Consider the following 72,089-nt stretch of genomic DNA (forward strand, 5'->3'; position numbering starts at 1 on the left):
CTCCAGGGGTTCTTCCTGACACAGGTGTCGAACCTGCGTCTCTTATGTCTCCTGCATTGGCAGATGGGTTCTTTACCACTGGCACCACCTGGGAAGCGCCAACATATATCTATTCTGAAATATAATTCTATATATCAGAAATTACAATCCTTAATTACTTTTTAAAAATAACAACAATTAAGTAACACTGTTTTTTATTTCAGAGATTTTTGTGCTTTTTTCTCAGTTTGGAAAATCCCATTATTTTATTTTTTTCTCTGGCATTTCTAAAAATTGAAGTATAGTTGATCTAGAATTTTGTGTTAATTTCAGTTTACAGTATACTACAATCATTCAGTATATAATTGTTGTTGTTCTTCAGTTGCCCATTCATGTCCAACTTTTTACGACCCTGTGGACTACAGCACACTAGGCCTCCCTGTCCTCACAATCTCCCAATGTTTGCCCAAGTTCTTGTCCATTGGATTGGTGGTACCATACAGCCATTTCATCCTCTGATGCCCTCTTCTCCTTCTGCCCTCAATCTTTCCCAGCATTAGGGAAAGTACATAATATATTCCCATCTATTGATATGTATGTATCCTTTTTCAGATTTTTTTCCTTATCAGTTCAATCACCCAGTAGTGTCTGACTCTTTGCAACCCCATAGACTGCAGCACGCCAGACTTCCCTGTCCATCACCAATTCTCGAACCTTACTTAAACTCATGTCCATCGAGTCAGTGATGCCATCCAACCATCTCGTTCTCTGTCATCCCCTTCTCCTCCTGCTTCAATCTTTCCCAGAATCAGGGTCTTTTCCAGTGAGTCAGTTCTTCGTATCAGGTGGCCAAAGTATTGGAGCTTCAGCATCAGTCCTTCTAGTGAGTATTCCAGGTTGATTTCCTTTAGGCTTGACTGGTTTGATCTCCTTGCCGTCCAAGGGACTCTCAAGAGTCTTCTCCAGCGCCACAGTTCAAAAGAAGTGTAGTTCCCTGTGCTGTACAGTAAGTCCTTGTTGGTTGTCTATTTTATGTATGGTGGTGTGTATCTGTTAATCACAGACTCCTAATTTGTTTCTTTCCCCTCTCCCTTTTGGTAACTATGTTTGCTTTTTATGTCTGTGAGTCCATTTCTGTTTTATAAATAAGTTCACTTGTATCTTTTCTTTTTTTTTTTTGGTTCCACATAAAGTGAACTGTGGTGTTGGAGAAGACTCTTGAGAGTCCCTTGGACTGCAAGGAGATCCAACCAGTCCATTCTAAAGGAGATCAGTCCTGGGTGTTCATTGGAAGGACTGATGCTAAAACTGAAACTCCAATACTTTGGCCACCTCATGTGACAAGTTGACTCACTGGAAAAGAGTCTGATGCTGGGAGGGATTGGGGATGGGAGGAGACGGGGACGACAGAGAATGAGATGGCTGGATGGCATCACCGACTCGATGGACATGAGTTTGAGTGAACTCGGGGAGTTGGTGATGGACAGGGAGACCTGGCGTGCTGTGATTCATGGGGTCGCAAAGAGTCGGACACGACTGAGTGACTGAACTGAACTGAACTGAACTGAAAGTAGTGTTACATGATGTTTATCTTTGTCTGGCTCCCTTCACAATGGAATATTACTCAGCCATAAAGAATAAAATAATGCCACTTGTAGCAACATAGATGGATCTAGAGATTATCATATTAAGTGAAATAAGTCAGACAGAGGTTTTTGTGTCTTAATAACCACATGGTGATCTCTCATCGAATCACTGGAAGTAGGAGCTGCTGAGCAAGGGTGAACTGTGGCAGCCCCTTCCAGCCACACCACTCTCTTCCACTGTCACCCTTGCCCGATTATGTCAGCTCTACACTCCACTGCTTCTTCATCTTTAAAATGAGAATTCTGTCACACTTACTTTTCCGGTGCTGCTGTGTGGGCCAGATTTGAAGAGACATACAATTAAAACATTGCTCAGCTGAATGTCCAGTGATACACTAATGATCTCTACTCAAAATATGCTGTTTTTTACTAATATAGTCATTATACACTCCATGTAGACTTTTATGAAATTGTAATTCTTCTGAGGAGAGGAATACATGTTATCTGAATGTTTCGGTAAGGGAATTCCCTGGCAGTCCAATAGTTAGGACTTGGTGCTTTCGTTCCTAGGGTAAAGGTTTGATCCCTGGTTGGGGAACTAAGATCCTGTAAATCTTGCAGCCTCCCCACCAAAAATTAATGATACGGTTTATTTTGCTTTAAATAGAGTTAAGCCCAGGTGTTGGTAATTATTAGCAAGGGAGCGAAAAAGGAAGCAGCTTGGGTGGCAGACCAATGGTAGCCATATGGAAAAGACAGATTTAGTGAAGATAAATAAAGCCAGGCTCAAGCTAAGCCCTCTAATTAAACCCTTTCATCTACTCTAGGAATGCAGCTGATGCAAAATATTCACACGTGTTCCTCACATCAAAAAAGAATGTATTAATATATGTGTCATAACTGATCCTGTCTATATTTAAGCATTTGTTGACTCCACGTCACTCCAGATCCATTAAAATATTTCCGAAGTTGTCTTGGAAGTTATCATTTAGTCTGCATAAATGGCTGAAGAACTTCTTGCCAGTCTTACTGGTTCATCTTCTTACGTAATTGCAACTTTGTCCTCATCTTTACTCTGGGGAGTTTAATGATCATGAAGCTGCCATGCTTTTAAGTTTTTAGGGTGATATCGTTTGACCAGCCTTTATAGAATGCTACTGAGATAACCTGGCTTTAGGGAATTTTCATAGTCTTTTCATTATTAACTCTCAGGCAACTGGTCACTATTTCTCAGGGGATATTTTTGTTTGTTTGTTAATAAGTAATCTTTTAGAGCACTTTCAGATTTATAGCAAAATTGAACAGGAAGTACAGAGTCCCCATATATGCCCTTCTTCCTCCTAACACAGTTTCTGCAGCTTTTAGCAACTTACATTATTGTGTTGTTTAATATCTGTTGCAATTCATGAACCAATATCAGTACATTTTTATTAACTAAAGTCTATAGTTTACATCAAGAGGCTTTTTAGTTCCTCTTCACTTTCTGCCATAAGGGCTAGAGTGAAAAAGCTGTCTTAAAGCTCAACATTCAGAAAACTAAGATCATGGCATCTGGTCCCACCACTTCATGGCAAAGAGATGGGTAAACAGTGGAAACAGTGTCAGACTTTATTTTGGGGGGCTCCAAAATCACTGCAGATGCTGATTGCAGCCATGAAATTAAAAGACGCTTACTCCTTGAAAGGAAAGTTATGCCCAACCTAGATAGCATATTAAAAAGCAGAGACATTACTTTGCCAACAAAGGTCCGTCTAGTCAAGGCTATGGTTTTTCCCGTGGTCATGTATGGATGTGAGAGTTGGACTGTGAAGAAAGCTGATTGCTGAAGAATTGATGCTTTTGAACTGTGGTGCTGGAGAAGACTCTTGAGAGTCCCTTGGACTGAAAGGAGATCCAGCCAGTCCATTCTAAAGGAGATCAATCCTGGGTGTTCATTGGAAAGACTGATGCTAAAGCTGAAACTCCAATGCTTTGGCCACCTCATGCGACGAGTTGACTCACTGGAAAAGACTCTGGTTCTGGGAGGGATTGGGTGCAGGAGGAGATGGGGACGACAGAGAATGAGATGGCTGGATGGCATCACCGACTTGATGGACATGAGTTTGAGTGAACTCTGGGAGTTGGTGATGGACAGGGAGGCCTGGCGTGCTGTGATTCATGGGGTCGCAAAGAGTCAGACACAACCGAGCGACTGAACTGAACTGAACTGAACTAGGAAGATGTTGATATCTCATTGTTTTTTAATTTGAAATTCACCAACAGTTGTATCCAACTCTTTGCAACCCTCTGGACTGTAGCCTGCCAGGCTCGTCTGTCCATAGTGTTTTTAGGCAAGAATACTGGAGTGGGTTGCCATTTTCTCCTCCAGAGGATCTTCCCAACGCAGGGATCGAACCTGTGTTTCCTGTGTCTCCCACATCGCAGGCAGATTTTTTTACCCACTGAGCCATCAGGGAAGTCCTTAATAGTACACATTGTTGAGCATATTTTCATATGCATAGTTATCTTTTGTGTATCTTCTTTGGTGAGATACTCAGATATTTTGCCTACTGTTAAACTGGATTGTTTATTTTATTATTATTATTAAAGATGCTGCATTTTGGTGTATTTCCTTGGTTCTGGAACCATACCACAAACCTTGAAACTAGTACTCAATACAATGTACCTGAGTTATTTGTTTGGAAAGACACAGAAAGGGGTAAAAGACATAGAATTAAGAAATCACTTACGATAATTCTCATTGATTTTTGTCAGTTAATCAGTCCTTTGCTAGCTTTTGTGCATAGAAGGAAAATGAGCATCCCTGCCCCTCCTCCTGTTGTGCCCTAGGAGCTAAAACAGTCAGCTGGCATCAGCAAGCCCGCATCAGGGGACACCCCAGGAATGCTAGAGCAAGGGTGTAAACAGAACATTCAGGGCTGTAGTTTGAAGGCTCTGTGTGCATGCTCCCAGCATCATGGGCTTCCTCTCATTAAGGCTAATCTCCTACCAAGGCCCCGAAAGCCCAAACTGCCTGCAATAGAGGCCAACACTGAGCCTTCACTTGACACTGTTTATTGGAGAGAATACCATCTCTTGGGGGAAAGTTGACCATACTGGACTCCTTCCGCCCTGGGAAAGGCAGAGCTTGGTCTTGACAGAGAAGAAGCATGTTTTGGATGTTGGTTTGCCTTTCCTGACACGGAAGGCCTCATTTACTGAAACGGTCCAAGTGCTCGGGTCCTCCATCACACGGAGTCAGCCTGAGGAATCCACTTCACAGGAAAGAAGGTGTTTCTGTGGGCGCAGAAAGCTGCCCTACCAGCCTTGTCACCTCCTGTGCCACTTGTGGGCAGCCAGCTCACAGGTAGCACGGCTGGGGGTCACAGGTCAGAGGTGACATCCTGAGAGGACAGGGTCTCATCCTTGGAGTTGCAGGATATATTCTAAATGAGCAATGGGGCTGTGTCCCTGATGGTTAAACTACTTAGGTCAAGGAATCAGTGGTAAAGGTATAGGTATGAATCCGCGAGTGTTACTCCCGGTGACTTGTATTTGTTCTCCCTGCCTCTCCTGCACTGGACTCTGCAGATGCTCTTGTTCCTATGAAGAACCAGGAAGCATAGGACTTCAAGCGGTTATGCTGCTCAGGCTCGTTGGATCTTACCCCAAGAGGCTGGCAGGTGACAAGTGGAGTCGCCTTCCTGGGAGGGATAGTGGTCCCTGATGATTGAGGCGAGATGGGGGTGCTTTCATAATATGGGATAATGGAGAAATATGTCTTCCTTCCTTCATGAAAGGCAATTTATTCCATCACCTCTGCATTCTCCCTGCCTAATTTTGAGACTAACTGGACAGACTTGGCCTGAGAGGAGCATAGTTACTGGGGGTTAGACGTGTCTCATGAATGAAGGTCTCGGACAAAGCACAATTTGAGTCACCTGGACCACTGTAGATGAGGGCTGAGTGCACGGGGAGCTGGGAATGACGCCAGGAGGGCCTGAGACCATCTCAAGGGACTGGAGCTGCCGCTCCTTCCACAGCTGTCCCTCTGGTGTCGAAGGACACTGGTTCCAGGACCCCTGAGACACCAATGTCCTTGGGTGTACTGAATGGCCTGGGGCTGTCTGCATTGGCTATCTGAGGATGCGTAATGCCAAGAGCTGGTTATACTACCTCCCCCTTCAGATGTACCCTTGGGAAGAGAGGCACCACCAAATCTTAGTGCTGTTTGCAGAGATCATAAGACAATTGGGTCTGAGTGGCTTGAGGGGTGGATGATAGCTGGCACCATAACTCAGATCCAGATCCCACTTTGGGAATTAAAGACATTCACTGAGCGGTAGAGAATCCTGCCAGCTGACAGTCCGGGTATCAGCTCAACCTGTGGATTGCTCTCCTCTGAGTTAAAGAGACTGGCATTGCCCGAGGTCACGCTTCTTTCCACGGGGCAGCCTGTATCCACCTACTGGTCCGTGCAGGAGCACCAAGGCTCTCGCTTCTCAGCTGATGTCAAGACAGCATTAACGGGCCGCCTCATCCCGAGTTCCGCGTGTCCTACTCACTTGGTGTCTCTGACGGTGACAGCAGCGCCCACGCGCCCGGTCCCCATTCCTGCGTCATCTCTCTCCACTGGTGGAGGGCACATGATCCTAACCGTCCTGAGGGCTACCGGGTCTGAATCTGCCTCCGGGGATCCCCACCAGCAAGGGTCATATTTTATGTATCCATTTGGGGGATGCTTTAGTTATTTATTTAAAAAAATTGTTTGAACGGTACTTGATTTACAATGTTGTATTAGTTTCAAGTGCACAGCGAAGTGATTCACTTATGTGTGTGTGTGTACATATATATGTCTGTGTATGTATATATAGTTGTTGCTGTCATTCAGTCACTCAGGCGTGTCAAACTCTTTGTGACTCCAGGGACTGCAGCACGCCAGGCTTTCTGGTCCTCCACCATCTCCTGGAGCTTGCTCAAACTCATGTCCATTGAGGTGGTGATGCCATCGAACCGTCTCATCCTTTGTGGTCACCTCCTCCTGTCTTCAATTTTACCACAAAGAGTTGGACACAACTGAGCGACTAAGCTCAGCACATGGCATACATACAAATATATATATATATTCTTTTCAGCTTCTTTCCCATTACATGTCATAATCAGATACTGAGTATAGTTGCCTGGGGTATGCAATAGGTCTTTTATAGAGAGTAGTCTGTATATGTTAACCCCAAGCTCCTGATTTATCCCTCCCCCTACCCCACGTTTCTCCTTTGGTAACCATAAGTTTGTTTTTGAAATCTGTGATTCTTTTTCTGTTTGTAAGTTTATTTATGGTAGTGGTGGTTTAGTCGCTAAGTGTTGCTAAGAAGTGTCTCTTCTGTAATTCCATGAACTGTAGCCTGCCAGAATCCTCTGTCCATGGGATTTCTCAGGCAAGAATACTGGAGTGGGGTTGCCATTTCCTTCTCCAGGGGATCTTCCTAACCCAGGGATGGAACCCGTGTGTCCTGCATTGGCAGACGAATTTTTTTTTTTTAACCACTGAGCCACCAGGGAAGACCAGGTTCATTTATATAACTTTTTAAAAATAGATTCCACATATGGATGATATCATATGGTATTTGTTTTCCTCCATCTGACTTACTTCACTTAGTGTGATCATCTCTTGGTCTTTTAGAAGTTATTTCAGGAGTGACATCATTGACATGGCAGAGTAGGCACTGCCAAGACCTCACCCCCTAGAGAAATACTGACAATATGGAAAGACAAACCGAAACTGTCAGGATCAGATTTGTCAGAACGCCAGAAAACACACGAAAGTTTAGAGTAGACCCATGAGCGCTGGGTTGGGGAAAAGGCAACTTGAAAATGATGGGAAATCTTTGTGATGTTTTCACTTGCTCTTACCCCAGGGCAATGACTAATTCTGTAATATCAAAATCACCTGGAGAAGAGAGCTTCGGGCACACAAATAGAGGCAAAAAGCCAGCAGAGTGTGGTCATTGTAGTTGCCGTGTCCTCAGTTCAGTTCAGTCGCTCAGTCGTGTCCGACTCTTTGTGACCCCATGAATCACAGCACGCCAGTTCTCCCTGTCTATCACCAACTCCCGGAGTTCACCCAAACTCATGTCCATCGAGTCAGTGATGCCATCCAGCCATCTCATTCTCTGTCATCCCCGTCTCCTCTGACCCCCAATTCTTCCTAGCATCAGAGTCTTTTCCAGTGAGTCAACTCTCTCATGAGGTGGCCCAAGTATTGGAGTTTCAGCTTTAGCATCAGTCTTTCCAATGGACACCCAGGACTGATCTACTTTAGAATGGACTGGTTAGATCTCCGTGCAGTCCAAGGGACTCTCAAGAGTCTTCTCCAGCACCACAGTTCAAAAGCATCAATTCTTCAGCTATCAGCTTTCTTCACAGTCCAACTCTCACATCCATACATGACCACTGGAAAAACCATAGGCTTGACTAGACGGACCTTGGTTGGCAAAGTAATGTCTTTGCTTTTTAATATGCTATCTAGGTTGGTCATAACTTTCCTTCCAAGGAGTAAGCGTCTTTTAATTTCCTGGCTGCAATCAGCATCAGAGGGGTCTAAATGCAGCTGAGATCCAGAAATGTGTGTTTGCCCCCTTTCTACCAAACAGGAAATGTGCTTCCAGCTGAAAATGAAACAATCAAGAGAAAAGTATTGCTGAGTGATCATCTGTTAACAATAATGTTTTCCCCCTAAATTGTGTATCACAATCTGTATGTCATTAATTATGCTTTAAAAATATGATTTCTAATTGTAATAATGTATCTTGTCACCTGGATGTACATTATCTTATACAGCTGTGAGGCTGATATTGATCATTCATATCCTTCTGTCTTTTTTCTGTTGTCAATACTATGAGGGCTACCCTTTTGTCTGGGGGGCGGTGTTGTATTCATTTCACTACTCATATGTTCAACAAATACAGACACACTTATTCCTAGAGATTGTAAATTTTTCCATTGTGCTTATACTCAGGAAGCATTCATTGTGCCTCAAGAAAAGTTCAATATTCTGTTATGTTTATAGAAATAATTATTGATTCAAAATATTAAGAATCTCTCATTTATAGTACATTGATAGCTGTATTAAGGATTCACTCTTATTCATTAAAATATTATATCTCAGTAAAATCTTGAATTTTTCCACATGTATAGTTTAATTATTTTTTCTTAATGTTTTTATATTTTTCTCTGCTATAATACACAAGAATAGAAAAGTAGATATCAGTGAAAATAAATTATCATGGATATATAATTAAATTTTTTATTTTGAATATTTATTCTTTTATTGGATCATGTTGTTAAAATATTTTATGTAATTTTTAGACAATTCCCTTGTGTTTTCTAAGTCAATAAATATCACTTATAAATTTATGATAAATTTAGCTCTTTTAAATTTTTTTCTATTTCTAACTTACTCCTAAATTAGAAAGTTAAAACAGTTTAAACTATAGTGATAATAGTCATAGTTATTTAATTATTTACCTTAATGAGAATTGTTTAATTTACATTGAATTTAGCTTTAAAATTGATAGAATTACTTCAGTTATACAAGTATATATATTTCTAATATATAATATTTTCAAAATTAGAAATTGTCAAAAGTTGTAGAATGGCTTTATAAAAACTTTGGAGGCATTTCTTTTCTTATTTAGAATGTTTTTGAGATTCATTATAAAAGTGTTTTCTAATGAGAAATGATTCTGGAAATCATCTGCCTGTTGGAATGAATATGAGTTTTGGACTTACAAACATAAATTCAAATTAAAATAATAGGTTAGTATTCAATCTAAACATTTTCTTGGTTGTTAGGCAACATTTCCTATTTTTTTTATATGATAATATACATATTTCAATGCCATTCTCCCAAATCATCCCACCCTTGCCCTCTCCCACAAAGTCCAAAAGACTGTTCTGTTCATCTGTCTCTTGTGCTGTCTTGTATACAGGGTTATCATTACCATCTTTCTGAATTCCATATATATGCATTAATATCCTGTATTGGTGTTTTTCTTTCTGGCTTACTTCACTCTGTATAATTGGCTCCAGTTTCATCTACCTCATTAGAACTGATTCAAATGTATTCTTTTTAATTGCTGAGTAATACTCCATTGTGTATATGTACCAAAGCTTTCTTATCCATTCGTCTGCTGATGGACATCTAGGTTGCTTCCATGTCCTGGCTATTATAAACAGTGCTGCAATGAACATTGGAGTACATGTGTCTCTTTCAATTCTGGTTTCCTCGGTGTGTATGTCCAGGAGTGGGATTGCTGGGTCGTATGGCAATTCTATTTCCAGTTTTTTAAGGAATCTCCACACTGTTATCCACAGTGGCTGTACTAGTTTGCATTCCCACCAACAGTGTAAGAGGGTTCCCTTTTCTCCACACCCTCTCCAGCATTTATTGCTTGTAGACATTTGGATAGTAGCCATTCTGACTGGTGTGATATGGTACCTCATTGTGGTTTTGGTTTGCATTTCTCTGATTATGAGTGATGTTGAGCATCTTTTCATGTGTTTGTTAGCCATCTGTATGTCTTCTTTGGAGAAATGTCTTTTTAGTTCTTTGGCCCTTTTTTTTGTTTTGTTTTGTTGTTAATTTTTATTGGAGACTAATTATTTTACAATATTATATTGGTTGGTTTTGCCATACATTGACATGAATCTGCCCTGGGTGAACATGAGTTCCCCCTCCCGAACCCCCCTCCCACCTCCGTCCTCCTTGAGCTGCAGGAGTTGCTTGTATATTTTTGAGATTAATTCTTTGTCAGTTGCTTCGTTTGCTATCATTTTCTCCCATTCTGAAGGCTGTCTTTTCACCTTGCTTATAGTTTCCTTTGCTGTTTGGTATTATGATTTCATGTTTTACTACAATTAGTTACCTTTCATTTTTCCCTCTCTTGTAGCAAATTATAATAATATATTTGCTGTTCATTTAATATGCAAAAGTAGTCTGTAAAATTACGTGAATGTCAATGAGAAGGCTTTGGGAGAAAATTTAAAGTGGAAAGAGGAGAAGATGGAATTTCTAACATTTAATGTTTGGTGGGGGAGATTAAATCTACAGACAGGAAATCAGTCATTAAATAAAAAGAAATATAAGTGTCCTTGGCTATCAGAATAAAGGGATGCCTTTTTCTGAGCAATGGCCACTAGTTCTGAGTGCTGCTCAGTTCTGAAATACAATTAGATTTAAGCATAGTCCAAAAATTTAAAAAGTGACCCAAGGATGTGATTATTAACTGCAATAACGTTCTATATAGCACTGTTTCTAACAGCAAAATCTGTGGTATGTTTTCAGAGGTATAGGGTGATTATGAAAGTGGTGTTATTCCTTCACTACAATGATATTAAAACGATGTTACAAGAACATATTTAGTAATGGGAAAGGAAGTTCACACTGAAATTTTAGGTAAACAAGAGGAAATTACATAGCAGGGTGTATTCAGGATTGTGAAGGAGTGTTTGCAATTTTGTTTGTCTATTGTAAAGATACTACAACGACCATGTTTTACTTATATAATAGGAAAATGCACTGAATGTTTTCATCATGATGAAGTGACCCGTGGGTCTAGCTGCACAGAGGTCTTGGGTGGGTCTACTGACTGCTATCTGCTGGAATGGAGGCGCCCACAGGGGAGCGGCAGCCAGCCAGGGAAGGCAGGTGGCTGCGAAATACAGACACTAAGTACTCACTTCTGTTCTGGAATTCTGCCTTTGAAAGAAAGATTGACCAATGACCAGAGGAGCTTTCCAACTTGAGCAGGATTTGATTCTTTAAATGAGTGTCTTCAGTGGTGGGGAGTACAATGGAAACTTTCCAGATGATAGACAAAGACTGAATATCCAATGAAAAGGGGTTGTTGTTGTGTTGTTGTTGTTCAGTCACTCAGTCGTGTCTGACTCTTTGCGACCCCATGGACTGCAGCGTGCCAGGCTTCCCTGTCCTTCACTGTCTCCCTGAGCTTACTCAAACTCATGTCCATTGAGTTGGTGACACCATCAAACCACATCATCCTCTGCTGTCCCCTTCTCCCCCTGCCTTCAATCTTTCCCAGTGTCACGGTCTTTTCAAATGAGTCAGCTCTTCCCATCAGGTGGCCAAAGTATTGGAGCTTTAGTCCTTCCAATGAATATTCAGGACTGATCTCCTTTAGGATGGACTGGTTTGATTTCCTTGAAGTTCAAGGTACTCTGAAGAGTCTTCTCTAACACCACAGTTCAAAAGCATCAATTCTTTGATGCTCAGCTTTCTTTATGTTCCAACGCTCACATCCATACATGACTACTGGAAAAACCATAGCTTTGACCTAACGGACCTTTGTCAGCAAAGTGATGTCTCTGCTTTTTAATACACTGTCTAGGTTTGTCATAGCTTTTCTTTCAAGGAGAAAGTGTCTTTTAATTTTATGGCTTCAGTCACCATCTGCAGTGATTTTGGAGCCCAAGAAAATAAAGTATGTAACTGTTTCCATTGTTGCCCCATCTATTTGCCATGAAGTGATGGAACAAATGCCATGATCTTCATATTTTGAAAGTTGAGTTTTAAGCCAACTTTTTCACTCTCCCCTTTCACCTTCAACAAGAGGCTCTTTAGTTCCTCTTTGTTTTCTGCCATAAGGGTGGTGTCATCCACATATCTGAGGGATTGATATTTCTCCTAGCAATCTTGATTCCAGCTTCATCCAGCCCATGCTTCATCTCGTTTCTCATGATGTACTCTGCATATAAGTTAAATAAGCAGGGTGACAATATACAGCCTTTCCCAATTTTGAACCAGTCCATTGTTCAATGTCTGGTTCTGTCACTTCTTGACCTGCATACAGGTTTCTTAGGAGACGTAACGTGGTCTGGTATTATTTCTGATAAGAAGAGTTAGACTCCAAAGTTTGGCTGGAAAAATGAGTCATGGTGGATGAATTAGCCCTGCTCTTGCAGTAAGAGAGGAGGTGGAAGCAGGAACTACATTGACTATTAGGAAGATTAGGTTGTTTTTTCTGGTGCATGCTCTTCTACAAGAGAGAGGCTGGGGTCATCTTCTGAGAATGAGTGGAGACCAGGTGGCCAGGTGACAGGAGAGGAAGACCGTTTGGAATAGGACTTGGGAAGAGCAGGAGAGCGAGGCGACCTGAGGAGCATAGTGGGATCACGCCATCCCAGTGCTGAGGGTACTGTGGCTGATGATGAAGAGTTTGTGATGGCAGCAGTCTCTAAGTGTGTTTTGTCTTCTGTGACAGTGATGTGCTGCTGGGACCCAGGCGGCAGGCTATCAGAAAGGGGCATTGTTATGTTTCAAAATACCTCCCAGGGCTGCTTTGAAAATTAAATGTGCCAATTAAAATAAAATAAAATTAAAAATTAAAAAAAAGAAAATTAAATGTGGTAATGCTTACTGAATATTTATGGCCCCTCAACAGTACATGAGTTTATAGTTCAACAGTGGAAACAGTGTCAGACTTTATATTTTTGGGCTCCAAAATCACTGCGGATGCTGATTGCGGCCATTAAATTAAAAGACACTTACTCCTTGGAAGGAAAGTTATGACCAACCTAGATAGCATATTAAAAAGCAGAGACATTACTTTGCCAACCAATGTCCGTCTAGTCAAGGATATGGTTTTTCCAGTGGTCATGTATAGATGTGAGAGTTGGACTGTGAAGAAAGCTGATGGCCGAAGAATTGATGCTGTGTTGTTGGAGAAGACTCTTGAGAGTCCCTTGGACTGCAAGGAGATCCAACCAGTTCATCCTAAAGGAGATCAGTCCTGGGTGTTCATTGGAAGGACTGATGCTAAAGCTGAAGCTCCAATACTTTGGCCACCTCATGCGAAGAGTTGACTCACTGGAAAAGACTGATGCTGGGAGGAATTGGGGGCAGGAGGAGAAGGGGACGACAGAGAATGAGATGGCTGGATGGCATCACCGACTCGATAGACGTGAGTTTGAGTGAACGTCGGGAGTTGGTGATGGGCAGGGAGGCTTGGTGTGCTGTGATTCATGGGGTCACAAAGAGTCGGACATGACTGAGTGACTGAACTGAACTGAATGATTTTTCTTCCTGAGTCAGTGTTCACTTGTACACACACACACCCCTAAAATAAATATTTATGTATAGATAAAATGGGTATACTTATATGCATCTATTTTCAGAAGTACCAATTTTAGTGATATTTCAAGCAGCTTCTGATTATTTCTATAATATTGTTTCAAATTCCTATTTCACTCATAAAATATTTTATTTTGTGTATTTTCATCTTACCCACCTTTTCTTAGTTTCATTTCTAGAATTTTGTATCAAATATTTAGTTGTTTCACATGATAGTAATTGTTCATCAATTCAAGTGAAGTTTTCTCTCTTTTTCTAATTTGTGTGTTTGTATTTTGATCTTGTTTTCCTCAAGCATTCTGTTTTGCTTCTGCTTAGTTTTAACTTAAGCTCTTATAATGAATCCTTATGAATGAGCCTATATTTATTGATCATTTTCTTCACTGAATGATTGAAATGATTTGTTTAAGAGAGTGTCTCTGAGTCCTTGTTTGATACTATCCCCTAAGTCTAGATACCAAGTTTTAATAAAGGGTTTTATTCTTAATTGCCCTAATACTCATTTATGGGAGTATTATTTTAAAATGAAATAGACATCTGTGTTCTGATTAGATGCCTATTATAGTGCATGCAGACAAGCACAAATGAGAACAATGTGGCCCGCAAGACCTCTCCCAGAGATAATTCCTACTAATATTTTGGGATGTCTTTGGGGGACCTCGTGCCTTGATAGAACCAGAAGCCAGATGTCAGGCAGTTGCCAAATGAGTTTAGAGCTTTATTTACATTTTTATGGCTTTTGTGTCTAAAAATCGACATTTTAATGGAAATTTTGTAGTGCATATCTGGAAAGCCTACACTAAATTAATGCTCTACAAGTTTGTAATATGTTTCATTTAAACCTTAAATCAAACATTTATTCAACATTATTTTTTTCCACCATGTTCCTATAGGTGGGTACTTCTATGTTCTAGCTATAAACTGAGGTTTACTTAAAACTCATTCAGACTTGTTGGTTGAAGTGGGCCTCCTCCTCTCTCTGACTGCTTCAATAATTTTGTGATCAAGCAATGTTTGTTCTCTCTTATTACCTTAATTTGACACATGACGAAACTTCGAATGAGAGGAAATCAATTAGCATCAGAGAACAAGATTTCCTTTGTAATTTTTTTCTGAGTAATTGCTTTCACAGGCTGCACCTACAAATGTTGGTTGCCTCTGCAGCATCTACATCAAATGTTAAACTATAATATGATTTTACAGCCCACTTTTTTATTAACAGATTTCAGTACTACCTTCCAACACTTTTTCTTTGTTTCTTTCCAGTCTGCTCTCTATTAGAATTGCAGGCAGGGGGCCTGTGTGGTGAGAACTTTAGTCTTTCTGTGTAGCATCCATTTGTGGGTACGTTAGAGACATGTGGGCAGTTTGAGTTGGAAAGAGAACGATTTCCCTTTTTAAAGTTTAAAACCCGTTGACTAGTATTGAAACAACATGTCAGAATATCTTCCAAAAATATACTGATTATTCTTTTACAATTTTACTCTGTAAGGGGAGGAAAAATAATTTTCCTTCTAAACTTCTGATTTCTTAGCTGAGACCTCTTTTAATAAAAGACGGATTAATAAGAAGAAAACAGGTAGATATTTGATTAATATTTGACTTCATATATTTTGATACATATGGGAGATAGCCCAGGCAGAATGAATAACTCCCTGAGGTGACTTGGAATTCACGCTTAAATAAGAGGCACGTAGGCCTCTTAGGGGAGAGGAAATGACTGTTAGGAAGATGAAACCCTTAGGAGACTTGATGCGAGGTGTACTAGTTTGTGGCCAGGTGTGTCTGAGTGTGGGGTCCCCTTCTTTTTTCCTCTCTGGTGACAAATCCCTCTTCCCTGGTTGATGAAGCCCCGGGGAGGGGATTTATGATAATTGGTTCCTTTTAGAGCATCTGTCTTGAAGCAGACAAGGGAATTCAGAGAAAGCCTCTCCTTGCATTGTTCTTTTCCAGGTGCCTACAGCTCCCAGTAACCAACACGCCAAAGTGGCAGACTTTGGGGTGGTACGTCCTGAACCCCTACTGTCATATTTTAGGGTGACATATTCTGCCACCTTCAGTTTCCAAGTTCTGGACACATTGAGTGTGGGTTATTGTGCAGTGTTAGTTCAACAAAGCAGTTTCTAATATAATTCTTAATTGCAGGAGACCTGTTTGTTTCTTGCATTAAAATAAACAATATTTTGTAGTAACAACTTTATCTTCCTTTTGGAAATAAAACCGTATGTGAAAAAGCAAGGCAATTTTTTTTATTACAAGCACTTGTAAGTAATCAAAATAAGATATTTTACAATTACCTAAATGTGAGATGTACTTAGTTTTTCTGACAATTCTGTGAAACTGCGAGTTTCATCTCACTGTGGACTAAATGACTTCTCTGCTGCACTTACCTTTGCGTGTTTGTATTTCTGGCAAATCCATCCTACTTGGCACCCCTTGTGATGTGGTGATGGGTGGTGTTGATGACACACTGCTGTATAGCTCCTCGTCCTTTTTGTGATGGAGGCCGTTCTAAACTGTACCTTGCTTAAGCTAAATTAGATATTTTAAATTCTCTAAAAAGAATTCTAATCAGTCAGATGGCATTGTTCCATGTCAGAAGGATGAAATGATCCACTTCCAATAAAAATGCTGGCCACAGCAAGCAGGTGCAGAGATGTGTGCCCGTGGGGTCAGCATCACAGAGAAGCCAAGTCCAGAATATCTTCAGAACAGCTTAAATATAGTGTGCTTGCAGAAGCCAGCAGGAGAGAGCAGACTCTGCAGGAAAAAGATCCTGCAGCGTGATACCATCCAGACCGAAATCCAGTGCCACCCAGGGAGTAGCACAATTATTTGGTTCATATTTTATGAGATTAGGTCATTTAGATTTCTTACACATCAGAGAAACCTTGAAAGTGTATTATCACTAAAAAGCTTTAAACAATTATACAGATAATGAAGGGCCTTCCCAGGTGACTCAGTGGTAAAGAATCTGTCTACCAATGCAGGGGACATGAAAGATGTGGGTTCAATCCCTGGGTGAGGAAGATCCCCTGGAGGAAGGCCTGGAAACTCACTCCAGTATTCTTGCCTGGGAAATCCCATGGACAGAGGAGTCTGTCCAGAGGTGTCACAAAGAGTTGGGCATAACTGAGCAACTGAACACACGCACTCACAGAGAATGAAATGTTTGAAACAGTCCTTACTAAACAGTGTAAGAACATGACCCTTGTCAAAGATGGGCTACATGAACATCCCAAAGTTACAATGAACTAATATTCATGGGCTTGCCAATGATGAAAATTATATTAAAGGTATAACATAGTGTCATTACCCAATCCAATATGATCACACCTCATTATATCTCCAAAGGCTCTTTTTCCAATAAGGCCACAGTTTGAAATTTCAGGTGTTCATGAACTTTGAGGGGACCTTGTTCAACCCACTTTGGTTGTTATTGTTTAGTTGCTCAGTCATGTCTGACTCTTTGTGACCCCGTGGACTGTAGCTCACCAGGCTCCATTGTCCATGGGATTCTCCGGGTAAGAATACTGGATTGGGTTGCCATTTCTTTCTCCAGGGAATCTTCCTGACCCAGGGATCAAACCTGCATCTCCTGCATTGCAGGCTGATTCTTTACTGTCTGAGCCACCAGGAAGGCCCATTCAACCTGCTGTATAGACCTGGATATCAGACCTAATCCTATGAAACTAGTAGGAAAAAAGAGATAGAATAAAATCTTGATGACTCTGTAACAGGCAAATGTTTCTTAGGAAAAACAAAAACAAAGTAATAACCAGAAAATAATCAAGAAACCAAAAGCTATCAGAGTTTGACACTGTTGAGCTTTGAAATACATATTACTAAAATGAAGAGGTTAGCCACAAAGGAGAAGAAAGTGTTAGCAATATACATTTCTAAAATATATTTGAATCCAGCATATGTGAAGAATTCTTACAGCTCAATGATAAGAGGGCAGACAAGCTAGTTTCTCAAAAATGGGTAAAAATATTTGAACAAACATTTTATAAATAAACATTTTATGTATCAGTTGACCTACAGGTACATAAAAAGTTGTTCTGTTTCATTATCAGGAAAAGGCAAAGTTACAGTCTCACTATGATAATGTCACACACAAACTAGAAAAGGTGAAAAAGCCCTAAAATGTGGAACGTTGGTGAGGATGTGGAGGAACTGGCCTATGATTCTCTTTGGGCAAGAATATAAAGTGGTACAACCAATGGCCTCAGTCATTTGATTGAGTTTCTTAAAATATTAAACTTATTCTCCTCATGGCTCAGCCATTCCATTCCTAGATATTTAGCTCAGAGAAACTGAATCATAGTTTTGCAAAGACTTGTACAAACATGTTCATAGTGGTTTCATTCGTAGTATTAAAAAACAAATACCCTAGGAAAAAATCTTAAATATGTATCACTTCATAAGTATATAATCAAAATGGGATATATTTCATTTAGCAATAAAATTAATAAATGCATGTACAGTAACTTGGATAAGTGTCAGACTCATTTTGCTAGTGAAAGAAGCTAGATCATACCTACTGCATGTCTCTGTCTTTATATAAAGTCCCAGAAAATAAAGCCTGATTTATAGTGCCAGGAAGGAGATCCATGGTTAACTTGCGATTGGGGCATGGATGGAAGGCTGGGTCATGATGTACCACTAGGGAACCTTGAAGGGTGATGTAAAAATATCGTACTGTGATGATGCTGGCAGTTTCACAACTATATACACTTTGGATGTTACACTTTAAATTGAAATTGAAGTTTTGCTTTTTGTGTAAAAACACAAAATGCTTATTTATTCCTTGTTTCAATATATGAAGTCATAATTTTATTTCATAGACTCTTAACCATTAGATGTTGCATAATCAGCTAGTGGTAACCATTTATGTGATTTTTGCTGGCAGTGAATCTTTGGACCTCTTGTCATAAAATAGTTGAGTTGCATTTACATTTACCTTACTGCAGAGAAATTTAAGTTCTTGATTAGATACACTTTTAGAAACTACAGCCAGGCAATTAAAAGACGTTTACTCCTTGGAAGGAAAGTTATGACCAGCCTAGATAGCATATTAAAAAGCAGAGACATTACTTTGCCAACCAAGGTCCGCCTAGTCAAGGCTATGGTTTTTCCCATGGTCATGTATGGATGTGAGAGTTGGACTGTGAAGAAAGCTGATCACCAAAGAATTGATGCTTTTGAACTGTGGTGCTGGAGAAGACTCTTGAGAGCCCCTTGGACTGTAAGGAGATCCAACCAGTCCATTCTAAAGGAGATCAGTCCTGGGTGTTCATTGGAAGGACTGATGCTAAAACTGAAACTCCAATACTTTGGCCACCTCATGCGACGAGTTGACTCACTGGAAAAGAGTCTGATGCTGGGAGGGATTGGGGATGGGAGGAGACGGGGACGACAGAGAATGAGATGGCTGGATGGCATCACCGACTCGATGGACATGAGTTTGAGTGAACTCCAGGAGTTGGTGATGGACAGGGAGGCCTGGCATGCTGTGGTTCATGGGGTTGCAAAGAGTCGGACACGACTGAGCGACTGAACTGAACTGAACTGAAGGATGGGACTCTGGGTCTCTTGTAACATTACAGTCTCAGGGATTTTTCTGTTTGAGATGATGGAATGAAAATGGGACTGTGCCATATCTGAACACCTGGGGCACTCCATCAAGACTGAGTGCTGTCCTGGTGGGTTGGCATAGGTAAGCACCTGCTCAGGCTCCAGTGTGACGAGGCCATGGAGTGAGGCGTCGTGGTCAGTGTGACTCCTGATTCTTAACTCTTGCCCCTGGAATTCTCTTTACCAAATCCTGACAGCTTACAGATGAGGAAACTGAGGCCTGGAACTGAAATAACTCCTTAAAAGATACACTAGCAGTGCTGAGAGAAGAGTCAGAATGTCCTGACCTTCATTCAGTGGTGGAGCTTTCCAACATACAATTGGTTTTTGAAAAAGTTGTGGTAAAAAACACATTATTTAAATTATTTAATATAAGTTAAAATATTTAATATTTGCCATCTTAACCATTTTCAAGTTTATAGGTTGGTAGTTCTAAGTACAGATATAGTGTTCTTTAACTTCCTCAACTTGTAAAACTGGAACTGTGTAGCCATTGAGAAAAACTCATCTTTTTCTCCCACCCCAGGCAGCCACCATTCTAATTTCTGCTCCTATGACTGTGTTAGGTCCCTCCTTTGAGTCCTGATCCAGGTCCTAACAATTCATGTACAGGTTTCTTTTCCATCAGCCTTAATGACATCAGAGATAAAGTACGTTTCTGTGCAGCCTCTATGCTCATGCTCATATGTTTGTCTTAAAATGTTAATAAGTCACAATTTACAAATTTAAAGATGTCAGCCAGTGACACAGAGAACTTAGTTTCTGATTTTTACTTCAATTTAGCACATGTTTATAGCCTGTCTCCTATGTATCACAGCAATGGCTATCTCTTTTCAAAGTGGCTTGCCATGTGATTGAGAAGATGATCTCATAAGAAGTAACGTTAGGCTCGAGTTGAAGTCCTCAGATTGTGAATTACAAAGTAGAGGGCAACACTGTTTTCAAGGAGACTAGGGAAGATAACACAGAATAGTGCAACTGCCTAGATCTTGAAAGTTTCTAAATTCAGTGATCAAAGAATGGGTCAACATTTGCACACACTATGTTTTGTCCTCCGCACACTGAATTATATACATTCCGTGATCAATCATCCCAACTCCATTGAATCAAACCACGTGGACACCGTAGACTGATTTTTGAGGTCAGGGTCTGGAAGATGGTATATGCTCAAAAACTCAGTGAGGAATAAACAACTCCAAATGGCGCTTTACTAATAACATTATTTACAACATATTTTTTTTCCAGATTGCTTTAAATAATGTTAGTAGCTATCTTGAGGTCAAAGACACATTCTTTCTTGTAAAAGAAAGTCATGAAAACCATACTACTAAAAGAATGTGTGGGTCAGCTGCAGCTAGAAAGCCAATAAACAGGCCAGGTTGGTGGAAAGGAAAGTTTGCTTTATTTCGGATGTTGGCAATTTAGGCGGAAGGAACCAGGGTGTGGGTTGCAGACATCTGTCCAAAGGCCGACTGGCAACCAGTGGGACAAGAACTTTTATAGACAGAAGTGGAGCAGTTGTGGGGGGACTACATGCAAAAATAGCACCGTCATCTCTGACAGTCATCTTCAAATTGGTCATCGGTGGTCTAAACAGCGTCATCTTCAAATTGGTCATCGGTGGTCTAAACAGCATCATCTTCAAATTGGTCATCGGTGGTCTAACCAGCGTCATCTTGGTTGTTTTAGATGTAGTTAATTTTCAGTTCCAGGGTCAATTTGTTCCCGTTTCTTTGTGGCCAGTTCTCAGAATTATGCAACTCATGTAGTGGGTACAGTCTAGTCATCACGTAGTTAACTTCTCCACCTGGTGTTCTAGGATCCATAAGACAGCTCACAGGATATGGCTCAGAATATTATCTGTACCCTTGAGAAAGAACTAAAGATCCTTGACTATGCTTAAAGACTGCATTATTTTTAGTGTCCTTTGACTGTTTCCCTTTGTTTTCGTATTTCTCTGATTAAACGTATTCTTTGACTGAAATTTTTTGTAGACAAAACTCAGGCAGAGGACATGGTGGGGGGTGGGGGAAGGGCATAGGGTCATGCTCCGTTTCCTTCAGGCACACAAAACTGGCAGCTTTGATAGGACAGTATAGGAAAAGGTATTGCATGTTATTGATATTATTGGGGATTTTTTTCAAACTTGCATCAACATGTACTTCAAAGCCAAATGATTTTGGATTGTTTTCCTCTTGAGCCTCAGTGGTGGTAGATTAAAGATGTGTATTACACAAGATGCATTCATAGACAATTAGGAGCTGAGTGACTATAAACCCGCAGACCTTTGATTAAATACGGTCTTTTATCAACTCTAAAGGCATTATAGACGCAGTCCATGCATCAGCATTCTTTGAAAGTAAATCATCATGTGTTCCTAAGCCTTCAGAAAATAATTAGCCACATACTAGTTAAAAGGGGTCAAAACGTTGAAAGCTGAAAAATCAATGAATAATGAAAGGCAGTTAAGCTAGCTTTGCTGCACAGTGAATGTGTGCCTCTTCTCTGAATGGACTGGAAAGGGCCATTGCAGGTAAGTAGTTACCTACTGATCTTCATGCTCTCAGGTCAGTTCATCGTTATCACTTAGTCCATTATCAGAGAGATGAATGCACGTCAAAATCAATTTTGCATGCAAAAGTCGTTGTAATACTTTTATTTTTTCGATGTTGTTTGTTTTTTTCTTAAATTTTAGAAATTATTTCATTTGTCTGTGCTGGTTCTTAGTTGTGGCATATGGGGTCCTTGGTTTCTAGCACTTAGGACCTTCCATCTTAGCTGTGCATGTGGGATCTGGTTCCCTGACCAGGGATCAGACCCAGGCTCTCTGCATTGGGAGTGCATAATCTTAGCCACTGGACCGCCAGGGCTTGCTTCTTCTGCTTGCTTCTTTTGCCTTTAAGTACTTTATCAACAGTGCACAGAAAGCCAAGAACACAAGGGATTGAAGGGTTTCAGGCTTTCAGAGTGTTTTCCTCATTGTTTTGCCCTCGGGTTAATAGATTTTTTTTGTAATTGTCATCAGAAGTTTTGGGGTCACAGCTCAAATACAAACCCTGAATATAGAGGTGGTGAGTTTCGGTGATATTATTAGTCCCCTACTCTCTGAAGTCCTGTGATTCTATATGTATTCTCAAAGGAAAATGTATCTTTAGTTGGGTATATAGATGCATTTCTGTTCTTTCTCATTTGTGCTATCATTAATGATAGCCATCTAAAAATATTTTCAAATTGTTAGTTGTGAAAAGATAAAAAGCACAAATAACAGAGAAAAATGTATATATAGTCTTCCCTGGTAGCTCAGCTGATGAAGAATCTACCTGCAATGCAGGAGACCCCGGTTTGATTCCTGGGTTTGGATGATCCGCTGGAGAAGGGACAAGCTACCCACTCCAGTATTCTTGGGCTTCCTTAGTGGCTCAGCTGGTAAAGAATCCACCTGCAATGCGAAAGACATGGGTTCAATCCCAGGGTTGGGAAAATCCCCTGGAGAAGGGAATGGCTCCCCACTTCAGTATTCTGGCCTGGAGAAATCTATGAACTGTATAGTCCATGGGGTCACAAAGAGTTGGACACAACTGAGCAACTTTCACTTTCAATGTACATATAATGATAGCCACCTAAAAACATTTTCAAATATATGTATGTATGTATATAGTATATATATTAGGCTTATATTTATGTATCTATGTGTGTGTGTGTTAAGCTTCCCAGATGGTGCTAGTGGTTAAGAATCACCTGCTAATGCAGGAGACACAGGAGACATGGGTTTGATCCCTGAGTCAGGAAAATCCCCCGTAGGAGGAAATGGCAACCCACTCCAATATTTGCCTGGAGAATCCCATGGACAGAGGAGCCTGGTGGGCTACAGTCCATGAGATCACAAAGAGTCAGACATGACTGAGCACACACACAACACAATATATATATTTTAAAAGGAACTAAAAAATAGAGTCAGTACTAAATTGTCTAGGTTCATTGTGTTTGCAAATCACTCATCAGTGGACACAAAACTAAGACAGCATCGTGAGTCAGCAGTGGCGGTCAGCAGTGGTCCTGCTGGGGATGAGGAGACGGATCAGTGTGTTAACTGGTGTCCTAGGGAGTGTTCAGGAAGGGTTGCGCCCAACCCTGCGTTTTTCTATGTCTTTACCATGAATGATCCATCCTGAAAAATCAAGAATTTGCTTGAATCACTATGTTGAAGGATATCTGTGATTTTGTCTTCTATTTGCCCAGTGAATATGAAGCTGACCATAAGTAGGTATATAAGAATTAAGAAAAATGCTGATGGGATAGGAGATGAAAGAGAAGAAAGTGAGGCAGAAACAAAGAAATCAGTGTCTTCATGATGACCTTTAAATTTGGTTCTGAATTCCTAGTGACCCAACTGTAAAAGGGACCAGCCCTCTTACAGGGCTGGCATCCCCCCAAAAATCCTATTCCTGGTTCCTCAGAAGAAACACCTGCCACAAGAACCTGAAAGGTTTCTCACACAGAAATGTTTATCATGGGCCCTGAATAGTGTCTGCAGGTCTGAGTGGGACAATGCTTGCCCATATGCAAAAATTTTCTAAAGCAGGGATGTTTTTAAGGGAATCCATCTGGGAAAATTCAAATTTCATAGTTTCTTTTTGTTAAACCCAATCTGGCTAAAACAAGCACTTATAATTTGATTGACCATGGTTTTTGCTTTTTAAAATTTTAAAGCTCTATTGATTCTGAAATATAAAAGCAAGTTTTGGAGGAATATGATGGAGTGATCAATAAAGGTTTTAAAGCATAAAATATGTTACATTAGAATAAAATTATGTGGGATAAGTGGAAGAGAACTGTAAGTTCAGTGAGGAAAGGTGCAATCTATAATTTCTTCCTCCTAAAGAAGAGTTTGTTCCTATTCTTAAATGGAAGATAATGAGTTTCAAATTGCACTGGTGTTTAAATTTCACTGGATAATTAATGAAAATACCTGTCTTATTTTTAAATGTTGATATTTGCTGCATCAGAAATTATATGCTTTGTAATGATTTCAATTAATTAGAAGTATTTTAGATTCAAATTAAATAGTGTGAATGTATAGATCAATCTCTAAAATTATTCTACGGTTTAAATAACAAAAACTTTTGTCATAGAGAGCATTTGCTATCTCAACGATATCCAATAATAAATATCACGGCTGGTTTCGCGTGAGTAATTTTTAAGTGTCACACAGCTCTGTGAAACTAGTGTGATGTGACAGAAAGTGTGTGTGTGTGTGTGTAGGGAGAGAAGGGTGCAGCTGACTGAGATAAGGTAATGTGAGTACCCTCTCCACACGGCACGTGAGGTGGAGTCCCACCGTATTGGAGTGGTCAGTAGTCACATAGGGATATTTAAATATAAAGAAACCAGGAACTGAAATTAGAAACTTAGTTCTCCTGCCACACTAGTCAAGATCAAGGGTTCATTATCTACATGGCAGAGTGGCTGCCCCATTGGATGGCCTGAGGAAACATTCCCTCACTATGGGTGACATTCTCCCATTGAAAAGTGGGTGAATTTCACAAATACTACTTTTCTCCAAAGGACTTGACCTCAGCAGCCTGCTTCTTAGTTCAGTTCAGTCACTCAGTCATGTCTGACTCTTTGCGACCCCATGGACTACAGCACGCCAGGCCTCCCTGTCCATCACCAACTCCCGGAGTTCACTCAAACTCATGTCCATTGAGTCAGTGATGCCATCCAACCATCTCATCCTCTGTTGTCCCCTTCTCCCACCTTCAATCACTTCCAGCATCAGGGTCTTTTCCAATGAATCAGTTCTTTGCATCAGGTGGCCAAAGTATTGGAGCTTCAGCTTTAGCCTGCATCTAGTAGGAGATAATATCATAAGGGTTTTGTGTTACACCCTTGGGGATGACTCATGAGCTTTCAGCATGTTGACAGACTTTAAGGAGAATGCGAAAAAATTATATTTGAGCAGATTTGGGAGTAATACTTCAGGCAAAATGCTAAAATCGAGCTTTATCTTTTTTTTAAGATGGAATATTTCTGAATATATCACTTTTTTTAGAATCAGAAAAACCAGGCATTACGTGTCAGTATTTTTTATGTATTGCATTACTTACTGTCCACAATGAAAATATCATAGTGACAGTTGAAATCACTCATCAAGTCCTCTCATCTAAATGTATGGTTTTTTGATTTGTTACTAAATCATTTTCCTTGATTGAGTTTTGTCTTAGATTAAAGGTGGTGTGATGTATTCCAATTTGATACAAATTGTACTCATTTATTCTAAGCAAACATTTTAAAACTTTCCATGAGTTGTTATGAAATTTATTATTTCTAAATATTTTGCAGTGAAGTCTCTCATTTTGAAAAGCACAAATGAATTTAATTAGTTGATTGTATTAACAGTGATAAAAGCTTTGAGTAGGACAAAAGTAAATCAAAGAAGTTTTTAGGTTTTAGTTGGAAGATTTAGAAATATCATTTAAAATAGAAAATATAAAATTAATATATAAACAGTATTTGACCCACTGTACAGAAGAAAATTTCTATCAACATGTGGTAAGAGAAATATCTGGTTTCATTTATATCAAAGGTGAGATATTGACTGAGGTTATTAAGGTCAATACTTATCTCAAGTGAAGAATAAATCTTGAGTTTTTCATTGACTCAAAATATCAGTACATATTCACTAACAAAAACACTAAAAGTGTACTGTAACCATGTTTTAATATTTTCTTATAATAATGATTTTTGGGAGAGACTGCTATTTCTCTGACCACAGTTTTGAAAGAAATCGAACCTATCAAGTTGCTAGGGAAAGGAACTTACTATGGCCAGTCAGGACTTGTCTTTTTTCACTATTGCTCTTATTTTCCTGTACTTTTTATGTGTCTCCTATAAGAGAAGGTGCTTTTGCCCACACCTGTGGGTTAACTGTGTATTTTTTCTAGAGTAAGCAAGTGGTAATTTTGTAGGAAGGAAGAACAGTTTCCCACAAGGGATATGATGACCTCCAGGTGTTCCAGATGGACTATTGATGTACAGAAGGGCTTCTGGGAGGTGTGTTGAGGTGTCAGCTGATTCTCTAGTTTGATGCAGGTGCAGAAAAAGGTCTGTGATTTAAAATTGTGCAGGATGAGAGCCATGCCTTCAGCTTGCCTTTCATTCCTCAGGTGAAAATAGATTGTCATGTGCGAGAAAGGGTGCATAACTCTGTGTGTGTGTGTGCATGCTTGCATGCCCCTGTGTGCACAGGCTTGGCACAGAATACGAGATGGATAGATTATGCTCTCTGCTTTTGCAGATCTGTTTTTTCTGGATAGTTTTCCTGTTTCTTTTGCTCAGGTTTGGAGAAGACTGCCCAGTTCATAGACTCAGTTGCATCCTTCGCTCTTGGTCCCCTTTGATCCTGTATCAATCTCACCCACAAATATGATGTGTCCACGGCATTGGGCTGATGACTTTACTCTCAGAGACATTTCGGAGCAACAACTGCTCAGGAATTTCTGTTACTCTGCAGACAACCTGATGTGGGCCTTGGCTGAGCCCTGAAGCCTTCTGAGGATATAAGTAATTTGAAATTTTATACCTTACCCTTCAATCACTGCCTTATCCGTTTGCTGGTAATCCCCACATTATGAATTTTCTGATATCTCCTGTACTCTGTCTAGGAATTAAGGCTGTGAACACAGCAGACACCACAGTGATGGGGATTATTATTGATGAAGTTGCTAGCAGCTCTTCATCATGAGTTGTCGAATCCTATTACTCTGGCCCCATCATCAATGAATTACATTCCTCTCCTTATAATTGATAAATTATTCACCTTGAAGTCTCTTTTGTAAAAATGTTTCCAATATAAAACAGTTCTATGCCTAATGCATAGGTAGAAAGATACCAAAAAAAATAATAACTCTTTGGCTTCAGGAGGCCCATCAGATTAGGGGCCCAACCTTTCCCATGACAGTATCTAGAGAGTATCTAATTGCTTCTTGGGCATGCATTAATATTTTCTTTTAAGAAGGAGACCATTGGGTTTGTGGAATGTTTGCTGCTGAGTTTATGAAAAACTTCTTTCTTATGTTGGAGTTGAATTTTTTGTGTTACCTATTATTTAAACCTTCTGACCCGATCTTCTATGAACATCTATCAGGGATTGTCTCCGAATTGTCAGCTCACAGTGTTTTTCCTGCGTTCCTCTGGTTACTTCTGGCATTTCTCCTCTGGGTCAGTGCATTACAGCCATCACTCTTTTTCCTTGTGGAAAGGTTTCCTTAACGACGTACTGAGAGTTTATCCTAGCAAACCAGCTATCATTCAGGTGGCATGCCAGAAACTTCCATTGCCTTTCTTAATATTAATTTCCCCCCTATTTCCCTTGGTCACATTTTCAGTTTGATGCCTCAGATCAGATCAGATCAGTCGCTCAGTCGTGTCCGACTCTCCGCGACCCCATGAATCACAGCACGCCAGGCCTCCCTGTCCATCACCAACTCCCGGAGTAAACTCAAACTCTTGTCCACAGAGTCGGTGATGCCATCCAGCCATCTCATTCTCCGTCGTCCCCTTCTCCTCCCGCCCCCAAACTTTCCCAGCATCAGAGTCTTTTCCAGTGAGTCAACTCGTCGCATGAGGTGGCCAAAGTATTGCAGTTTTAGCTTTAGCATCAGTCCCTCCAATGAACATCCAGGATTGATCTCCTTTAGAATGGACTGGTTGGATCTCCTTGCAGTACAAGGGACTCTCAAGAGTCTTCTCCAACACCACTGTTCAAAAGCATCGATTCTTCGGCGATCAGCCTTCTTCACAGTCCAACTCTCACATCCATACATGACCACGGGAAAAACCATTGCCTTGACTAGACGGACCTTGGTTGGCAAAGTAATGTCTCTGCTTTTTAATATACTATCAAGGTTGGTCATAACTTTCCTTCCAAGGAGCAAACGTCTTTTAATTTCATGGCTGCAATCAGCATCTGCAGTGATTTTGGAGTCTTCTCCAACACCACAGTTCAAAAGCATCGATTCTTCGGCGATCAGCCTTCTTCACAGTCCAACTCTCACATCCATACATGACCACGGGAAAAACCATTGCCTTGACTAGACGGACCTTGGTTGGCAAAGTAATGTCTCTGCTTTTTAATATACTATCAAGGTTGGTCATAACTTTCCTTCCAAGGAGCAAGCGTCTTTTAATTTCATGGCTGCAATCAGCATCTGCAGTGATTTTGGAGCCCAAAAAAACAAAGTCTGACACTGTTTCCACTGTTTTTCCATCTATTTCCCATGAAGTGATGGGACCAGATGCCATGATCTTTGTTTTCTGGATGTTGAGCTTCAAGCCAACCTTTTCACTCTCCTCTTTCACTTTCATCAAGAGGCTTTTGAGTTCCTCTTCACTTTCTGCCATAAGGGTAGTGTCATCTGCATATCTGAGATTATTGATATTTCTCCCAGCAATCTTGATTCCAGCTTGTGCTTCTTCCAGCCCAGCGCTCCTCATGATGTACTCTGCATATAAGTTAAATATGCAAGGTGACAATACACAACCTTGACGTACCCCTTTTCCTATTTGGAACCAGTCTGTTGTTCCATGTCCAGTTCGAACTGTTGCTTCCTGACCTGCATACAGGTTTCTCAAGAGGCAGGTCAGGTGGTCTGGGATTCCCATCTCTTTCAGAATGTTCCACAGTTTATTGTGATCCACACAGTCAAAGGCTTTGGCATAGTCAATGAAGCAGAAATAGATGGTTTTCTGGAACTCTCTTGCTTTCTCCATGATCCAGCGGATGTTGGCAATTTGATCTCCGGTGCCTCTGCCTTTTCTAAAACCTGCTTGAACATCTGGGAGTTCACGGTTTACATACTGCTGAAGCCTGGCTTGGAGAATTTTGAGCATGACTTTACTAGCGTGTGAGATGAGTGCAATTGTGTGGTAGTTTGAGCATTCTTTGGCATTGCCTTTCTTTGGGATTGGAATGAAGACTGACCTTTTCCAGTCCTGTGGCCACTGCTGAGTTTTCCAAATCTGCTTGCATATTGAGTGCAGCACTTTCACAGCATCATCTTTCAAGACTTGAAATAGCTCAACTGGAATTCCATCACCTCCACTAGCTTTGTTCGTAGTGATGCTTTCTAAGGCCCACTTGACTTCACATTCCAAGATGTCTGGCTCTAGGTCAGTGATCACGTTAGCGTGACTATCTTGGTCGTGAAGATCTTTTTTGTACAGTTCTTCTGTGTATTCTTGCCACCTCTTCTTAATATCTTCTGCTTCTGTTAGGTCCATACCATTTCTGTCCTTTATCGAGCCCATCTTTGCATGAAATGTTCCCTTGGCTACCCAGAATGAAGTCCACAGCTCCAAGTGTCCCTTGAAGTTGAATGGTGATGTGGAAACCTAGGGACTTCCCAGGTGGTTCAGTGGTAAAGAATCCACCTGCCAAGGCAGAAGACGTGGGAGATGTGGGTTCGATCCCTGGGTCGGGAAGATCCCCTCGAGAAGGAAATGACAACCCACTCCAGTATTCTTGCCTGGAAAATCTCATGGACAGAGCAGCCTGGCGGGCTACAGTTCATGAGGTTGCCAAGAGTTGGACACGACCTCATGGATGAGCATGTACGTGTGCCGTGATTTAACACAGAAGGGTTTATACCTGTAAAAATTGGAAGGACATTAAAATATCCTCCTCAAAACATACCTGATCCGCACACCTGACTCCTTAATTGTTTCTCCACTGATCAATCTGTAATGTGTGTAGAGGGGTCAAGGCCAGGAATTCTGATTTAGAAGCTGGTGAACGCTGGGCTGGAAGAAGCACAAGCTGGAATCAAGATTGCTGGGAGAAATATCAATAACCTCAGATATGCAGATGACACTACCCTTATGGCAGAAAGTGAAGAGGAACTCAAAAGCCTCTTGATGAAAGTGAAAGAGGAGAGTGAAAAGGTTGGCTTGAAGCTCAACATTCAGAAAACAAAGATCATGGCATCTGGTCCCATCACTTCATGGGAAATAGATGGAAAAACAGTGGAAACAGTGTCAGACTTTGTTTTTTTGGGCTCCAAAATCACTGCAGATGCTGATTGCAGCCATGAAATTAAAAGACGCTTGCTCCTTGGAAGGAAAGTTATGACCAACCTTGATAGTATATTAAAAAGCAGAGACATTACTTTGCCGACCAAGGTCCGTCTAGTCAAGGCAATGGTTTTTCCCGTGGTCATGTATGGATGTGAGAGTTGGACTGTGAAGAAAGCTGATCGCCGAAGAATCGATGCTTTTGAACTGTGGTGTTGGAGAAGACTCTTGAGAGTCCCTTATACTGAAAGGAGATCCAACCAGTCCATTCTAAAGGAGATCAATCCTGGATTTTCATTGGAGGGACTGATGCTAAAGCTGAAACTCCAATACTTTGGCCACCTCATGCGACGAGTTGACTCACTGGAAAAGACTCTGATGCTGGGAAAGGTTGGGGGCGGGAGGAGAAGGGGACGACGGAGAATGAGATGGCTGGATGGCATCACCGACTCTGTGGACATGAGTTTGAGTGTACTCCGGGAGTTGGTGATGGACAGGGAGGCCTGGCGTGCTGTGATTCATGGGGTCGCGGAGAGTCGGACACGACTGAGCGACTGAACTGAACTGAACTGAGTGAGTAGCTGTCCTTGATGGAGAACAAATCTAGGGTGGTATAGAGCTGAGCTGGGAACCTGGGACCCTTAATGACTTGGTACAGTTTCCACAAAATTCACAGGAGCCTATTTTTCTGTTCTGTTCTCGGGAGAAGGAAAAAACTGGATACTATGTTCTTATTTTGTGTATTTTCTCTTATTTGCAGCCAAACTTTCAGTCCTGAATTGTAGTTAGATAATTTTTTTCTTGGACCGAATGAGACAGAAACAAGACTGGCTATTATCTTATCTAACACCACGTATTTCAAACCTTCCTGTAACATTTCAGACAAGCGGTCTCCAAGCCCTGTTTGAATATCATCTGTCATATGTACCCTCCATCTCCCTGGGTCAACTAATTGGTTTGAATTTCTTCCTCTAAGATAAAATAGAACTTAAGTAATCCGTTCAATACAAAGCAGATATTTAAGAATCAAGGACAGCTGTCATGTCTCCTTTAAAATTCAAGCTAAAAATTCAGAATAACTTTAACTCTTTCAATTTCTTCCACCATTGTAGCTATGGTTACCTAGGTATCTTACAGTTGTGCTTATCTGATTTCTCAGCATCTGCTGGTTACAACTGAAAACCATTTTCTGGACCAACTCTAATGGGAGCAAGGAGAAAGCGTATATGCCTGTTCTCTTGCTACTACCAGGGTTTTCCCTGGTGGCTCAGATGGTAAAGAATCTGCCTGCAATGTGGGAGACCCGGGTTCCATCCTTGGATCAGGAAGATCCCCTGGAGATGGGACTTTCTACCCACTCCAGTATACTTGCCTGGAGAATTTCATGGACAGAGGAGTCTGTTCAATGGATCGCAAAGAGTCGGGCACAACTGAGAGACTAACACTTCCAGGCTTTCACTCACTGTTATATTATCTTCTCATTGGATTATAAAATGCCTCTGTCTTCCTGAAGCAGGTGACTGTGACAAAAATAAACGAACGGTCTTTCCTGCCTAAGTCTTCTTCTCTTAGAAACAAGTGCTCTGTGTTTCGCAGGCTGTCCCGCAGAGGGTGGGGACTGTGCATTACAGAACCTTAGGGTCAGTTTCCTCTCTCTGATAACATTCCTGTCTCATCATCTGCCTGTCTTTCAAGGTTAGTTTACTGATTGAGTTACCAAAAACTGTCTCCCTGATTTAAAGGTACATTGGATTCTATTTTGATATCTAAAGAATTTATTTTGTATGACTCATCATTACCTTCTTTCCTGCGAGGGTAGCCAACCTGGGGAAAATGCGTGGGTGTCACAATGAGAGTTTTCTTTGGGAGCACCCTTGCTGAATGGTCTTGCCAAATTAGTCACAGGTCATGAATAATCATCAAGGATTCGATGCAGGTAATTAGATTGGAAAGGAGACCGTCTCCTGCAGCACTCACACTTGGCGAGCAGGAAAACAAGGCCCAAGAGATGATGTAGGAAATCACTCACTGTGTTGGTGAGATCCAAGGGAGAGCAGAGAAGCCCTGACCTCAAGTTCTATCTCTGATTTCCTAACCTCTCAGCTGGTTCTGCGTTGACTCTCAGAGACTCTCAGATGTTGGGTGACTCTGGGCCTCCTGTTGACTCCTGCCACCTAACTGCTCCAGCCAAACTAAGTCTTATTTCTTGAATCTGTATTATGTTCTGAGACTGACTTTAAAGATTTATTTGAAATTTGAAAGATAGTTTCACTGAAAAATCACTTGTTTGACAAAGTAAAACTTCAAATGAAACCTCTTATAAAATCAGTATAGATAAATTCATAAAATATCAATAGGTACACGGAAAACTAAAGGAAAATCTAGTTTCTTCAACCACTAAAAGTCATCAGAAGACATTCTGTGACTTATTGAGAAGGGAAGAAAATGCATTTGTACATCTTTGTTGGCATCAAAGGGAAAGAAAGTCTAGAACTGGGCTGTTGGCTTTGAATGGATGCAGGAAGGCAGAACAGAACAGGTGACCTGTAGTCAGGTCTGCACCCCTATTGGGGGTTGGAGGGGGCATTTGGTGTGTGTGCCTCCAATGAGGGGACGGGCAGAAGAAGCAGGGGTGTCCAGCCTGAGTCCGGTCCAGTTGACCTCTTTATATATTTTCTAATAGATGATCCTCCTGGGAAGAAGCGGGCAGCTCTGACTATTTAGCAGCCACTTGAATGATATAACACCTTTCCCTAAATAATGTTGTTTTTTTAAAAATTTTATTCATTTTTCCTAGCTCTTTCTTTTTTTTAATTTTTTTTTTATTGGACGCTAATTATTTTACAATATTATATTGGTTGGTTTTGCCATACATTGACATGAATCCCCCCTGGGTATACATGAGTTCCCCTTCCTGAACCCCCTTCCCACCTCCCTCCTCCCTTTATCCTCCTTCTGGGTCATCCCTGCACACCAGCCCCGAGCATCCTGTAACATGCATCAACCCTGAACTGGTGATTTGTTTCACATACGACAACATACATGTTTCAATGCCATTCTCCCAAATCATCCCACCCTCACCCTCTCCCACAGTGTCCCAAAGACTGTTGTATACATCTGTGTCTCTTTTGCTGTCTCGAAGGTTATCATTTGCATCTTTCTAAATTCTATATATATGCGTTAGTATACTGTATTGGTGTTTTTCTTTCTGGCTTACTTAACTCTGTATAATAGGCTCCAGTTTCATCTACCTCATTAGAACTGATTCAAATGCATTCTTTTTAATTGCTGAGTAATACTCCATTGTATATATGTACCAAAGCTTTCTTATCCATTCGTCTGCAGATGGACATCTAGGTTGCTTCCATGTCCTGGTTATTATAAACAGTGCTGCAATGAACATTGAAGTACATGTGTCTCTTTCAATTCTGGTTTCCTCAGTGTGTATGCCCAGGAGTGCGATTGCTGGATCATATGGCAGTTCTATTTCCAGTTTTTTGAGGAATCTCCACACTGTTCTCCACAGTGGCTGTAGTAGTTTGCATTCCCGCCAACAGTGTAAGAGGGTTCCCTTTTCTCCACACTCTCTCCAGCATTTATTGCATGTAGACTTCTGGATAGCAGCCATTCTGACTGGTGTGAAATGGTATCTCATTGTGGTTTTGATTTGCATTTCTCTGATTATGAGGGATGTTGACCTAATTAAAATCAAAAGCTTCTGCACAGCAAAGGAAACTATAAGTAAGGTGAAAAGACAGCCTTCAGAATGGGAGAAAATAATAGCAAATGAAACAACTGATAAAGGATTAATCTCCAAAATATACAAGCAGCTCCTGCAGCTCAATTCCAGAAAAATAAATGACCCAATCAAAAAATGGGCCAAAGAACTAAACAGACATTTCTCCAAAGAAGACATAAAGATGGCTAACAAACACATGAAAAAATGCTCAACATCCCTTTCCCTAAATAATGTTATAAAATTACCGTTCTCCAGCAGAACACGTCATAATGCTAACGTACCTGGACAGTTGATATCCTGTCTCCGTGCTTTGAAATCAAAGAACTGTTACTGAGTTAAGTCCTATGGACTGTGCTGGGGACTTTGTCTGGCTGAGACTCTCTGCCTTAGTGGGGGAGGTTTATTTTTCCATTCTGGTTGCGAATAATGAAACTGAAGCTGAGATGCATGCAGCACAAACTTTATTCATGGCCATAGAATGAAGAAGTGGGAACTTAGATCCCAAGCTAGCTTCTCCCATGTAGCCAGAGGGATTTGTAAAGAATAAAGACAGAGGAGGAAAGTGTAAGTGTTAGTCACTCAGTCCTGCCCTACTTTGTGTAACCCCACGAACTGTAGCCCACCAGGCTCCTCTGTCCACAGAATTCTGCAGGCAAGAATACTAGAGTGGGTTGTCATGACCTTCTCCAGGGGATCTTCCCAACCCAAGAATTGAACTTGGGTCTCCTGTATTACAGGCAGATTCTTTACCATCTGAGTCACCAGGAAAGAAATGAAGGAGAATTATATGCATTTGTCTACAGGGCAAGGAGTGGGACTTTTCAAGGCAGAGGGTGCCAGACCTATTTTATCCTTTTTTGGTCATGGCTAGACCACAAGTAGGTATGCCATTTAGTATGCTAATGTAGTAAAATCATATAAAGAGATTCAGGGTCTGTTGGAGGTCAGATTCATCTCCATCTTAGTCCCAGCTGGTTCCTTGTTTTTTTGTTTGTTTGTAGCTTCCTTTCTATCTCTGGACCCTCTGACTTAAAGATTTATGTTGACATCTGCTAAAGGTGGGGGTTGGTGGGAGCAAGGCAAGAGAACTATGGTTTTCATCCAGTACCTATGCAACTTGGTGTTAAACGAGCCGTCTAGGTAATATGTTGAGTGTAGGTAACAGGCTGGCATTGGTGCGTTTGGCAGAAACTTTACCTTCCTCAGGGTAGTCTCTGCAAACCCTCTCTGTAGCCCTTTTCTTAAGACCTGGATGACATCTTGCAGACGTGTTATCTTATGTACTTTCTAGAGGGAGAGGTCAGAAGTCACACAACTTTCAGCTTGTGTTACCTAGGAGCTGTGACAGTTGTGGATTGTTATAAATTATGGAATGTCAACTGCAACTGAATCATGACAAATGTTACATTTAGCAAAATATTTTTAAAACTCTCTGCTTCTCAATGTTGGCTGATTCCAACTTATTCAAATATGAGATATGAGGCCACCAAGCATTGCTTACTTAAAAGGTTGAAGAAACGCGAATGTTTATTTACCCGGAGGTTTTTGTATAATTGCATCCCTTAGGAGATTTTGAGAAGCCAAGAGGAGCATTTCTATAGATCGGGAGATCTTGGGAGTCAGTTGTAAGTGTGCCATCCCCTTCTCCTCTTCATCCCATAGGAAGGGATAGATGATGGGTATTTGTTTCTCCCTTAAGTCAAGTGAGATCCTTAGAGTGCTAAATGTCTCCTCTGCAGGCTTCTCAGATGATGCTACTGGGAAAGAACCCTCCTGCTAGTGCAGGAGATGGAGGAGACTTGGGTTTGATAGCTGGGTCGAGAAGATCCCTTGGAGGAGGGCATGGCAACCCACTCCAGTATTCTTGCCTGGGGAATCTCATGGACAGAGGAGCCTGGCAGGCTATGGTCCATAGGGTCACAAAGAATTGGACACAACTGAAGTGATAAGGAGATCCAACCAGTCCATTCTAGAGGAGATCAATCCTGGGTGTTCATTGGAAGGACTGATGCTAAAGCTGAAACTGCAATACTTTGGCCACCTCATGCGACGAGTTCATTCACTGGAAAAGACTCTGATGCTGGGAAAGGTTGGGGGTGGGAGGAGAAGGGGACGACAGAGAATGAGATGGCTGGATGGCATCACCAACTCTATGGACATGAATTTGGGTGAACTCTGGGAGTTAGTGATGGACAGGGAGGCCTGGCGTGCTGTGATTCATGGGGTCACAGAGAGTCGGACATGACTGAGCGATTGAACTGAACTGAACGGACATGCACACATTGTAGGCTTAGAGTCATGGGGCGCTGAGTGAATGATTGTGTGGTTAGATTCACTGAGTCTAGATTGAGAAGGGGCTGCTCATCCATGGAGATTGCATGCTTAGTGCTTGTTTGGGTAAAGAGTATAGAAGTATTTTGAGTAGAATGTGAAATCCTGTCTAGAAGTGCAGCCTTGAGCTGCTGAAGAAGTGGCCACCAGATTCCTAGAGGTGGAGCTATAGGATTCCAGCTGGGAAGAGCTTTTCTGTAGCTTCAAGTGAGCTACCTTTCTAGTGTTAGGAAATGGAGAGGCGTTCTGAAGAACTGACGAAAACCCTCCGTGGGGAATGGTCAAGTACGTGGATGCACTAGCTCTGGAGAATGCATGGCTGGCTCATCACCATGCCCTGCTGTGACCTCTGAGGGGTGGTGACCATAGTTATCAAGCTGGTGGGATTCTGGAGAAGAGAAAATAAGATAAGCCAGCTCAGGGTCAAAATGATCAGCTTACTCAGCCCAGAGCTCATAAAAGAAAGAGGTTGAAAATTTGCTTTCAAGTTTGATTACCATAATTCTAATGACCATAGACTGGAGGTACTTATTATTTTATTATACATTTTAATTGTAACCATAGACTAAGTGTATCTATTATTTTATTATAAACACTCTGTTTTTTAAATGCAATTAATCAGAGAACTGTTTTTATTTTTTTACCAGAAATGTTATGAAGCTTGCCCTAAATTTATCCAGAAACAGGGAAACTTTACCATATTGGCTTATAATTATATGTATTTACACATAAAAACATTGCCTTCAAAGGTAAATTACATTCTACCAATTCTTGAAAGCCCGTTTCAGCTTTAAATTCCTATGATTTTAATATTCTTCCCTCCTTTCTTATGCAATTCAATTTTATTTTTTGAGAATTTTGAAAAAGGTAGGCTGTCTTTATCACAGAGTCTGCTAAAGAGTTTATTGTGCATAATTCCACAATGTTTAAATGTTACACCTTTTATTAATGTATACTTTTATGTACAATTTAAAGTTGAATTGATATTATTTTCCCTGAAAAGGAAGTTAGAATTTTAAAATGCACAAGATTTATAAAAGTACTATATTTCATAATGGATCTTAGTAAACATAACTTAGCCAATTTTTTTGTCCTAACACTCATGCTGAGGAAACACAAATAGCAACTATAGAAATAAAAGTACTACCAAGAAATCAAAAAATGATATTTAGAAATAGCTACAGAATTCTATGAAACAGCCCCTTGTCTCTATGGACTCCTGTGTATTTCAGAGTGCAGGACTTTGAGTTTGAAGATGATGACAAAAAACTCTGAAACTCAGGTTAAGGAAACTGGCAGAGCCAACCAAGTGATAGAATTACCTTAGCACAAAAAATGGAAGTGTTGAAATTCTAAGAAACCAATAATTGGCTCATATCCAGACTATGATTCATTTTGCTTGTTACTGGCAGTGTTTCCATAATTTTTTTACCCTCAAAGATATATACCACAACCTTAACTTTTCTGATGAAGGTAAATCAAACATCAAACTCAGCAAAGAGAGAATCACAAGGAAAAACCACTGACCTCTAAAGCTGTAACTTTTGACTGTTGTTTGCAGCACAGAGGTAAAAAAAATAGAAGGCTGACTGAAAATGGTAAAACCACTTTGTTGATCACTGTGCATTTAACATGTTCTTTATTTCCAACACAGTAAAATCTGATGAACGAGGGAAGATGGGTTCTTGCAAACCCTGGGTATTGTGATTTTTCCTTTAATGAGTTTCTCAGCAACTCTTACACTTTCAAACCTGCTGATGTTATGATTATTTGTTTCATTTGGAGCAAACTTAATCCTTGTTAGGAAATTGAGAGTGAAGCTCTCTTTTTTCCATTTTTCCTAGTGATTTATTTATATTTATATTTTCTTTTTAGCTTCTCTTCTGCAGTATAATATATACAGTAAAGAACATTGTATTCTCATTTTTAATATAGAGCTCCTTAAATTTGTACATTTTGACATTATGACAAAATATGGTCCACTGGTGAAAGGTCTGGCAAACCATTTCAGCATCCTGCCTTGAGAACCCATGAACAATATGAAAAGGCAAAAAGATGTGACACTGAAAGATGAACATCCCCAGTACCTTCCAACCCCAGTTTGGTAGGTACCCAAAATACTACTAGAGAAGGGTGGAGAAATAACTCCAGAAAAAATTAAGAGATGGAGCAAAAGTGAAAACAGCACCCAGTTGTGGATGTGACTGGTGATGGAAGTAAAGTCCGATGCTGTAAAGAACAATATTGCATAGGAACCTGGGATGTTAGGTCCATGAATCAAGGTAAATTAGAAACGATCAAATGGGAGATGGCAAGAGCAAACATCGACATTTTAGGAATCAGCGAACTAAAATAGACTGGAATAGGCAAATTTAATTCAGATGACCACTATATCTACTACTGTGAGCAAGAATCCCTTCGAGGAAATGGGGTAGCCCTCACAGTCAACAAAAGAGTCCAAAATGCAGAACTTGGGTACATTTTCAAAAATGACAGAATGATCTCTGTTCATTTCCAAGGCAAACCATTCAATAACACAGTAATACAAGTCTATGCCCCGACCAGTAATGCTGAAGAAGCTGAAGTTGAATGGTTCTATGAAGACCTACAAGACCTTTTAGAACTAACACCCAAAAAAGATGTCCTTTTCGTCATAGGGCACAGGGATGCAAAAGTAGGAAGTCAAGAAACACCTGGAGTAACATTCAAATTTGGCCTTGGACTACAGAATGAAGCAGGGCAAAGGCTAATAGAGTTTTGTCAAGAGAACGCATTGGTCATAGCAAACACCCTCTTCCAACAATACGAGAAGACTCTACACATAGACATCACCAGATGGTCAATATCGAAATCAGATTGATTATATTCTTTGCAGCCAAAGATGGAGAAGCTCTATACAGAGAGCAAAAACAAGACTGGGAGCTGACTGTGGCTCAGATCATGGACTCCTGATTGCCAAATTCAGACTTAAATTGAAGAAAGTAGGGAAAACCGCTAGACCATTCAGATATGACCTAAATCAAATCCCTTATGATTATACAGTGGACATAGCAAATGGATTCAAGGGACTAGATCTGATAGATAGAGTGCCTGAAGAACTATGGATGGAAATTCATGACACTGTACAGAAGACAATGGTCAAGACCATCCCCAAGAAAAAGAAATGCAAAAAGGCAAAATGTTGCCTGAAGAGGCCCTACAAATAGCTGAGAAAGGAGAAGCTAAAGGCAAAGGAGAACGGGAAAGATATTCATTTGAATTCAGAGTTCCAAAGTACAGCAAGGAGAGATAAGAAAACCTTTCCCAGTGATCAATGCAAAGAAACAGAGAAAACAATAGAATGGGAAAGACTAGAGATCTCTTCAAGAAAATTAGAGAGACCAAGGGAACATTTCATGCAAAGATGGGCTCAATAAAGGACAGAAGCAGTATGGACCTAACAGAAGCAGAAGATATTAAGAAGAGGTGGCAAGAATACACAGAAGAACTATGCAAAAAAGACCTTCAGGACCCAGAAAACCACGATGGTGTGATCACTCACCAAGAGCCAGACATCCTGGAATGTGAAGTCATATGGGCCTTAGGAAGAATCACTACAAACAAAGCTAGTGGAGGTGACAGAATTCCAGTTGAGCTATTTCAAATCCTGAAAGATGATGCTGTTGAAAGAGCAGCACTCATTATGCCAGCAAATTTGGAAATCTCAGCAGTGGCCACAGGACTGGAAAGGTCAGTTTTCATTCCAATCCCAAAGAAGGGCAATGCCAGAGAATGTTCAGACTACTCCACAGTTGCATTTGCCTCACACGCTAGCAATATAATTCTCAGAATTCTACAAGCCAGGCTTCAACAGTATGTGAACTGTGAACTTCCAGACGTTCAAGTTAGTTTTAGAAAAGGAAGATGAACCAGAGATCAAATTACCAGCATTTGTAGGGTCATAGACAAAGCAAGGGATTTCTAGAAAAGCATATACTTCTGCTTTATTGATTACACCAAAGTCCTTGACTGTGTAGACCACAACAAACTGTGGAAAATACTTCAAGAAATGGGAATACCAGACCACCTTACCTGCCTTCTGAGAAATCTGTATGCAGGTCAAGAAGCAACAGTTAGAACTGGACATGGAACAATGGACTGGTTCCAAACAGGGAAAGGAGTATGTTAAGGCTGTACAGTGTCACCCTGCTTATTTAACTTATATGCAGAGTACATCATGAGGAACGCTGGGCTGGAAGAAGCACAAGCTGGAATCAAGATTTCCGGGAGAAATATTAATAACCTCAGATATGCAGATGACACCACCTTATGGCAGAAAGTGAAGAACTAAAGAGCCTCTTGATGAAATTGAAAGGCTGGCTTAAAACTCAACATTCAGAAAACTAAGATCATGGCATCTGGTCCCATCACTTCATGGCAACTATGGGGAAACAATGGAAACAGTGACAGATTTTATTTTGGAGAGCTCTAAAATCACTGCAGATAGTGACTGCAGCCATGAAATTAAATGATACTTGCTCCTTGGAAGAATAACTATGACCAACTTAGACAACATATTAAAAAGCAGAGACATTACTTTGCAAACAAAGGTCTGTGTAGTTAAAGCTATCGTTTTTCCAGTAGTCATGTATGGATGTGAGAGTTGAACCATAAAGAAAACTGAGCACTGAAGAATTGATGCTTTTGAACTGTGGTGTTGGAGAAGACTCTTGAGAGTCCTTTGGACTGCAAGGAGACCCAACCAGTCCATCCTAAAAGAAATCAGTCCTGAATATTCATTGGAAGGACTGATGCTGAAGCTGAAACTCCAGTACTTTGACCACCTGATACGAAGAACTGACTCATTTGAAAAGACCCTGATGCTGGGAAAGATTGAAGCAGGAGGAGAAGGGGATGACAGAGGATGAGATGGCTGGATGGTATCACTGACTTAATGGACATGAGTTGGAGCAAGGTCTGGGAGTTGGTGATGGACAGGGAAGCCTGGGGTCCTGCAGTCCATGGGGTCTTAGAGTTTGACACGACTGAGCAACTGAATCTAAATGAATTGTGTACATTGTACTCTTGTGTTATTTCACCTGTGTTATAACATAAAATGGTGCTATATAATATGTAGTATATAATATATAAAATATATAAATACAATGATGCAGTATAATATTAATGGGTTTAATATTATCTTAAACAGATGTTTAACTTTTTACATTCATTTTTATATATGTTTTTATTTTAAATAATAATAAATCCATTACATGTTAAAGTGGAAAACATTTTTCTTGTGGCGGTGGTGCGAATAATCATGATGTCTATCCTCTTAAGTTTTTGAGATACCACACCAAAAATTAGGAAACAAAAGTACATACAAATGGGGCCACATCACACTGAAAAGCTTCTGCACAGGAAAGGAAACTATGAACAGAGTGAAAAGCCCACCTTCAGGATGAGACAACATATTTTCAAATTATCTGTTGGGTCAATATCCAGGAACTCCTACAACTCAGTAGCAAAACCCAAACAAAACAAAGACCAAAGAAATAGCCTGATTGATATATGGCCAATGACTTGAATATACATTTCTCCAAAGAAGACCTATACATCACCAGAAGGTATATGAAAACACGCTTAGCTTCTCTGCATGCATGCTAAGTCACTTTAGTCATGTCCGACCCTTTGCGACCTGATGGACTGTAGTTCACCAGGCTCCTCTGTCCATGGGATTCTCCAGGCAGGAATACTGAAGTGGGCTGCCATTTCCTCCTCCAGGGGATCTTCCCCACCCATGGATGGAACCCCCGCCTCTTATGTCTCTTGCATTGGCAGTCTGGTTCTTTACCTCTAGAACCACCTGGGAAGCTGAGGTGACATTAGTCACTAGGGAAATGCAAATCAAAACCACAGTGAGGTATCACTTCACACCTATTCAGATGGATACTTTCAAAAGTAATTAAGAGAATGGGGAACACAGAAATTGGAACACTCCTGCACTGTTGGTAGGTACAACCACTGTGGAAAAAAGTAAGGGAGTCTCCTCAAAAAATTAAAAGCACAACTACAAATCAATCCAGTAATACCATTTCTGGGGATATATCAAAAAAATTGAAATCAGAATCTATTTAATTTTTAATACATTAAACAGCAAATGAGAGCTTGTCCAGGAAAAGAAGAGGGGTTTGTTGGTGGGAGGTGAGATCTCTTGAGAACTAGGGCTCCAAGCCCCTGAGTGCATGTTCCAGTTCAGTTCAGTTCAGTTCAGTCACTCAGTTGTGTCTAACTCTTTGCAACCCCATAAATTGCAGCACGCCAGTCCCCTCTGTCCATCACCAACTCCCGGAGTTCACCCAAACTCATATGCATCGAGTCGATGATGCCATCCAGCCATCTCATCCTCTGTCATCCCCTTCTCCTCCTGCCCCCAATCCCTCCCAGAATCAGAGTCTTTTCCAGTGAGTCAACTCGTCACATGAGGGGGCCAAAGTATTGGAGTTTCAGCTTTAGCATCAGTTCCTCCAATGAACACCCAGGACTGATTTCTTTTAGGATGGACTGGTTGGGTCTCCTTGCAGTCCAAGGGACTCTGAAGAGTCTTCTCCAACACCACAGTTCAAAAGCATCAATTCTTCAGTGCTCAGCTTTCTTCACAGTCCAACTGTCACATCCATACATGACTACTGGAAAAACCATAACCTTGACTAGACGGACCTTTGTTGGCAAAGTAATGTCTCTGCTTTTTAATATACTATCAAGGTTGGTCATAACTTTCCTTCCAAGAAGTAAGTGTCTTTTAATTTCATGGCTGCAGCCACCATCTGCAGTCATTTTGTGTCCCATTTAATTTCACTTAACAAAACACGAATGCAAAGATAAAAATATTCAGACTTTTAGGACTTCATCACAGAGCATTAAACTCTAAGTTTAGGGTCCTTTAGAGCATAAGACCCTCTAGATTGCTCAGGCTGCACCCCACAAAGTGGGCCGTGGGTCTGGGTGTGTTAGGACTTCTGGCAGGACAGGAAGTAGTAGATCCTCAAAGATGGTCTTCCCAGCTCCACGTGTTACAGGACATCGCTGGGGTCGGCTGTGACCAATCCTTCATGTGAGAGGCATCCCATGCTGTGCCGCAAACAGGGACTCTGATATAAAATGAGTCACCAAGACTTGATCTTGACCTAAAGGGCAGCGCAGAATGACCTCAAGATAGTGGCTCCTTTCTTGTTTATGCTGGACTGCCTGCACACTGGGCTTCTCTTAGGATCTAACTGAGAGATGATGAAAAAATCCAAATGATGGGACTGAGATTAAACTGCCCCGGTGTCCTGAATAATTGGAGCTTAAGACAGGGAAAACTGAGTTAGAAAAATTGAGAAATGAGGCATTTCTAGAAGGTGAGGATTGTCAAGCAAATTCATCCCAGTTACTTTTGAGAGTCTGCCTTCCTCTAGTGTTTGCAGACTCCTGGAGTCAGAGTTTCCAGGGCTCCATTTCTGGATTTTTATCTGTCTTCAGACACTGCTGGTAAAGTACACCAGAATATATATAATCTAGTTACATAGATTTTTGTTAATTTCCTCTGGCCCCAGGCAGACTGGGGACACACCCAAAACCATATATGAAGTTAAGGGAGAATAGATAAATGAATATCTCTAGCATAAAACAGCTTTAAATGTTTGATTTTTAATTTAATTTTTCTTGAACAAGGAATGGGCAAACAAAGTCTATACCCAATTAAATTATCCAGTAAAAGTAAAGTTTAATACAGTTAAAATACAAGTGAATGAAATTATCAATGATGTCATTTACATGTACAACTTAAGTCTTCATAATGATTTATCTTTATGATTGAGGTATTTCCATATACTTTTGTAATTTGGATACTTAAGTCTTGCAATATAATTCAGCCAGAATGAAAGCAAATGCCAGGTTCTCGAAAGTTTCAAAGAAGTACAAATTTTTCTCTATTAGTTTTTAAAGACATTACCTTAAATTTTACAATTTATCATTTATGCATGAAAATAAATAAGTAGATAAAATGCAGGCTTCCCTTGTGGCTCAGTGGTAAAGAATCCACCTACCAAAGCAGAAGATGCAGGTTCAATCTTTGTGTCAGGAAGATTCCCTAGAGAAGGGAATGTCAACCCACTCCAGTTTTCTTGACTGGAGAATCCAATGGACAGAAGAGCCTGGTGGGCTACAGTCCATTGGGTCTCAAAAGAGTCAGACAGAACTTAGTGACTAAAACCAATAGCAAAAGATAAAATGCAAAGACTATTTCAGAAATAGGTGGATGCATATACATGTCTGACATAAATTGCTACACCTTGCTTTTTAAAATGAGCTTCTGTGAATGCCAGCAAATCCTGATTTTTTTTGACACCTCCTTGTGTTTCCCTGATTGATAAATGGGCAAAGAACTTGAATATACTTTTCTCCAAAGAAGACCTACACATCACCAGCAGGTATATGAAAACATGCTCAGCTTCTCTGCATGCGTGCTAAGTTGCTTCAGTCGTGTCCAACCCTTTGTGACCCATTGGACTGTAGTCTGCCAGGCTCCTCTGTTCATGGGATTCTCCAGGCAAGAGTACTGGAGTGGGTTGCCAGTTCCTCTTCCAGGGGATCTTCCCTACTGAGGGATGGAACCCTGCCTCTATGTCTCCAGCATTGGCAGTCAGGTTCTTAACCACTAGCACCATCTGGGAAGCCCATGGCATCAATGATGCAATGGACACGAACTTGGGCAAACTTCAGGAGATAGAGGGACAGGGAGGCCTGGCGTGCTTCAGCCCATGGGGTCACAGAGAGTCAGACATGACTGGGTGACTGAACACCAGTAACGTTTCTCTGGTGTCCATCCCCACCCCACCTTCCATACTGCTCTTTGTCAGGGCTTTTCAACTAATCTCACAACAGATCGGAATCTGTCCACTTTTCTATGTCTCATCCTCCTCCTCTCTCCCCGAGGATGCAGTTCTCTCGTGTTTTTGGATGGTGAACAAAGGAGATAATTATTTGTTCTGCCATCAGTCTTCTCTATCTATTGATGAATTTGACATGAACTAAAGGGATAACTTCCTGGACTATCTAACAGGATCCTGTGAAGTTCTCAAGGAAAGTGAAAGTTAGATAAGGGAAGTAGATGTGGGTGGATTAATAAATGGTGGAATATGTTTGTCCAGCTAAACCATCCCTGTCCCATTTGCACACTTGAGTCAGGTTCAGTTCAGTTCAGTTCAGCTGCTCAGTCGTGTCCGACTCTCCGCGACCCCATGAATCACAGGTTAAAGTGGTCTTTTTCTATGACTAAACTAGTCCATACATCCTGGGCATGAAATAAACCTTCAGTTACAGTTCTTTCACGTTCCCAGGTCTTCTCTCTGTCCCTCTTACACACACACATGTTGTGAGTTAAGATAGCCAATGTTTCCTCATACAATCACATGTAATCGTGTGTAATCCCATGCAATATCAGGTTTTGCTTTTTCTTGTTACTCATTTTTTTAACCTTCTAAACCTGTCACGTGGTAGATGGTTATCTTATTTAACCAGCATTTTCAGGAAATGAGGAGGTCCTTGTAAGTGCATTTTCTGGAAAGTTGAAGGTTATCCTTTATGAGGAAGTTTATCTTACATCACCCGTTGTGGACAGAACCCTTGCTGACATCATCATGCACTGCCCTTCACCCTGCGGACACCTGTGTATGCAATGCCCCCTCCTTTCCACATCCGTGATCCCTAAGCCCTCCCTTACCTGGGCACCATGTGCAGGTCTCCTCAGGAGCTATTAGTGTGCCTGGGGTGATTTGCTTCTTCATTGCATGAGTCCAGAAGAGTGGATTTTAAAACTATCTTTGTATCTTTATGCCCTATGACTCCTGTGCTGTCTTACTTCATCTCGTGTTTCCCTCCAATGTCTCCGCCTTTCACGTGTCCCGTGCTCCAAAATTATAAATTGCTGCATTCAGTCTCCTACAGACTCAGAAACCTAAGGATCCAAATGCTTGAAATCCATTAAAGTCGATTCTGAAGTTACCTCGGAAGTGACACAGGACAAAGGTACAGAACTCAGTATGGGACAGTTTTAACCCTCGTGTTTGTTTTGATACACTCCTTTTCTGCTTTTACCATCTTCCTGTTAAAAGGGTCAGAGCGGTCATTCCGTGAATCAATAGCGTGCATTGACTTTGGACAGGTCAGTGTATTTTTAAGGGTCAGTTTGCTCCTCACTGAGATGAATAGATTTGATGGAATGATCCCCAAATTCCAGTGTATGTGGAATGTCTGTAACTGTAGCTAAATTGTGGCTTTGCATATGAATATGAGTTTGAAGATGATTTTAGAAACTACCACAATGAAAACTTAAATGTGAAGTTAAAAATGAATTAAAGACTTGAGTATGAAAATAAGAACACTATTCATGGGGCTGTATACTATATGATATCTTGTCCCTATTGTAAATATGCTGAATCACCTTAATTTATTTTATTTTATTTTTTTTAATTTATTTTATTGGAGGCAAATTACCTTACATTAATATATTGGTTGGTTTTGCCATACATTGACATGAATCCTCCCCGGGTGTACATGTGCTCTCCCTCCCGAACCCCCCTCCCACCTCCCTCCTCCCCATATCCTCCCTCCATGTCATTCCCGTGCACCAGCCCCAGGCATCCTGTATCATGCGTCGAACCTGGACTGGTCACTTATGATAATATACATGCAACAATGCCGTTCTCCCCAATCATCCCACCTTCACCCTCTCCCACAGAGTCCCAAAGACTGTTCTATATGTCTATGTCTTTTTTGCAGTCTTGTATACAGGGTTCAGGATTCCATCTTTCTAAATTCCATATATATGCGTTAGTATACTGTATTGATGTTTTTCTTTCTGGCTTACTTCACTCTGTATAATTGGCTCCAATTTCATCCACCTCATTAAAACTGATTCAAATGCATTCTTCTTGATGGCTGAAAAATACTCCATTGTGTATATGTACCAAAGCTTTCTTATCCATTCATCTGCAGATGGACATCTAGGTTGCTTCCATGTCCTGGCTACTATAAGCAGTGCTGCAATGAACATTGGAGTACATGTGTCTCTTTCAATTCTGGTTTCCTCGGTGTGTATGCCCAGGAGTGCAATTGCTGGATCATATGGCAGTTCTATTTCCAGTTTTATGAGGAATCTCCACACTGTTCTCCATAGTGGCTGTACTAGTTTGCATTCCCACCAACAGTGTAAGAGGGTTCCCTTCTCTCCACACCCTCTCCAGCACCCTAATTTATTTTAGAATAAATATGATCCTATAGAAAAATCCTTAAAATACTATATAATTTATTGTGTTTTCAAGCAAACATGTAGATTTTGTGTGTATATAACTATATATAAAGTATATATATATATATATATGCAACTTTAGTTTGAAAAGTTGTGTCACATACATTAGCTAAATGTTGACTAGTACATCTCAGAGAGTTTTTCTAGAATATTTCTAATGGGCTATTTAAAATATTTTAATCCATTTGATGTATGTTAGATCCTATGGATTTTTCTTTGAAACAGTTTCTCTTTTTAGAAAGTTCGTTTGGTTGGTCAATGTCACAAATTAAAGAGAGTTCAGGTCATCTGTTAATGACAGTAAAATTATCTATAGTAAGCAGTTTTTCTGCTTTATTTATAACATACTTTTAGCTGCGCCCTTAGTGATAATGTTTCAGTAATCATAAACTTTTATACAGGGAAGACATTCTATGAGTTCAAGTGATTGTGAGAATGCTTTTAAGGATTTTATTTTCCAAAATGTGAGGGGCCAGAAACTAGTGTCATTATGCCATATCTGCTGTAACAAAAAAAATCTGAAAACTTTCAGTGAGGTTGGTCATCCACTCTGACTCAATTTAGAAAGGAATATGACTCCAAAAAGCACTGAGAAAAGGCAAGTAAAACCACAGAGACTTGGTTTTTATATTAGTCTTGTTTCAGCTAAATGACTTCCACATCAGGACCAGCAGAAACATATTAAAATATATAGATTTTCTGCTTAGTAGATTCCTGTAGGGGCTGCCTCCGAGTTGGCACCGATTGACAATGACCCAACAAGACACAATAAACAAAAAAGCTACAAAGCCAAAATTATATTTTCCAACTGGCTTGTCTTGCTCTCTCTCGGCTGTAATTTTTGCTTGAACTTGACAGCTAATCATTGGTAAGCATATGCTGCTGGTGAGTCTCGATCTTGCAGCAATGAAGTTTAAAGCCAGCTTGACAGTGATTGCATTTTAAGTGTCTGTCAGCTCAAGAATTCGCAAGTATGCAAATGGTTTTTGCTGGGATGTTGACCATAGGAAACCAAAGTACTGTGGAGCATAACTGCTTTCATGAACTCGGATCTGTCTACTGTCTATCGTGGATCCAAAGTTTGCTGAGTGCTATGAAAATAATGCAGGTGAAACATGGGGATATTCTATCTCATTGTCTGTCTTCTAGCAGTTGAAATAAAGTATACGTACAGCTATAATGAAAAATGTAATGGGATGAGTACAATAAGAGTTGTGAAATCAGAGTTGCCATTAGTCTTACAAATTTGCCTCATTTACAAGGTAACTTTGGAGAAGGAAATGGCAACCCACTCCAGTGTTCTTGCCTGGAGAATCCCAGGGACAGGGGAGCCTGGTGGGCTTCCGTCTATGGGGTCACACAGAGTCGGACACGACTGAAGTGACTTAGCAGCAGCAGCAGCACAAGGTAACTTAGGTCAGGTCCCACCTCTTTCAGATAGATTATTTCATACATTTGTAATCCAGTTAAATTGTCCCATCACATTCTTCATTCTGTCCTGATATTCCTGTGAAGGGTGTTTTGAAATGTGCAAATGCATGAAAAACCTCCATCTCATATTTGCAACTCTAGTACTCAGATTTTTCTCATTTTAATTGAAAACATGTCTTTGTTGTTTGATACCTTTATGTTCTCTGGGGTTGTGCAGACTATGTCTGTTCATCTAATATATGCTGATTCATCACATATTCCTTTTCTATATTCCTGACTCTTCTCCAGGGAAGAGAAACAGACCTAGTTTAGCCACTGCTCCTGCTGTAATTGATTCCCAATGTTCTGTTGAAATTGTCTCCATTTTTGTAAATAGTATTCATAAGGTGCCTCAGATCAAGCAGTGTGTCACACAAGTCAGCTCTCCAATGGCACTGGTCTGTCAAGACCTTCTCTTGATATGAAACAGATTTCCATTGTTTTCTGTTGCAAGAGTTATCATTATTGCATGAGGTTTTTCTGGGTTTGGTCCCAGGTGCCTCTATTCATTATATTTTCAAATTGTATAATTCCTCTTGATTGTCTTCACACATGAAGTAGTTCCTTATATATAAAATACATACCATGGTATTTGCAAGTACTTTTAATTTCCTTTCCCTACCACTTACCTGTAATATTTGAAATGTCAGGCTGAGATTCTTTTGACTTAATTCAGCATGAGTGGAAAACTGATTAAAAAAAAAAAAAAACTTTGAGCAGAAGTTGTTTGATGTGCAATGTGTGCAGTTGGAAGAGATAACTGACGTGTATTATGCAAGATGAATGAGTTTCTTCTTTCAAAAGATGTTTATGGAGCAAAACGCAAAGTGCCAGACTCCATAGGAGTTAGTGTAATAGGCAAAATGTCCCTTCGCTCATAAGTTTCAATCCTAATGCAGAGATGTAGCAGGTACACAGACATTAAGAGAATAAGTGCATAATATGCCTTGCAGGAATGCATCTTATGAAGAAAAGTAAGTAGCATGGGCGGAGATTGGTGCAGATGAGGTCATACCTGATAGAGGCGGCCCCCGTAGTCTCTAACAAGCTCAGCTGTGAGCAAGAGCCGAAATAAAATGCACATAGGGTTTAAGAAGAAGAACATTTCCATTTAAGGGAACACCAAGTACAAAGCTTCTCAGAAAATCAGACTGAGAAATAGCATAGAGTCTGATGGAGCCCTTAAGCCACATGGAGCCCACAAAAGGACATGTTTCAGGTTCTTGTTCCTCTCTCATCACACCCGACCAATAAACCTTCTCCTCTCCTTTACAAAAGACCTTATGGGCAGGGTAAGCACATAAAGACTCAGCCAACACAGTTTTGAAACATGAAAGAGCGCACTGTTAATAATCATACTAGATGCAAAGCTTAAACAGAATGGTTCTGGTCATCCTATTTATGATACTGAGCTTAGAATAAGGGCTTCCCTGGTGGCTCAGGTGGTAAGAATCTACCTGTAATGCAGGAGACCCAGGTTTGATCGCTGTGCTGGGAAGATCCCCTGGAGAAAGGAAAGGCTACCCACTGCAGTATTCTTATTTGGGGAATTCCATGGACAGAGGTGCCTGGCGGGCTACAGGCCATGGGGTCACAAAGAGTCAGACACAAATGAGTGACTAACACTTGCAAGCTTAGAATAAAGAAGCAAGAACTGATTCATATTTTCTTAAAAGTAGGGAAGGAATAATCTCAATTTGTAAAGTAGATAATGAGGTTAAGAACTGTACCCTCTTCTTTTAAGACATGAATGAAAAGGAAGAAACACCAGACCATCTTGTTCTATTAAAATAAGCAAGGTGTTAATATTCTACCATGATCATGTTAGAACCACTTTAGAACAAGACTTAAGTGTGGATTACCAAAGGAGAGCCCACAGAAAACTCCATACTTTTTAAAATAGTTGGTTGAATATTTTGGTAGCATTTTAAGGAATAATGAAGTCAGGCCCAGGGTTCATTGGGTAAGGGGCTGAGCAACTCCCTGAGATGACCCAAGCCACGACCTTGAATGCTATCTTCAGCTAAAGGGAAAGATAGAAAAGTATGTGAGTGGGAGGCCAGTTATGGGAGGTGACCAGGAAAATCTCTATCAACCAGGGCAGGTTTCTTATGCAGATTTAAGTCAGTGCCTTTGCCAAGGTCAGATCCTCTTCTGAGTCAGCCATCCTTCCCTTCCTGGGATAAGGAGGCAGATAACTTTTGAAGTGGAGATTCCCTTTATAAATTACATTTATAAATGTCAAGGTCCCTTGCAAATGGGTAACTTCTATTGTTTTCAAAGCTTCTCCTGTGTCTGCAGTTTCTCAAAATATCAACTGAAAAAACATATCCTTATGCCAAAGAGGCATATTTTGGGGTCATGTCCTCTGCTACCCCTCATTACTAAGAATGGGTGACTATTTGCAAATGAAACTTCCTGAAGCTTGATTTTACAATATATTTGATGGATGTGTTGTAGGCCCTGCCTAGATCCCAGAGGGATTCTAGGACAAGTAAATGTAAATAATGGATGCACATTTTTAAGAAAACTTCAAGAAATTTCTAATTATTAGTGAGTGTTCAAGAATCAAAGATCAGCTTATCTGCATTATAAATTAAGAGAAATAATTGTTGCATAATTATTACAAAAGAAGGAGGGAAAGAAGGGATGGGGTTCAGGACATGCTACCCCCAAAATGACCCTTTGGCACTTTGAATGTCTTAAAAATGTCATGAGAAAATGACAGAAGCCAGACAGTCACTATAACCACCCCCAAGTTCCTCACCAAAGCATGCCTTAGACCTTGCCTGTGAAAGGGGCCCTCCATGTACCAGGAGGAGAGAAGGCAGTCACCAGACAGATAAGGGGATTCAGGGTTGGGGGAAATCTGTGCAAACAAACCTTCCCTTCCCAGTTCCTTCTCCACCATTGACTGCACCAGCTCAAACCTCTGTGTCTTATAAATTCTTCACAAATTTATTTTTTTTCATCTAAAAGGTAGAAAAGCTTCCAGGTCTGGTCACCTCAGCCTTCATTCTCTTGCAAAGACTCTCACATACGTGTAAAAATTAGGTACAATCTGAGTGCTTTTCTCTTATTGATCTGTCTTTGTCAGTTCAATTTTCATACCCAGACAGGGCCCCTCAGAGGGTTGAGGAAAACATTTTCCTTCCCTTCAGAAGGAAGAGATAAAGGAAGGGAGGGAAGAAATAAAAGAAAGAAAGAGAAAGAGAGGGAGGGAAGGAGCAATGGAGAGAAGGACAAGAAAAAGAGAAACTGAAGACTTGTGATCCAACTGTTACCTAGGAAGTTTAGTAATCAGTTTCCATGGTTGGATCTGGCCTGGGAAGCAGGTGGGGAAGGAAGCGGGTGGAGTGAAGCACTTCTTCCGTGGCTTCCATTGCCCTGCAGAGACCCGCGTGTGATGACCTTGTGATAGGATGCAAGGCGGAGGTCCGTGTGCTGCTCTCGCATTCCTCTGCTTCCAGGCCTGATGCCTGTAAGAAAAATGGCACGCACATCCTGAGTGTGGCAAGGGGAAGAGGGAGGGACAAGGGCATCGTTCCTGTGGATGCTGGAACGTGACTTTCTTAAAACAGACATGCGGTAAGCTCAGGGGGCAATGCATCAAAGAAGCCCGTATGTATACCCATGTGTGAACACAGGATGTGTGTGCATCACAGCTGCGAGGAGCGAGAACACACACAGAAGTCTCACCCTCCATCAAGCTTCTATTTTCGCTTGATTTTTATCTCATATTGAAGAATAGTTGATAGTGTTTTGTTGGTTTCAGGTGTACAGCAGTGATTCAGTTATGCATATATGTATATATACGTATATATCTATTCTTTCTCAGATGGTTTTCCACTTAGATTATTATAGAATATTGAGTAGAGTTCCCTGTGCTTTATAGAGGGTCCTTTTTGGTTATCTAATATTTTATATATAGTAGTTTGTGTATGTTAATGGTGCCAGTTTCTTTTATGGATGTGTATAGAGACCACTATTTTTTGTTGTTCAGTCGCTCAGCCATGTCCAACTCTTTGCAACCCTATGGACTGTGTTCATGGAATTCTCCAGGCGAGAATACTAGAGTAGGTTTCCATGCCCTCCTCCAGGGGATCTTCCTGAGCCAGGAATTGAACCCATGTCTCCTGTACCTCTTGTCTTAGCAGACGAATACTGAGCCCCCTGGGAAGCCCAGAGACCAGTATGCTTCATCCCAAATATCCTGTGCCATTTGCTGCTGATCAGCACATTTTCTGCCCTGATTTTACCTACCGGACATTCATTCTCTTCCCTTCTGCCCACCCTGGTGTTATTTGTGGGTGGGGTGTGCTGACGGGGCCCTGGGCTAGCCCTGGGTTCCATGGATCTCTCCTGTGAGATATTTCTTTGTGGATCTGGCAAGTGCTCTGCTCACAGGTAAATCAGGGGGACCGAGTAAGTGCCAGCGCACCTCACACGCGTCCTTGGAGGCTATGGTAAATCACAGCAGCGTGAAAGCTTTAAGAGTGGTAAAGTTCTGTACAACTTCAGAGGTTCTATTAGCCACCTTATAGACAGTCTTTAAATCTCAGAGGGCTACGCTTCTCAGTTATTTTTGTCTACTGGCAGAGGCAATAAAATAAGCACTAAACAGATCCTGAGTGTTTCTCTTCTGGCTAACAGGAAGAGATTCCTACCACTTTTCCTTGTGTAGATGAATTTATTCTACTGTCAATAATAACTTGCTTTTAATGTTTTAACAGTGAAAGTCTCTTCTCTTCCTACCTGAAGAATGTGTGATCGCCTGAATAGATCCAAAGGCTCTTTTTAACCCCTGGAATAAATTAACTGTGTGATCTTAGGTCATCACATTTTCTGGCTCTTGGTTTCTTTAGAGTTAAAATTAAGATACAGGAATAGATAATCTCTGATTTCATTCCTGCTCTAAAATTATAAGGTGCTGGTAATTTTAACAACTATTTCAGTTTGCCAGAATAGGTTACTAACTACAACTTCAAAAAAAATGTTATTGTCCAGTTGCTAAGTCATATTGGACTCTTGGCGACCCCATGGACTGCAGCATGCCAGGCTTCCCTGTCCATCACCAACTCCCAGAGTTTGCTCAAACTCATGTCCATCGAGTTGGTGATGCCATCCAACCATCTCATCCTCTGTTGTCCCCTTCTCCTGGTTTTAATCTTTCCCAGCATCAGGGTCTTTTCAAATGAGTCAGTTCTTTGCATCAGGTGGCCAAAATACTGGAGTTTCAGCTTCAGCATCAGTCCTTTCAATGAATATTCAGGACTGATTTCCTTTAGGATGGACTGGTTGGATCTCCTTGCAGTCCAAGGGACTCTCAAGAGTCTTCTCCAACACCACAGTTCAGAAGCATCAATTCTTAGGTACTCAACTTTCTTTATGGTTCAACTCTCACATCCATACATGACTATTGGAAAAATCATAGCTTTGACTATACAGACCTTTGTCGGCAAAACACTTGAGCCATTTTAAATTTGAGATTTTAGGAATTCTTGGTTTAAGAATTATTTTTTTTTTAGGAAAAAGAATTCTGCCATCAGCTTTTTCTAAAGAAAAATTCTTTTATACTCTTTTGTTTTTATATTTCTGGATGTGGAACTAATATAAATTATAAGTAGAACAATTAGTGTCAAAGTTGAAGTATTGCTGGACTTTGTATTTAAGTTAGATGGTTCTCTACATTTGTTATTTTAAGAAAGAGTTCAAAACCCCCATTGACTTGTTAATTACAAATGAGGAGGGGCTGTGACTGGTGTCCTGTGACTTTCTTTTATGTTTCTGCCAGCACTTAGATTACCTTGGCAAACCTCACAAACACTGTTCTTAGTTTATACCTTCACCTTCTTTGCAAGGATTTATTCTTAAATGTCCCAGTGAAATAGGTCAACCTTGTCCACGGAAAAATGTAATGCCCCTGTGACACATTTCTCCCAAGGTTCAGACTTGAAATGGAAATCAGAACCAACACACAGAACAAAAATGACTAATCTGGGCCCAGACTGGTGGCTGGAAACACCCGAGAGGAGAAATAGGGTGACCCAGCCCTGGACCTGTTACAAAGCTTCTTTTACTTTGACATTACAGCAGAGTGCTCTCCAAGGAACAAAGGGTTATAAAGAATATCATTGTGACAGGTTTTTAAGAATGCTTTCTCTTAAATCCACTTTGTTTTCTACAAATTGCTTTCATTCATTTTGATGAAGAAGAGGAAATTCAGTACATAAAGTATTTCATAAGCAAGGTCACAATAATAATAATAATTGTGCTAAATCTGTACCTACATAGATTTTTACTAATTTCTATTAGGAAACAATATGTCTGCATTGTAAGTACAGTTTTAAAAAATAAGATGAAGATTTTCGATATCTTTAACCTTTTTTTAAAGGTAACAGCAAAATGTATCCACCTCTGTTAACGAGTTTTCATGTTATTTGGCAAGTTAGATGATTTAAATATGAGCTAATACTCCATGATCTTTAAATTTCTTCATTTAACATATTTGGCATATGACAACTGTGGTATATGTGCCATAAATGAGTCTTTGAAGGAAGGTCTGCATGCATGCTTCAGTTCAGTTCATTTCAGTTCAGTAGCTCAGTCGTGTCCGACCCTTTGTGACCCCATGAATCACAGCACACCAGGCCTCCCTGTCCATCACCAACACCCAGAGTTCACTCAAACTCATGTCTATCGAGTCGGTGATGACATCCAGCCATCTCATTCTCTGTCGTCCCCGTCTCCTCCCATCCCCAATCCCTCCCAGCATCAGAGTCTTTTCCAGTGAGTCAACTCGTCACATGAGGTGGCCAAAGTATTGGAGTTTCAGCTTCAGCATCAGTCCTTTCAATGAACACCCAGTATTAATTTCCTTTAGAATGGACTGGTTGGATCTCCCTGCAGTCCAAGGGACTCTCAAGAGTCTTCTCCAGCACCACAGTTCAAAAGCATTAATTCTTCGGCGATCAGCTTTCTTCACAGTCCAACTCTCACATTCATACATGACCACGGGAAAAACCATAGCCTTGACTAGACGGACCTTGGTTGGCAAAGTAATGTCTCTGCTTTTTAATATACTATCTAGGTTGGTCATAACTTTCCTTCCAAGGAGCAAGCGTCTTTTAATTTCATGGCTACAATCAGCATCTGCAGTGATTTTGGAGCCCAAAAAATAAAGTCTGACACTGTTTCCACTGTTTCCCCATCTATTTGCCATGAAGTGATGGGACCAGATGCCATGATCTCTGTTTTCTGAATGTTGAGCTTCAAGCCAACCTTTTCACTCTCCTCTTTCACTTTCATCAAGAGGCCTTTGAGTTCCTCTTCACTTTCTGCCATAAGGATGGTATCATCTGCATATCTGAGGTTACTGATATTTCTCCCGGCAATATTGATTCCAGCTTGTGCTTCTTCCAGCCCAGCATTCCTCATGATGTACTCTGCATATAAGTTAAATAAGCAGGGTGACAATATACAACCTTGACGTACTCCTTTTCCTATTTGGAACCAGTCTGTTGTTCCATGTCCAGTTCTGACTGTTGCTTCCTGACCTGCATACAGGTTTCTCAAGAGGCAGGTCAGGTGGTCTGGTATGCCCATCTCTTTCAGAATGTTCCACAGTTTATTGTGATCCACACAGTCAAAGGCTTTGGCATAGTCAATGAAGCAGAAATAGATGTTTTTCTGGAACTCTCTTGCTTTCTCCATGATCCAGTGGATGTTGGCAACTTGGTCTCTGGTTCCTCTGCCTTTTCTAAAACCTGCTTGAACATCTGGGAGCTCACGGTTCACATATTGCTGAAGCCTGGCTTGGAGAATTTTGAGCTGACTTTACTAGTGTGTGAGATGAGTGCAATTGTGCGGTAGTTTGAGCATTCTTTGGCATTGCCTTTCTTTGGGATTGGAATGAAGACTGACCTTTTCCAGTCCTGTGGCCACTGCTGAGTTTTCCAAATTTGCTGGCATATTGAGTGCAGCACTTTCACAGCATCATCTTTCAGGATTTGAAAGAGCTCAACTGGAATTCCATCACCTCCACTAGCTTTGTTAGTAGTGATGCTCTCTAAGGACCACTTGACTTCACATTCCAAGATATCTGGTTCCAGGTGCGTGATCACGCCATCGTGATTATCTTCGTCGTGAAGATCTTTTATGTACAGTTCTTCTGTGTATTCTTGCCACCTCTTCTTAATATCTTCTGCTTCTGTTAGGTCCATACCACTTCTGTCCTTTATCGAGCCCATCTTTGCATGAAATGTTCCCTTGATATCTCTAATTTTCTTGAAAAGATCTCTTGTTTTTCCTGTTCTGTTGTTTTCCTCTATTTCTTTGCATTGATCACTGAGGAAGGCTTTCTTATATCTCCTAGCTATTCTTTAGAACTCTGCATTCAGATGCTTATATCTTTCCTTTTCTCCTTTGCTTTTCACTTCTCTTCTTTTCACAGCTATTTGTAAGGCCTCCTCAGACAGCCATTTCACTTTTTTGCATTTCTTTTCCATGGGGGTGGTCTTGGTCCCTGTCTCCTGTACAATGTCACGAACCTCCGTCCAAAGTTCTTCAGGCACTCTATCTATCAGATCTAGTCCCTTAAATCTATTTCTTACTTCCACTGTATAATCATAAGGGATTTGATTTAGGTCATATCTGAATGGTCTAGTGGTTTTCCCTACTTTCTTCAATTTCAGTCTGAATTTCGCAATAAGGAGTTCATGATCTGAGCCACAGTCAGCTCCTGGTCTTGTTTTTGCTGACTGTATAGAGCTTCTCCATCTTTGGCTGCAAAGAATATAATCAGTCTGATTTCGGTGTTGACCATCTGGTGATGTCCATGTGTAGAGTCTTCTCTTGTGTTGTTGGAAGAGGGTGTTTGCTATGACCATTGCGTTCTCTTGGAAAAACTGTATTAGCTTTTGCCCTGCTTCATTTCATGCTCCAAGGCCAAATTTGCCTGTTTCTCCAGGTGTTTCTTGACTTCCTACTTTTGCATTCCAGTCCCCTATAATGAAAAGGACATCTCGTCCAAGGTAAGGTACAGTGGCTGCACTTTGCTGGAGCAGCTGTGAAGAGATATTCCACGACCAAGGTAAGAGAAACCCAAATAAGACGGTAGGTATTGGAAGGGGGCATTTGAGGGCAGACACACTGAAATCATAATCACAAAAAACTAGTTGATCTGATCACATGGACCACAGCCCTGTCTAACTCAGTGAAACTAAGCCATGCTGTGTGGGCCACCCAAGACAGACGGGTCATGGTGGAGAGGTCTGACAGAATGTGGTCCCCTGGAGAAGGGAATGGCAAACCACTTCAGTATACTTGCCTTGAGAACCCCATGAACAGTATCAAAAGGCAAAATGATAGGATACTGAATGAGGAATTCCCAGGTCAGTAGGTGCCCAGTATGCTACTGGAGATCAGTGGAGAAATAACTCCAGAAAGAATGAAGGGATGGAGCCAAAGCAAAACAAATACCCAGTTGTGGATGTGACTGGTGATAGAAGTAAAGTCCAATGCTGTAAAGAGCAATATTGCATAGGAACCTGGAATGTTAGGTCCATGAATCAAGGCAAATTGGAAGTGGTCAAACAGGAGATGACAAGAGTGAACATAGACATTCTAGGAATCAGTGAACTAAAATGGACTGGAATGGGTGAATTTAACTCAGATGACCATTATATCTACTACTGTGGGCAGGAATCCCTTAGAAGAAATGGAGTAGCCATCATGGTCAACAAAAGAGTCCGAAATGCAGTACTTGGATGCAGTCTTAAAAACGACAGAATGATCTCTGTTCGTTTCCAAGGCAAACCATTCAATATTACAGTAATCCAAGTCTATGCCCCAAACAATAATGCTGAAGAAGCCTAAGCTGAATGGTTCTATGAAGACCTATAAGACCTTTAGAACATGCATGCCTAGTCATGTCCAAATCTTTGTGACCCTGAGGACTGTAGCCCACCAGGTTCCTATATCCATGGATTTCCCAGGCAAGAATACTGGAGTGGGTTGCCATTTTCTCCTCCAGGGGATCTTCCAGGGCCAGGGATCGAACTCATGTCTCCTGCTTCTCCTGCATTGGCAGGCAAATTCTTTACCACTGAGCCACCCAGGAGATCCCATTGAAGGAATAACAGCATTTAATTTGCCAGTAATTACTATCTCTGGGAGTTGGTGATGGACAGGGAGGCCTGGCGTGCTGTGGGTCTCATGGGGTCTCAAAGAGTTGGACACGACTGAGTGACTGAACTACTACTATCTCATCAGTATTTTGAAGGAATTAAAGGTGTGAAAGAGGCTCGAATGAAATTAGGCCTTTAATAAAAATATATTTGCTGCTTTCAGAGGGGGAAAGAGAAACTTAGATGGTTGTATAATCTGTATTTTTAAGTGTATAATAAATGTTCATTTATAGTTTACACATATATGTGATAGATGTCTAGCTTACTTCTCATGAAATAAAATGAGTTTAATTTAATAGAAAGAGACAAATTGATTTCATTTACAAGGGCTTGCCAGTGCAGGGAGATGGCAAAGTAAGGGCAGAGAAAGTTAAGCGTGGGTTAGAACTGATGAAGGAAGCATGGCATCTGCTAGGGTTATTACTCTGGTTTACCTAAGAGAGAATATTACAACTTGCTTCAGAAAACAAAAAACAAGGACTCAACTGATCCATCACCTCTTCAGTGAACAAGCTGTTTCTAGTGCAGTGACCTCAGAGGGTATCTTCATACACGGGCATGTCTGGAGGGAAAAAGGGAGTGTTTAGAAAATGGTTGAGTTGATATGAGGTGTTATAGCTGCCTGAGACATCTGACTTTGATTGCCGTAATATAACTTCTGAATGCAAAGCCGTCGAAGCATTTGGAAGACTCTAATAATACTACCTCTTCATGGGCATCCCAGGTGGCACTAGTGGTAAAGAATCCACCTGCCAAGGCAGGAGAAATAGAGACACATGCTTAGTCTCTGGGTCAGGAAGACCCACCGGAGGAGGAAATGGCAACTCACTCCAATATTCTTGCCAGGAGAATCCTATGGACAGAGGAGCCTGGAGGGCTGCAGTCCCTGGGGTCACAAAGAGTTGGACACGTCTGAGCTTCTGAGCTCACACTGCTCCTTCATACCATTTCTATCATGCCGGTGATTCTTAGTTGAAAGAAAAATAAATTGAAAATTTTAATTAAGTAAAAAAGTGAGAGAAATAATGAGTGTTTAAAAATATCATGAAAGTGATATACTTCACTTACTTCACATATACAAAGTGAAGTAAGCCAGAAACAAAAACACCAATACAGTATATTAACACATATATATGGAGTATAGCAAGAGGATAATGATAACCCTGTATACGAGACAACAGCAGAGACTCGGATGTGTGGAGCAGTCTTTTGGACTCTGTGGGAGTGGGCGAGGGTGGGATAATTTGGGAGAATGGATTGAAACATGTATATTATATGTGAAACGAATCTGACGTGGTTGGGGGCTCCCCACCTCAACACTCTGTGGATTTAAGAGGCTGTTCCTTCTGGAAGTTTATAAATTAGCCTAGAATAGAAACTGCATGCCGAATTTACTAATTAAGAAATGAGAAACCAGAACTATAAAGGTGGCATAGAAATACAAGAAATTATTCTTAAGTAATCTTTTAAAACTTTGAACAGTTACATATTTTGCCATTTGTTATAAACTGGTATATGTAATTTAACCAGAACCATGAGAAAGTTGGTATTGTATGAATTCTGAGGCACTTTCGACATGTTGTAGGAGTGATGTGGACTTTCTTGAGTTTTACACATTCATAAGTGAATGGTCGGTATCTCGTGCCTTTGTTGGTTTTCTGTGAGCTGTAGTTTCTGGAAAGTGAGCAGCTCTCATTCCTGTAACTCTTGTAACCCAATCATTCGTGTGCCTCCTTCATGAGGATTCAGTGCGGCTGTGGTGTTGTTATCCCTCTGATAGGAACTCTAACTCAGTGTAAAGCCCCAAAGATCTGTTACTTATTTTTATTTTATATTGTACTATATTTTATTTACAGTGTTGTGTTTTTTTCAGGTGGATAGCAAAGTGATACAGTCATATATATTTATATATGAATTAACAAAAGCAGTTCCCGTCTTTTGATGGGGAGCTCGTGGTTTATAATATAAATGGTATTATTTTGAGAGAGGGATAACTTAGGTATGGCATTGGGTTCTTTTTCTTTTTGCAGCTTGAGGCAGTTGTAAAATAACTTGCTGCTGCTGCCAAGTCACCTCAGTCGTGTCTGACTCTGTGTGACCCCATAGACGGAAGCCCATCAGGCACCCTGTCCTTGGGATTCTCCAGGCAAGAACACTGGAGTGGGTTGCCATTTCCTTCTCCTTTCACTGTGAAAGTGAAAAGGGAAAGTGAAGTCGCTCAGTCATGTCCGACTCATAGCGACCCCATGGACTGCAGCCTACCAGGCTCCTCCGTCCATGGGATTTTCCAGGCAAGAGTACTGGAGTGGCTTGTAGCTTTTTGCAACTGTGTATTCTATAGTATTTTTTTCATTTGGTGAAATTTTTAACTGTTAATGTTTATGGCATTGTGCTTTGTACAATTTATTAAATAAAAATTAAAAGAAAAAGAAAAAATATCATGAAAGTGGTACATTTAGACAATGGAATATTACTCAGTGCTAAGAAAAAAATGAGCTATCAAGTCATGAAAAGAAGGGAACCAATCTTAAATGCACATTACTAAGTGAACGATAACAATCTGAAAAGGCTAATACTGTATGGTTCTAACCATCTGACATTCTGGAATAGGACATTTGGAAAAGGCAAAACTATGGAGAAAGTAAAAAATGAGTGAACGCCAGGGGTTATGGGTGGTATGGCTATGGGTGGATGAATAATCAGAGCAGAGGGAGTGTTCAGGACAGTGTTGTATAGTACTGTAATGGTGGGAACGTGTCATTGTACGTGTTTTCAAACCCACAGACTGTACGACACGGAGGGTGAGCCCTGGGTCCAAACCCGCAGACTGTACGCCACTAAGGATGAACACTGTGTCCAAACCCACAGACTGTACACCACTAAGGATGAACACTGTGTCTAAACCCGCAGACTGTACGCCACGGAGGGTGAGCCCTGGGTCCAAACCCGCAGACTGTACGCCACTGAGGGTGAACACTGTGTCTAAACCCGCAGACTGTAGGCCACTGAGGGTGAACACTGTGTCTAAACCCGCAGACTGTACGCCACTGAGGGTGAACACTGTGTCTAAACCCGCAGACTGTACGCCACGGAGGGTGAACACTGTGTCCAAACCCGCAGACTGTACGCCACGGAGGGTGAACACTGTGTCCAAACCCGCAGACTGTACGACACGGAGGGTGAACACTGTGTTTAAACCCGCAGACTGTATGCCACGGAGGGTGAACACTGTGTTTAAACCCGCAGACTGTACGACACAGAGGGTGAACACTGTGTTTAAACCCGCAGACTGTACGCCACGGAGGGTGAGCCCTATGTCATCTGTGGACTTGACTGATAATGATGTGTCAGCGTAGGTTCCTCAGCTATAACTAAAATGTGCCGCTTTCATGTGGGATGTTCATGGTGGAAGGGACCATGCTTGTATGAGGGGGCAGAGGATATATAAGAACTCTGTATTTCCCGCTCAGTTTTGTTGTGAGCCTAAAACTAATATATATACATCAATATATACCCACACATTCATTATGTAAATATATATATATATATATATATTTATAGCTCAGCTAGTAAAGAATCCGCCTGCAGTACAGGAGACCCAGGTTCGATTCCTGGGTGGGGAAGATCCGCTGGAGAAGGGATAGGCTACCCACTCCAGTGTTCTTGGGCTTCCCTTGTGGCTCAGCTTGTAAAGAATCCGCCTGCAATATGGGAGACCTAGGTTCGATCCCTGAGTTAGGAAGATCCCCTGGAGAAGGGAAAGGCTACCCACTCCAGTGTTCTGGCCTAGAGAATTGCATGGAATCACAAACAGACATGATTGAGTGACTTTCACTTTCATTTTCATATATATGATAAGAGAAAAATGTAACAATTCAGCCACCCAGGTTTACTGGTATTTAAATTATTTTAAAGTGTTGATCTAGTCTGTATTGATCTATAATCAAATTTACTGATCTGTTCTCTCCAGTGTGCTGTTGAATCTGTGTCATGATTTTTTCCACATCAATTAATTTTTCTCAATTCTAGGTTTCTATTTAGTACTTTTGAATAGTTTGTGTGTCTCTGTCCTGAAACTGCAGTACTTTGGCCACCTCATGCGACGAGTTGACTCACTGGAAAAGACTCTGATGCTAGGAAAGGTTGGGGGCGGGAGGAGGACGACCGAGAATGAGATGGCTGGATGGCATCACCGACTCTGTGGACATGAGTTTGAGTGAACTCCGGCTGTTGGTGATGGACGGGGAGGCCTGGCGTGCTGTGATTCATGGGGTCGCGGAGAGTCAGACACGACTGAGCGACTGAACTGAACTGAACTGAACTGTCATATCTTTAATTATTTTAATATGATACTATAATTCTTTTAACATGCTTATAATACTAGCTTTGACTAACTTTTCTCCTAAGCTCAATATCTAGACCCACCCAGAATCAAAATATATTGACTGATTTTTTTGTCTTATAATATGACTCTGTTTGGATTTTCTGCATGCTGCAAGATTTTTGTTTAAAACCATGCATTTTAATGTAGTGGACAATAATATCTCTGGGTTCTGTTTTATTGTTTGAGGGCCTTTGCTTATTTCCTGTTGTAACCTAATTGGATTTAAATTATGGATTTTTCTCAGTATATGTGCAGCCATTATCATTTCTGTTTCACACTTATATTCTTAAATTTACTTTTAAGTACCCACAAGGATCATTCAAGTGTCTGCAGAACTCAGCCAGGTATTTGGGCAGAGACTGTGTTAAACACCTTCCATCTGTAAGTCTTATTCCAATGCCTGGCTCTTGGCTGGAAGCACATTCGAGGCCTCTGACTCCCCTGCTTCACTCTTCTGGGTGCTCGGAGGTGCCCCCAGGGCATAAGTAAGGTTGCCCAGTCAGCAAGCGATGAGTGAGAGCCTGGCTCTGCCCTCCGACACTTCTCTTATGCCAAGAATCTCCCATTTCTGGCTGGGCCTCCACTGACTTCAATGTGGACACCACAACCTCCTGAAGGCTTACCCAAATAAAGTTTATTACATAAAGCAATAGATCTTGAGGTTGGCAGATTTGTGTTTGTCCTTGTCAGAACTAGGCATGGGAGAGAAGGGATTTCTGACTTCCCCTATTCTTACCCCAAAATCTTGTTTAATTTTTCAAAAATAAATATCTCTTAATTTGGGTCTTCTTTTGGTTGATTTCCAGAGCCATGGGAATTGTTTTGGCTTTCCCCCCTTGCTTTAGTGTTTTATGACAACCATACTATAAAAGGTGGCAGAGATATGTTAGATTACAGTGTCTGTGCTGTGGAATGAAATAAAAATAATGATTTGTGTTAAACTTTAACAAATCAAAGATGTATATGTGATGTTGACATGTGATACAACTAAAAAAATCATTAGGTACCTTGTGACTGAAAGTTAATTGTAACATATAAAAATGCTTGATTAATAAAATGAAAAGAAAAAAATAGTTGAAGTTGAAAATAAATGTTAAAATGTTATATAAACCCTAACATACCAGTGATAAAAAGGGAATATTTAGTTGACTTAAAGGACAAAGCCTAGATGTCCATCTGCAGACGAATGGATAAGAAAGCTGTGGTACATATACACAATGGGGTATTATTCAGTCATTAAAAAGAATACATTTGAATCAGTTCTAATGAGGTGGATGAAACTGGAGCCTATTATACAGAGTGAAGTAAGCCAGAAAGAAAAATACCAATACAGTATCAGTTCAGTTCAGTTCAGTTCAGTCGCTCAGTCGTGTCTGACTCTCCACGACCCCATGAATTACAGCACGCCAGGCCTCCCTGTCCATCACCAACTCCCGGAGTACACTCAAACTCATGTCCACAGAGTCGGTGATGCCATCCAGCCATCTCATTCTCCATCGTCCCCTTCTCCTCCCGCCCCCAATCCCTCCCAGCATCAGAGTCTTTTCCAGTGAGTCAACTCGTCGCATGAGGTGGCCAAAGTATTGCAGTTTCAGCTTTAGCATCAGTCCCTCCAATGAACATCCAGGATTGATCTCCTTTAGAATGGACTGGTTGGATCTCCTTGCAGTACAAGGGACTCTCAAGAGTCTTCTCCAACACCACAGTTCAAAAGCATCGATTCTTCGGCGATCAGCCTTCTTCACAGTCCAACTCTCACATCCATACATGACCACGGGAAAAACCATTGCCTTGACTAGACGGACCTTGGTTGGCAAAGTAATGTCTCTGCTTTTTAATATACTATCAAGGTTGGTCATAACTTTCCTTCCAAGGAGTAAGCGTCTTTTAATTTCATGGCTGCAATCAGTATACTAATGCATATATATGGAATTTAGAAAGATGGTAACAAAAACCCTGTATACGAGACAGCAAAAGAGACACAGATGTATAGAACAGTCTTTTGGACTCTGTGGGAGAAGGCGAGGGTGGGATGATTTGGGAGAATGGCATTGAAACATGTATATTATCATATGTGAAACGAATCACCAGTCCAGGTTTGATGCATGATACACGATGCTCGGGGTTGGTGTACTGGGATGAACCAGAGGGATGGGATGGGGAGGGAGGTAGAAGGGGGGTTGGGGAACACATGTACACCCACAGCAGATTCATGTCAATGTATGGCAAAACCAATACAATAATGTAAAGTAATTAGCCTCCAATTAAAATAAATTAAAAAAATAAAAATAAATTAAATTAAAAAAAAAAAAGAACAAAGCTGCAAGAGGCACATCTTAAAGATATTAAGAATACATTTTAGAAAACAAAATGATGTAAAAGAAAATCAAATGCAAATAATAATTTAAATAAATATCCCCACCATTAGTCTGATAAGAATCAGACAAAGCTCACTATGAAAAGAAGAATTATTTGAAAAAAATAGAGTGACACTTCATAACGATTAATATGCTAATTCTCCTGAAGATACAAGAAAAATAAATCTTTATGAACATAATAATGTAACTCTAAAATATTTAAAAATAATTTTATAGGAAAAGAATCATATGAGTAATTATAATGATTGAAAAATAATATTAATGAAGATATAATTATAAAATCTTTGTAAAAAAACCAAGAACTGTTGTCAAAGGAAATTTATGCCTCTAAAAGCAAATACCACAACCTAACAAAGGATGTTGTTATTGTTCAGTTGCTAAGTCTTGTCCGACTCTGTGCAACCCTGTGGACTGCAGCACTCCAGGCTTATTTGTCCTTCACTATCTCCTGGAGTTTCCTAGAATTCATGTCCATTGAGTCACGATGCTATCTAACCATCTTATCCTCTGCAGCCCCCTTCTCCTTACTTACCTAATTATTTATCTAAGTACTCCTTTCAAGAATTTTAAAAAAGAACAGTAAAATAACCCCAGAGAAAGCAGAAAGAAGGAAATAACCAAGAAAAGAGCAGACTAAAATCAGAAAATAACGCTCAATATTAAAATCAGTGAGGTAAGAATTAATTAATTTGATAACCTTAGCAAAAATTGATAAATTCACCAACTCGATGGACATGAGTTTGAGTGAACTCCGGGAGCTGGTGATGGACAGGGAGGCCTGGCGTGCTGTGATTCTTGGGGTTGCAGAGTGGGACGACTGAGCGACTGAACTGAACTGAACTGAACTGGGCAAGGCTGATAGAGAGATAAAGCAGAAGTTAATACATACAATTAAGAGTGAATTATAAAGCTTGGACCATAATTTTTGTGAACATAGAAAAAGCATGAGAAGATATTATTCAAAACAACATAAAAATTTAAAGTAAACTGGAAAACTTAATAGAAAAAGCATAAAATACAAATACTGACTCAATAATAAATAGAAAAATCTAGATAATTCTATATCTATTGAGGACACAAAAGTTGTTGCTAAAAGCCTTTATACAAAAAAAAATATGCAGAACCAGGTGACTTCATCAATGAGCTTTCCCAAACACAAAAGAAATAACAGCGGTCTTTCTCATGTTCTGTTACAGAAATTAAAGAAAAACGGGAAATTTCCACACCGATCATGAAACAAAACGACTCTGAATGCCACAATATGACAAGGACATGGCAAAAAGGCAATACTGGAAAACTAGAAGCCCATTGCTCACATGAAAACATATTTTAAAAATCTAGCAAAGGGAACCTAGAAAGGTATAAAGAGGAAAACAAACTGAAATCATGTGACTATTTATTTCTGGAAGTGTTTCTTTTAGGTTTGTTTTTTTTTAAATACTTGATATTCCACTGTGATTTTCTTCATTATGTAAATAAAAAGCAAATTCATAAAGTCATTTCAGTGCATGTAAAAAATGCACACAGTGAAATTCAAAGCTAGCAATTATATAACATTAACAAACCATGAAGGAAAGAGGGCTGCCTCCGTCTTGTAAGAATTATTGAACGGCAGGAGAAAAAATATACATTGTGTGCATGCGTGCTTAACTGCTCAGTCATGTCCATGGTTCTACCATGAATTGTAGCCTACCAAGATCCTCTGTCCATGGGATTTCCCAGGCAAGAAAACTGGAGTGGGTTGCCATTTCCTACTCCAGCGGACCTTCCCCACTCAAGGATCAAAACTGCATTTCCTGAGGCTCCTGTGTTGGCAGGCAGATTCTTTACCACTGTGCCACTTGGGAAGCCTAGTATACATCATAGTTAATGGTAAATTACTAATAATGCTTCTTCTATCATCTGAAATGAAACAAGGATGGTTTCTCTCACCTTTTCTGTTCAGAATTGTATAGGAGGTCACAGAGAGAGACATAAAAGCATGGAATGGGAATGAAAGGCATTCAGATTTTAAATTAAGAAATGAAATGTGAGTTTTAGAAAATCCAATAGAATATGAATCTATAGGAATTGAATGCATAACTTTAGCACAAATATCAATATAAATCCAGCATAAAAGTTTGCTTCTATGCACTAACAGCAAATAAATAGAAAATGAAATGTTAAACTGACACTACTTATAAGATACTATAAAGCATGAAATAACTATGCATACATCTAACAAAGATGTGCACTCCTATAAACAGAAAACTACAAGACACAGATGAGATAAATTAAAGCAAAACTGAATAAATGGAAGGAGACACAGCAGTTCTTGGGAAATTTAATATGTAAAGACTCAGGTCTCCGTGATACATTGGTCTAAACATTTGGTGCAATTCCAGTGTAAATTCTAGAGGTGAGTTTGTATGTTTCTATTTATTTACTTATTTGCCAACATTGGCATACTCATTTTTAAATATTTTACCAGAATTTAAGGGTCAAGAATAACCAAGATAAGCTTGAATAAGATGAACCAAGTTGAAACATGTGTGAGTTATTATGTAGGTAGAATCATGAAGGCCGTGTAGCACTGGCACAGGGGTAAACACATAGGTGGAACAGAATAGAAAGCCTCTAAATATTGTCATTTGATGGATGACAATCACATCTCTGCACTGAAGCACAGAAAAGATATTTTTATAAGAAATGATACTATTGGATATAAATGATACAGTTCGATATTCATTTGTAAAGAATTTTGACAAGTGAAATTATACATAGATATCTCTTCCAGTAACTTCAGTAAGTTTTTATTACATGGTATTTAAAAAAAAGACTAACCATAAAGGAAAATACCAATGAATTATACTAAACTGATGCTTTTTATCGTAAAAGAGTCTCCAGGAAATGAGTGAAACTTTTATCTAGAGAGAGGGATGTGATAATAGTAATAATTATATTTAACAAAAGACACAGGAAGGGAATATAGAAAGAACTCCTGTAAACAGTAGATCACTTATTAAAAGTATAGGCAACAGAAGATTTACCTATGGCCAATAGATGCATTCAAATGCTGACTTCTCTAATTGTTAGAGTAAGGCAGATTAAGCCCCATCAAAATGCCTTAAATTTCAATACTGAAAATACCAGTTGTTCATGAGGATGAGAAGCAGCTGCTGGTGAGAGATAAGTTGTCACAACCACTTTGGAAAAGTTTCACAGTTTCTGCTAAATCTGAAATTGTGCCCACTTTCTGGGACAGCTTTCTCTGCTGCTCAGAAGTACCCCGAAAGAAAACAATTTGTCAGGCATAAGATATTCATGCATGTGCCCATAAAAAAATAATTCAGAGTGTCCCCAAACTGGAAATAAATAAAAGCTTCAAATAAATGTTGGGTATCCATACAATGGGATACATTCATTAATGAGAAAGGATTAACATCTGCTATAACAGCATTGCATGAGTAAATCTTGGGAACAGTTTTGCTCTGAGAAAACCACATATCGGAGTAGACATGATTTCCTTTATACAGAATTTACACTTGAAAAAACTTACCACTAGTTAGCTTGCTCACTATTTGTGTGCAAGGGGTGCTGCACCACATGTTTCCAGGGCTTCATCTAGATTATGGTAAAAGGAGCTTGTTCACTTTGAAACATTCTTGAGTCAAAATGTGTGATATTCAACATAAAGTTTGCTTTACAAAAGAGTATGTGGCTTCTGAGCTGACAAGGGGAGGATAAAAACATGAGGTGGGAGTTACTGCAAAAGGTGGATGAGTGAAGACAATCGGGATTACTGTTTTTATGTTGGTTGTTGTTGAGTTGCTAAGTCCTGTCTGGCTCTTTGTAACCCCGTGGACTGCAGCATGCCAGAATTCCCTGTCCATCACTATCTCTCAGAGTTTGCTCAAACTCGTGTCCCTTGAGCCAGTGATGCCATCCAACCATCTCATCCTCTGTTGTCCCATTCTCCTCCTGCCTTCAGTCTTTCCTAGTCTTTTCCAGTGACTCAGCTGTTCACATCAGGTGGCTGAACTATTGGAGTTTCAGCTTCAGCATCATGAATATTCAGGGTTGATTTTCTTTAGGATAGATTGGTTTGATGTCCTTGTTCTCCAAGAAACTCTTAAGAGTCTTCTCCAGAGACTGACCATGAAGCTTAGTTCAATCAGTTCAGGTCAGTTGCTCAGTCATGTCTGACTCTCTGTGACCCCATGGACTGTGGCACGCCAGGCCTCCCTGTCCATTGCCAAATCCAGAGTTTACTCAAACTCATGTCCATTAAGTCGGTGATGCCATCCAAGCATCTCATCCTCTGATGTCCCCTTCTCCTCTTGCCTTCAATCTTTCCCAGATCAGGGTCTTTTCCAATGAGTCAGTTCTTCACATTATATGGCCAAAATACTGCAGTTTCAGCTTCAGCATCAGTCCTTCCAATGAATATTCAGGACTGATCTCCTTTAGGATGGACTAGCTGGATCTCCTTGCAGTCCAAGGGACTCTCAAGAGTTTTCTCCAACACCACAGTTCAAAAGCATCAGTTCCTTGGTGCTCAGCTTTCTTTATAGTCCAACTCTTACATCCATATAGGACTACTGGAAAAACCAAAGCTTTGATTAGACGGATGTTTGTTGTCAAAATAATGTCTCTGCTTTTTAATATGCTGTTTAAGTTGGTCATAACTTTTCTTCCAAGGAGAATGCGTCTTTTAGTTTCATGGCTGCAGTCACAATTTGCAGTGATTTTAGAGCCCCCCCAAAATAAAGTCTGTCACTGTTTCCACTGTTTCCCCATGTATTTGCCATGAAGTGATGGGACCAGATGCCATGATCTTAGTTTTCTGAATGTTGAGCTTTAAGCCAACTTTTTCACTCTCCTCTTTCACTTTCATCAAGAGGTTCTCTAGTTCTTCACTTTCTGCCATAAAGGTGGTGTCATCTGCATATCTGAGGTTATTGATATTTCTCCTGGAAATTTTGATTTCAGCTTTTGCTTCATTCAACCCAGCATTTCTCATGATGTACTCTGCATAGAAGTTAAATAAGTAGGGTGACAATATACAACCTTGACATACTCCTTTCCTGATTTGGAACCAGTCTGTTGTTCCACGTCCAGTGCTAACTGTTGCTTCCTGACCTGCATACAGATTTCTCAGGAGGCATATAGGGTGGTCTGGTATTCCCATCTCTTTAAGAATTTTCCAGAGTTTGTTTTGGTCCACGTAGTCAAAGGCTTTGGCATAGTCAATAAAGCAGAAGTAGATGTTTTTCTGGAACTCTCTTGCTTTTTTGATGATCCAGCAGATGTTATCAATTTGATCTCTGGTGCCTCTGCCTTTTCTAATTCCAGTTTGAACATCTGTAAGTTCACGGTTCATGTACTGTTGAAACCTGGTTTGGAGAATTTTGATCATTACTTAGCTAGCGTGTGAGATTTATGCAATCGTGCAGTCATTTGAGGATTCTTTGGCATTGCCTTTCTTTGGGATTGGAATGAAAAGTGACATTTTCCAGCCCTGTGGCCATTGCTGAGTTTTCCAAATTTGCTGACATAGAGTGCAGCACTTTCACAGCATCATCTTTTAGGATTTGAAATAGCTCAACTGGAATTCCATCATCTCCACTAACTTTGTTCATAGTGATGCTTCCTAAGGCCTTCTGAACACAGTGTTAATGATTACCTTGGCAAGAGCATTTCTTTTTTTTTTTTCTATTTCAAGTGGTCAAAAGTGAAAGCCAGATTGGGAGACTTTAATAGAGCATTGGAAGAGAGAAATTGAAAATGGACAAGTATAGACAGCTCTGTTAAGTGGTGTTACTGCAGAAGGGAGCAGGCAAACTTAGAGATGTTAGGTTGAGGCTTGACTTTTTATTTACTCTTTAAG

This window comes from Moschus berezovskii, chromosome 26 (genome assembly GCF_049115385.1).
Source record: "Moschus berezovskii isolate FMDL1 chromosome 26, NW_MosBer_1.0, whole genome shotgun sequence".
Lineage (NCBI taxonomy): Eukaryota > Metazoa > Chordata > Mammalia > Artiodactyla > Moschidae > Moschus > Moschus berezovskii.